General features: G+C 46.4%; 1 long non-coding RNA gene across 1 annotated transcript; it reads left to right on the top strand.

Annotated features, from left to right (window-relative positions):
* Positions 1 to 6668: 6668 nt before the first annotated feature.
* On the top strand, positions 6669 to 37677 carry LOC145722038 (uncharacterized). The gene is made up of 3 exons (XR_014146076.1): positions 6669 to 6715; positions 7500 to 7652; positions 36919 to 37677. It is a non-coding gene; the product is annotated as an uncharacterized LOC145722038 (long non-coding RNA).
* The last annotated feature ends 27406 nt before the right edge of the window (positions 37678 to 65083 follow it).

Raw genomic sequence — 65083 nt, 5'->3', positions numbered from 1 at the left:
ATTTATTAAAAATCCTTTTGCCTAGGGCGCCTGGGTGGCTCAGTTGGTTAAGCGACTGCCGTCGGCTCAGGTCATGATCCTGGAGTCCCGGGATCGAGTCCCACATCGGGCTCCCTGCTCAGCGGGGGGTCTGCTTCTCCCTCTGACCCTCTCCCCTCTCGTGCTCTCTGTCTCTCATTCTCTCTCTCAAATAAATAAATAAAATCTTTAAATAAAAATAAAAATCCTTTTGCCTCAGCCCAGCGATTCAGGTTTTAATTACCAGTCATGAGCAATGTGTTTTGTGTTCTGCTCTTCCCTCTCCTTACCACGATTTATCTTCAGAGAATTGCTAATGAATTCCACTTGAGATAAAAATTGGGACTCCTCTGGCCATTTCCTGAGTGTATTTTCCAAGGCAGGGGTTATATCGCAGCCCCATCTCAAGGTCCTGTGAGGGTGGGATGAGGAGACCAGCCTTGGACAGATGCCCCCGTGAGCTCTGAGCTGCAGGTGCTGCCGTGGGGGCCTTGCACAGATGAAAGCATTTGTCTATGCATGAGCATGTTACGCGTGTAATACAGGGAAAGGGACCCTTTGAGATTCTGAAGGTAAGTCCAATCTGAGTTCTCGGTATTTTATGAATATTAATCATCTAGAGAAGTGGTGGTTTCCTGATGGTTCCTGGAATTTGCTTCCTCTCTTGAGTTCCACTTTGTGCCCTGTAACCTGTGCCCGTTTAGCTTGTGCTGGCGTTTGAGATTGGTTGGACATGGCTGGAAAGGTTGATTAATTACTCCTTTGTTCCTGTGGTTTGATCTGAGAGCACATAGGGAGGACTGACCTTTGGAGGCTGTTGTGCTGCTCAGCTCTGTGCTGCTGGGGTGCCCGGGGCCTTGTGCATGGCTGGTTATCTTGGCTTCCCAAGATTTAAGTCCTTGAAGCAAATTGACTGAAGCTTGGTGTTCTTTTGCTTACTCTTCGTCCCTGCAGAGTGAACAGTTTTACACCTCCCTGAGCTGCTTCTTTTTTTTTTTTTTTAAAGGCTTTATTTATATATTTGACAGAGAGGCACAGCGAGAGAGGGAACACAAGCAGGGGGAGTGGGAGAGGAGAAGCAGGCTCCCTGCAGAGCAGGGAGCATGATGAGGGGCTCGATGCGGGGCTCGATCCCAGGACCCTGGGATCATGACCTGAGCCGAAGGCAGACGCTTAACGACTGAGCCACCCAGGCGCCCCCTCCCTGAGCTTCTTTTTGAAGACTTAGGAAGGACTTGCCTTCTGAACCGAGTCAGATGGGGACAGAGGCAGGGTTTGTGCCGCTCAGGCACAAGCCCTGTTGCTGGCGCCAGTGACCATAGCAGTGGCTTCTCTGTGAGACCAAGATGTTAGGGATGGTGGCAGGGGGAGCTCCTTGCTGTTCTTGGAAAGGCAGCTTAGCGTGTGTTTCTTCAGCTGTAAACCATTTACTATCCTGTGAGAAATCCCCGTGCTTGGGCTGGAGTACGTGCTGCGTGGTACAGCCAAGCTCTATCTAATACAGAGGGACACTTGTTACAAAGCATGCATATGAGGTGGTTTATTAATCATTTCATTCTCTTGCAAGAGGAAAGGGAAGTATGAAGATATTGAGGGCCTGGCCTAGACAGGCAGGCAGGGAAAATTCGGGGAAAGTCAGAACAGACAGCTGGAAGGTGACCAGAAAACCCAGAGCTCAACCTTGAGCACTTCCCACTCTCCCTCCGAGAGCTGACTGGGAGAGGGTTCCTGCATGTGAGTGTCCTTGTGGACTGCGCATGACCTCTGCCAGGTGTGGCTATGATGTTCCTGCAGGTATGGGGCATTTGCCTTGTTACTTAGACACAAAATATAAGAGAATGTCACCAATTCATGAAAGCCCTACCTCTGGCCACACTATGTTCTCTCTCACGTTCTTGACTACTCTGTTGGCTGATCTGTTTAATGGGGTCATGGTACTGACTTCATACCCATGAAGGGGTATGAAGAGGTTTCATAAGGTTTAAACCTCTTGAAAGGTTTAAACCTTTGAAGAGGTTTAAATGCATCTAATGTACCCCCACCCCATATTTGTGAACTCAGGAAAGAGTGTAGATGAAAATCCTCCCCACTGCCCAGGCTTGACTCTATTCTGCATCCTGACGGCCTTATGTCCATGTGGCGGACACCCTAATTTCCTGCCCCTGCAGACAGCTGTTCAAGCCTAGGAGTTCACTCATCTACAGGGTGTTCTGTCCTTTGGACGATGGACTCAGGGAAGAGGTCTGTGTGGCCCTGGGAGCTGACCCACATTTAGGGGCAAGAGCTTCAGGAGTCTGGCCTGGAAGGGAAGGTGTACCTGGTTCCCTGACCCCCCGGACTCCTCACCCCACAGGGAGAGAGTGGCCAGATGGGAGCCTGGGCAGGACCGTCTCCAGTGGGAGACTCAGGGGCTGGAGTGGCTCAGTTCTAAAGGTGGTGCTGTGACAAACCATACCCTATTAGGACACTTTGTGATGCAAGGAAAAACCTAACTCCCTCTAACCAGCTTAAGGAAAAGGGGGACTTATTTGCCTCAGTTAGGAAAAGCAGAAATGGAGTGGCTTTGGGCACAATTGGATCTAAGACTCAAAGAGGGAGGTCGAGGCATCTCTTTTTCCTCTTGTCCTCTCTCAGCCCCCGGGTGCCAGTGGATGGACTCAGTCTCCTCATGAAGACAGGCCTGTTCCTTGTACAGCAGAAGAGGGACACACGATCACATCAGTGTAACAACACCAGAACAAAAAGACTTTTTATTGTGCACATTGGAAATACCAGGTCACATGCCCATCCCTGGGCCAGTCACAGTGTCTAAGTAGAAGGTATTAGGATGCGCCAGGCCAGGGCAAGTTTTGGGGTGGGATATGGCAATGGTGGAAGCCCTTGGAGAGAGGGAGGAATGATTCTCCAACAGAGGGAGGTGCTGTGAGAAGAAGGTTGTGTGGTGTGAGCAGAGGGGGCTGAATAGACAAAACAACCTGTGGGCCACTCCCCACCCCCAGCCCTGCCTAGTGCAGAATCTGCTCAGCCTGGCAGAGGAGGCAGGTCAACCCCCCATTCTTCCTGTTTCCTCCTTGGAAGGCATTTATCATGAATAGTCTTGTGCAAAGGAGTCACTAAAATTTTCCGTATTTGTCTTTATCCCCAATAGAGGTTTGATGCTCTTTTTCCAATTCTCCATAAAAGTGGGAGCCTAATAATATACAAAAATATAGGGAAAAGCTGAATCTACGGATTTGAACTCTGATCTTGCTCCCACTGCCCCCCCAACTCCCAACCCCCCATGGTTTCCCCCTCTCCTTCTCTTCTCCTTCCCTTTTATCTTCCCTTCCTGTCTCCTCCATCCCCCATCTTCCCCCTCTTTCTTTCCTTCTCAGTCTGCCTTTCCCCCTTCACCCCCATTCCCAGTAGATTTCCTTCATTTCTTGTTCATCAGCTGGATTCACATGTGAACAGATGTTTTGACCATTGACTTTGCCTAAGTGCTAAAAGTAGCCAGTTAATAAGTTCAGTATGGTGGCATGTAGTGAAATGCCAAGCAAAGGTAAAATTGTCTTTGATTTTTCTGCTTGTTTGTCATTACATTGTTTTAAGGTAAGTTTCTCTCTCGCAGCTGCAGGCTATATTTTTCTTGAGGTGTAAGTTTAAGGGATTTCCTCTACCCACATCCAATATAAGGTCTTAAGCCTTGGATCCAATTACTTCCTGATTGGATTTGCATGCTTCTTCCTCAATTAGTAAATGAGCTGTCATTTCACCCATGGGGCATGTCCTTGGCTGTATTTGAAGGTAGCCCCGAAGTTCTCTGGTTTTCCTTTGGGTGGGTGTATCGAAGCTGAGCCTGTAATTTAAAGTGCGCTTCAACTGTCTGTGGACAAGAAGCCCCTTCCGGGTATGTGGACATCGGTACCCGGGGACGCGAGATGCTGGGTGAAGCTGGCTCTGGCCAGTGCTCACCAACGGAGCAGCCTCCCCCGTGGAGCCGGTAAGCACCACTGAAGCTTGAAGGACAGCGTTTAGGACAAAGAAGGAAGAACTGCAGTTAATAAATACATGAAGCTGACACAGTCTGGAAATATTAATCTGGATGTCCAGAGTGTTAGATAGCAGAAATGTGGTGGGCCATCAGGGGTGTCTTTTGGTAATTTTATGAAGATGCTCCATTTGAAATGTTCCTAGAATCATCACGTGCCGGGCAGGGCACCATCTAGCTGAGTGTTTCACCACGTGGTCTTGCTGATCGGGACAATTGCTTGTGGGTGGGACTGACACCTGCATTGCAGGGCATTTAGCATCCTAGGTCCCCGGGCCCTGAAGGCTGGGGCCCCCTTCCCTGTTCATGGCCCCTTCCCTGTTCATGGTGCCAATCAAAAATGTTCCCACACATTTCCATGAACTCTCTACAGTTCTCACTTTTTGGACAAGGAACTGAGGTTAAGAGAATTGAAGCTTGCCCAAGAACAATAGCTTGGCGGGGGCTTGACTCCCATCTGATGCACTTTCTACTTCTACCAGGTCAGTTTGTGCAGTGAGGGGCCTCAGCTAGGCAGAGGGGCCACAGAGAAATGTCCTTACTTTGTTCCATAGTTGGTATTGGAGGACTGAGTGTGTGCTCTCGTGCTCTCTCTGTCTCTCCCTCTGTCTCTGTCTGTCTCTCTCACACACACACACACTCACCCATCCACACCCATCCCTCCACACAGACAATTACCTTTCTCTGAGGATCTTTCTGTGTTTCCTCTGATGCTTTTAGCCCTCCCCAAAGTGGCCTTGAAATGGTAAGGCTCCTTGCATCAAGCCACAGATCAGAACACAGGATTTGTTATTCCTTTTCATTTCACTGTTGGACAAGAAACTTAGACATAATGGTGAGCCTTTTTTATTTCCTTTTTAATCCAACAGAATGGTATATATAGACTTGCTAGACCATGAGCTCCTTTAGGACTGGATCTTATCATCCTCACATTTGTGTTTCCAGGGGCAACCGCAGCGCCTCACACACCACATAAGAGTAAGTGTGCTGAATGAATGGCTGTGTGCTGTGTGGTGAATGAATGAATGGGGGATGGGCAGACCTCAGGCTGTCCTGATGGGCTATACAGTTCCTATCAACACTGACCCCACAAGGTCACAGTAACAGGGCATTGACCGAAGTCAAAGGGCACAGAGACCTCAGAGGTAATGTTGAACAAGCTACCGTGAGGTGTTAACACCGAGAACACCGCCCATTGTTTGGAGTTATGAGTAAGCAGGGACTCGTATATTAGACAGAACAGTCTCAGGAAGTTGGCTACTAATCCACTTTAATATTAACATTAATCACATTATAGATCCTTTCCTAACCACAACTTAACTGACTAGACCCATGAGGTGATTGATGTTTTCCTTTCTACATTTAACTTTCAGGAGAAGATATTAGACAGTTTCTTGCTGAGACAACAAACAACCCATGTCTCTCAGTGATTTCTTCTCTTCATGGCCTGCCTTTGCTCCAGGTCAGGTCAGGTCTGGGAACACCTGGGTGGAGAAGCCTGGCCTCCTCCCAGGGACCAAGCAAACCTTTGGGAACATTCGCGGTTTTGCCTGGACTTGGCATGGTCATGCACGTTCACATTTAATTGGCAAGTTTCACGTCCCAGCCCAGCATTGAGTGGGCCAGTGTGTGTGTGTGTGTGTGTGTGTGTGTGTGTGTGTATTTTCTTGATTCCAAGATATCATCAATTCTAAGATACATCTTGACCAATTAATAGCCTTTTACAAACAAAAGAAGTACTTTCAGTGGAAAGATGAATCCATTTCAGAAATAGTAAAATGTGATAAATTTTTAAATTGCAAAAACATATATGTCATTCTCAAAGTGGAACCATACTGTACATACTATTTTGTAACACTTAAAATTTGTATTGTAACTATCTTTCCTTTCCATTAATGCAGTTCTACAACATAATTTTATTTATTTATTTAATTTTTTAAAAGATTTTATTTATTTATTTGACAGAGAGACACGGTGAGAGAGGAAATACAAGCAGGGGGAGTGGGAGAGGGAGAAGCAGACTCCCCGCTGAGCAGGGAGCCTGATGTGGGGCTCCATCCCAAGACTCTGGGATCATGACCTGAGCTGAAGGCAGACGCTTAACGACTGAGCCACCCAGGCGCCCCTCTACAATGTAATTTTAGATGACTGTAATCATTAACTTAAATCTCTATATGGATAAACATAAAATACATGCCTAATTCTCTGTTAAAAAATCTGAAATTTTTTTTTCACAGTTTATTCTGCAATTAACTTTTTGGTTACTAATATATGTGCATACCTATGACAATTTTCTTAGGGTAATATTGTAACATTGTTAATGATTGTTATATGTTAATGATCATCTTGGGTTTTTTTGTTTTGTTTTGTTTTGTTTTTAGTGGTTGCCATAGGGCCTAGCAAATGCATCTTTACTTATTAGAAGGTATTTCAGATTTATTAACTAAGTATGATTTACTTGAGATATAGAAACACTCCTCCTGTGTAAGTCTATTCTCCCATTCCTTTTTCTATACTACTATTGTTATACACCTGACATTTATGTATGTTACAAACCTAGCAATACATTGTTATAATTATTACTTTATATACTTTATGCCTTTTAGAGATGCTGGGAAAAGAAAGACGAGCAAGTACAAAGGGAAAAGAAAGACGAGCAAGTACAAAGTATGTATTCATTTCTTCATGTGATCTTGTGGACTTGTGTTACCATGTGGTGTCATTTCCTTACTCCGGTACAAGTTTGTCCCCACCTACCTCCTTTGTGATGTTATTTTCAAATATATTACATTTCTATATGTTACAGATTTGACAGTACATTATATATATATATGCAACTGTTTATAAAATCAGTTCAGAGAAGAAAATAGAATATGCATTTAAAATATCTTTTATAATTACATAGTTACCTTTATTGGTACTCTTTATTTTTTTCATGAAGATTTGAATTACCATCTGGAGTCCCTTGCTTTCAACCCAAGGAACTTCCTTTAGTATTTCTATTAAGATGGGTTTGCTAGCAATGAATTATCTGTTTTTGTTTATCTGGGAATGTCTTTATTTCATCTTTGGTTTTTGAAAAAAATAGTTCTGCTAGATATAGAATTCTTGATCAATGGGCTTTTTTCTTTCAACACTTTAAATATGGCATCCAACTGCACCTGGCCTCCACAGTTTCTGGTAAGTCAGCCATTAATCTTATTGGGATGCTTTATATATGATGGGTCATGTGTTCTTGTTGCTTTCAAGATTTTCCCATTATCTGTCCAATTATTCTACTCACAATAGATTCAAGATAGAGAGAAGGCACAATACTCAGTGTGATAGTTGTTACTTTTAATTTTACATATAAAATTATATGTAAATTATAATTTGCATATATAATTTAACATCTACATTTAATAAATGATCACACTTTTGTTTTTAAAAGATTTTTTTATTTATTTGACAGACAGAGAGAGAGCACAAGCAGGGAAGCAGCAGACAGAGGGAGAGGGAGAAGCAGACTCCCCGCTGAGCAAGGAGCCCGATGCGGGGCTCGATCCCAGGACCCGGGATCATGACCTGAGTCGAAGGCAGACACTTAACCGACTGAGCCACCCAGGTACCCCATAAATGATCACACTTTGCTCTCTAATTTCATCCTCTTAACAACTGCAGGAGGTTACAATCTTAATTTTACTGATGTGGTAACTGAGGCCCAGAGAAATTATGAAATGTACCAATATCACAGAGCAACTAAAGTGTCTTCCTTCCCTCTACCCCTCTTTTTATTCTGAGACATAAGAAAGAGCAATAAGGGTGTGAGTTCATGCGAACATTGGGAGGGAAGAAAGGATTGGAGTGGGAGGGAGATGCCATTGGGGATGTATCAGTAAGCAAAATGAAGTCCTACCCTGATAGAAGTATCACACTCATTGGGGAGACAGCCACACCATGGCAGATCTGGCCCCTGGGGAGGGGCAGCTCAGTGGCCCCTGCCCTGGGCCTGGATGTTCTGTAGGACCATAGCAACTTTATCTTGACTCTTGCCTTCTCCCTCCACCTTGCCTTCTTGCTCCTCCCTGTGGAATGCTTCTCCACTTTCCCCATCTTTCCTTCCTTCCTTCCTCCCTTCTTTCATTCCTTCTCTCTCTGTCTCTCCCTCTCTTTCTTTCTTTCCTCTTCCCTCTCTCCCTCCCTTCCTTCCTCCCTCCCTCCCTCTTTCCTTCCTCTCCTCTTTCCATTCCTTTCCTTTCCTTTCCTTTCCTTTCCTTTCCTTTCCTTTCCTTTCCTTTCCTTTCCTTTCCTTCCCTTCCCTTCCCTTCCCTTCTTTTCTTTCTTTTCTTTCTAATACAATGACTCCAGACACTTAGTGTCCTCATCTGGATCTCTTCTATGACCTTCCTGCTGGCCCCAGCCTGGCCTCTACTACAGAACCTATTGTGGTCCCTACTGTCATATTTTCCAAGGCCAGGCTCCCCTGGTAGGTCTTCAAGATGGTCCATAATCTTGCCCTTCCCAACATATTTGACCTCATCTCCCCTCCTCTGCAAGTTGACCCCTGCTGGCTAACAAGATTCCCCTCCCTAAGTACCCCCACACAGATCCTAGGCTCGTTCAAATCCCCATCATTCCTTTTGCCTTTTTTTTTTAAAGATTTTATTTATTTATTTATTTGATAAAGAGAACAAGCAGGGGGAGGGAAAGAGGGAGAGGGAGAAGCAGACTCCCCGCAGTGGGGAGCCTGATGTGGGGCTTGATCCCAGGACCCTGAGATCATGACCTGAGCGAAGGTAGGCACTTAACCGAATGAGCCACCCAGGTGCCCCTCCTTTTGCCTTTTTGAAAAGCACAGTTCATCCTGCCTCCTGTCCACCCTAATGTGTAAAATTGTAATTTTGGGCTTCAGGGTTAAAGAGATCTGTGTAATTACCACTTGGCTGGCTGTGTGTGACTTTATTTAACCTTTAAAGTCAGAGTTACCTCACATAAAATGAAAATAGTAAGAGCAATTTCCTAGTGTTGACAGAAGAATGACATGGTGGAGAATCACATACAAAGCACTTTGCATAGGGCAAATTGGAAGGACTCACGCATGGCTATGGTCATTGTTGCCATCCATTCTTTAAAGTCCATCCCAGATCGACTTTCTTCATGAGGCTTCTTTGGCTTCTCTAGCTACATAGCCATCAAATCCTAGAGCACTGAGGGCACCAGATTTGGCCCTGAATTGTTCTCCATGTGGTGGATGTATTAGACATATCCTCCACATTAGACTGCACACTTCTGAGGACACAGACTATGGTTTTTCTTTATATGCCTTCTGTCTGTCCACAGCACTTGTGGAATCTTCTGGTTGGAACTAAGGAAAACATGGGGTGGTTTCTTCATCCACTGCAATTCCATGTCTTCTGAATCTAAGCTCCTAGGAGCCCACAACCCCCATATGATGCAGGCTGGGCTCACCCTCTTTGGAGGGTTGCTGCAATCTGGGAAGATACCCAGACTGGATTTGAATAAAGTTGGTCTGTGTCAAATGAAGGGGGTGGACCAGGGCTGGGTGCCCAGCAGCATGTCAACTTGCTAGGTGACTGAGGGCCTCACGGTTATGGTGCTCAGGGGCCAGTCAGTCTTCTACTTTGCACACCCCATGGAATCTTCATGGGCAACATATTGAAATAGGAAGAGGGATTTTTACATGAAACAGGCATGAGTCCTATTTAATGAGAGGAATTTGAGAAGCAAGCTGGGGAGATCATGTGAACCAACTTCTTGACAATGTTATTACAGGCCAGTTTTCACCACTAAATTGAGATTGTTTAACAAGGCACTGGCCCTATTTTGGTTAGCATAAGGGAACGGGGGCCTACCTCTGCCTTTCAGCGATGGACTGATCCAATATCTTTGATGTTGGAGCACCAGGGAGGTACATCTGTGTTGGAGTGGTGCTTTTGTTAAGAATATTCCTAAAAATGGGTGCGGGGATGGGGTAATTGGGTGATGGACATTAAAGAGGACACGAGATGTGATGAGCACTGGGTGTTATATGCAACTGATGAATTATTGAACTATACCTCTGAAACTAATGAGGTACTATATGTTGGCTAATTGAATTTAAATAAAAAAAGAGTATTCCTAAAAAACTGTGTGTAAATTGTTTTTTATAAATATTTTACCTTTGGCTGACATTATAGTATCAGAGATGTTTCATTTCAAATTGATCATCAAACACCTTGAATACTTTGTTTCTTAGTTTCCTAAGTAGTTAATTGTCTGTAAATATGTGAAGGAGGGGTTCTCTATTTAAAGCAATAAGCTATTTTAAGTGAATCTTTTGTAAAGCACAAAATGCCATTTTGGTGAAGAAAAACCTCCCCTAATTGATCTAATAAATGGGGTTTCTCTTGATGTATGTAATCACTAATGCACTAGAATCAGCCATTAGGGCTGCAGATAGCTTGGTTTTCCTATTTTGTCCAGTAACTGGGGTTAACGTTTTTAATGGCTAGGGATTTCTCACATTTTATAGATATTTTGAATGAGTCACAAAAATAAAATTCAAATTTACAAATACCAATACATTGAAAAATGGAGTAGGAAGAGCATTTCTATTTTCAAAATGCTAACTGGACAAAATTTTTCTTTAGCATTTCTTTAAATGGTAAGCTACCTAAATGCATATGTTATATTCCTAAAATTAGAGTTAAGTTTTTATTCAAGTATGTTTTATTAGAGATAATTATCTGGCATCAAACTATTAAGTAAAGTGTATGAATTAGTTTTTTAATAATAAATACAACCACAGCTAGCCTGGATCTTCGCAAACCATGCTCTGTGGAACATTAGCATCCTGTGATGTTAACAAAGCATTCTTTGAAAAAACTGTTCTGTAACTAAAGCATTCAGAAAATACTGAGTCAAACAAAGTAAAATACAGGTAAAAACATGCAGAATGCCTTCTGAGATTAAAATATGTTAATACAGTTTTGTATTAGTTATCTATCACTGTGTAACAAACTGCCTTAAAACTTAGTGGCTAAAAACAACAAATGTTAAATGTTGCTCAAAATTTCTGTGGATCAGAAGTTTGTGGGCAGGTTGGCTGGGTTGTTCTGGCTCAGAGTCTGTCATGAAATTGCACTTAAGATGTTGGCTAGGGCTGCGTAATCTGCAGGCTCGGCTGAGGCTGGGGGATCCACTTCCAAGCTACGTTACTCACCTGACTGGCAAGTTGGTGCTCGTTATTGGTGGGAGCCCTCAGCTCTTCTCTATGTGTGTCTCCCCAGAGGGCTGCTCCCCATGGCATGTTGACCACCTTCTCTCAGAAAACAAGGTGATCTTTGGGGGCCACTTGGAGTCTAGCTGCCATAATACTACGTAATCTTAGGTAGAGATTATGGTATGGAGTTTTCCCCAAATTTGCTTTACCACAGATAATCATAAAATCTGTTTGTTTTTTAGGGAATGCTTATTCCTAGTATGTGTTGATATCTTACACTTCTAGTTCATGCTATTCAGCTCAACCTAACACAGGTTGAGCCACTGTCTACCATCCTGCATGATGCCAGAAGACTCTTTTGTATTATGTGTGTGTGTGCGTGCACGTGTGAGCCTCTGTGTGGGGTGTGTGGAGCCAGGATTATGATACGAAGCTGGACGGGGGGATGGGGTGCAGTGCAGGCCAGGCAAAGGCTGGGGTCTCCTCAGGCAGACACCTGAGCTGAAGGAGCTCCTGGCATTTAAACTGCACTCCTCCAGGTGGACCTTCCCTCCTTGTACATGCTGAGTTAGTGCCCTGCTCTGACCACTCTCTCCCCATGGTCACAGACTCCCTTGGAGTCTCTACTTCTCAGTACCTTCCTCACCTTCTGCCTGGATCCTTTATTCTCCTCAAACTAAAGCCATCTTCCTGGATTTTCTTTTACAAAAAGCCATGATGGCCGAATCAGAATGAGCCTTTAAAACAGGATTATGAGTCATTAGCAACAGAAGAAATCAGTTCTCCCTTCTTTGCTGTCAGGAAGACTCTACTTACAAACACAAGTGCTTGCTGTGCACTTTCTGGGAAAGGCTGTTCTCCCTCCCTACCCATCCTAGAATGCACGTCCCACGTCTAAGGTGGGAAAAGAAAGACAAAAACAACTTGAGATTTTATATCAAATTAGATTGAGTATTCGTGTCCTTCCATATTGGAACATTGCTTCTATTGCAGGCCTGGACCCACCTGCATTGACACTAGGGCATAAAAGCAACCTTCCTAATAATAAGGCTTCGTTGAAGTTCATTACCCAAGAAATGATGTCTTTCCTGCTTCACTTTTGCTGTGACGCTCCCATCAACCTCCCCAAACCCTTCTATCTACTGAAGTTGCTTCACATTTTCCTGCTACAAACTGGGCTCTGTCCCTTCACTGGGGGTCTCTTTCATGGAGAAAGTGTGAGGTCATGGAATTAGCATCTGAAGGCTATGATCCTGATAAACATATTGCCATTGGAAGCAGAGGCTGTGATAATTAGCCTCCCCAGGCAGCCAGGCAGAAGGACTGGAAACAATGCATGTTACTCCTTGCTTCTCTGTTGCCTTGCATGGTGAATATGGGAGGGCCCATAACTCCACAGTATCTTAACACAATCCTACAATGGGAGAAGAAATTCAACTACATCGAGTATGGCCATTTCTGAGGGTGTGAGGCAATGGGGTGCGAGCTCAATCTTTGTGGACACTTGGAGCAACTCTGAGAAGCAGAGCCAGGCAGGGTTAACAAGTCTATGCATGTGCACGTGCGTGCGTGCATGTGTGTATGTGTCTGTCTGTCTTTCTCTCTCTCTCTGTGTCTGTCTCTGTCTCTCTTCTCCCCCTCACAAGTGATTTACTTTTCCATCCACCTCACTTCAAGTGACCCCCTGGGCAAAGCTTACTTATTTGCGGGAATCTTTTTCCTTGTATCATTTCCTTCCTTCTATGAAGAGCAGATGTTCCACTTGGGTTATCTGGTCAGAGGCAAGAGGAAAAGTGTTTCCTAGACATGGAAGTTCTGGAAATTTTTGGCTCTCCTTTATATTGTGAACCAACAGGCTTAAAATGCACAATTCTTTTTTCCTACACAATTGCTGATTAAGCACCCGAGTTGTTATTACAGAGAAAAAAAAGGGTGGTTTCTCATTTTGGCAGGGAGGATAAAGACTTAACCTCTTCAACAAAATGCTTATCAGGGAGTTTCAAACTCTTTGTCAGAGAATCTGTCTTCCCAACTGAAGAGGGCTGCCCTCCCTGCTTCTTCAGCAAATCTGCTGATATTTTCACTTGTTGATTCATTTTCCCAAAATGCTGCACAATCATTTTCCTCTTAACTGTCTCATGGAACGACTTATGTTTGTTTTTCCCGAGTAAAGGGTGAAAAACTGTGGCATGGAGACAAAAAAGCATAAATAAGTTGCTTCAAAGGAGCTCTTCCCTGGCTTATTGCAGCCCACTCTTCTAGCCCACCTCCATGGAAGTAGCTTCACATAAAATCCAATGGAAGTTGGATTGTAGGTCAGCAGACCACTAAAGCAGCCTGCTCTGCTTCTAGAATTTAGCCTGTAGAAGAATGTCCCCACCAGTAGCCTAGGGCAAAAGGATTTCAGTTATTGAGAGAAGGGCACATGTCTTCTTGGTAACGTGAAGAGTTGTCAAGTCTGGTTTGCTCTCAGATTTGCTATCTGGCAACTAGCCAGGCCCCAGGTAGATGGATGAATGGGGTAGGGTTGGGGCAGAGTAACTATCTGCACAGTTTGAGTCACCTGGGTCAAGTGACTGTCCTCAGTCACTGATCCCCAGATCCTTTGCCATGAGCCTTCCACTGCATCATAGAGTGAATCTGGAGATCATTGCTGGCTCCTAGCTGTGGAATGCCCTGGAATGGGATGGTCAATATGGAGCCATTTCTGAGTAGAAGACTTAAGAGCCATTCATGGCTACACCATCTCTCTTTCCCTCTGCCTTAAGACCAGCATGTCCCAAGGAGGGGCTGCTCCTTCACCTTCAGTCCTGGATTCCTGACAACCTGGAGTGGGCTGAAGCTGAAGCTAACCTTTTTGGCTGTGACATGAGTGAGAAATAAATCTTGGATGTTATAAGCCACTAAAATTCTGGAGGTGTCTGCTAGGGAAGGGTAAGTCAATTTAAGGTAGCTAGTAAAGAGGTTAAGTTTATGTATATAACCAAGAGTTGACTCGCAAGAGACGGAGACAAGATGTGGAAAAGCTGGGTGGGCTTAATATTTGGAGGTGTAATCAAGGTAACAGGGTGAGGGGTGAGATATTCAGAGAGTGGGAGACTTCCGAGCAGCTGCAGAGTACAAGAGAGTTGGAAGAGACTGGAGAGGAGAAGGGAGGGACATCGTTTCTAGGTTTTAAATCAAATCGCTTTGATGCTCTTTAAGAGAAAAGAGTCTACCAGAAGCCTTTGCATGAAAGGCTACTGAGACTGAATTTATAAAGGCCCAGGTCCTTGCAGCAGTTTCCAGAGCACTGGCAAAGACTCAGTGAGAGGTGACAGGAGACCAGAGGGAGGAAGAGGAGAGAAATGAAAAGGGATAACACTAGAAAGTCATCAGGGCATCAGTGAAATCTTCATTCAGACTTTCAGTGAATATTTCTCATTTTACCCAGTATTGCCACTTGGGTAGGTGCTGTGTAGTTCAGAAAGCGAATGATTATAGAGGGTAGAGTAGAAGACATATCAGAGCTTCATGCAGAAGAACAAATTGTTTCCTCCTAGCTGCCTATCCCACTTTTGTTGGAAAAAAACAAGAGCAGGAGGCAATCCTTGCTGAAAGAAATTTCTGCTTGCATTGGGGTGTCATTTTTCCATGGGGCCATCAGATGCTGATGTGGAAAGCAGCCAAACCTCTCCTTAATATGCTTAGGGCTGCAGCCTTGGCACAGAAGGCCATAGATAGTGGAATCACTCCTAAGCAGATTCTCCAAATTGGTTGAAATCTTTTCTATAATATACCTTTTTTTTTTTTCCCCAGAGAAGGGCAATTGATAAGAAAACCAGCTCATATTAGGCATTTAGTAAACAAAGAAAAGAAGAGTGATTTCCAGGTTCTCAGTTGATCCAATAAGATCCCCAACATCAGTGTCCTTTGTGCACTGTTTTTTTGTAGTGTAACTTCTTGATTAAACAAGAGCTAATCTTTTATTCTAATATATAAAACAGTGTAAGTGGGGTTGCCCTGGTTGAAAGGGGGTGGAATCCAGAACCCCACCCCCTTGGACTAGACACCGTTTCCCCACCTCCAACCCCCTCTAGCTGGCAACTTACCTCTGAGTGTGGCAGGAAACCCATTGCCCACCCCTTTACCAACCCACTTTACCAAGTCCAGGGCTCCTGGACCATGAGGCACTGCACCATCCTCAATGCCCAAAGGTCCTCTATTCTAGACTTAATCCACTAGGAAAGTGAACTCAGACCTGTAGGATAGGCATTGAAAATCATCCAATGCAGCCCCCTGTCTTTATAGTCAAGGAAATTTGGGCCTGGAATGCTCTTGTCCTGGGTGACATGGTTAGACAATTATAGAACCTGGACAAGAAATCTGGTCTCCTGGTGCCAATCCAACAACCTCATTTGTTTTGTTGTATACCATTTGCTTGCTTACATTTTAGAAAGATTAAAGGAAAACAGTACAAGCTAAAACAAAACAAAGGGGAGTTTTCCTTGTTAAAACCCAATTAATAGGTACTTAGGATTCTCTAGGATTATTCCTCAAGCAGTGTGGCTAACAATTTTCTCTGTGTATCTCAGACACTTCACGTTCAACATGACAATGGTAAACCCACAACCTTGGTGAGGCAGCATTTTGTCCCCAGTGGTTGCTTTTAGCTCTGGATTTTATACCCTGGGGTGGGGGGGTGGGTGGGTGGAGAGATTTGATACTGAGGGAGAGAAGGAAATCATCATGGAGAGGAAGGCTTATCATAGGCACAAGGTGTCGTCCAGGGAGCCTTTGGGGGAAGAGGCACCCTCCCCTTCTCAGTGCCCACAAGGTCTGGAAATCTCTACCACATCCTGTCACAGGCTTTTCTTCAGCAATGGGCATGTCAGGGGGGTTCATGGAACATGCATACTCGGGAAGTACAAAGAGATGTAATGTCCAGGACTTTTATCCTTTGCGAAGGCATGGGGGACCACCAGAGGCCAGAGAGCAATCTGGCTTTGAGGATGCAGTGTGCCCTTGTAGGGAGGTTCTATATTTTTATGGTTGAACTTTGATGGAGGACAATGGAGAACTCAGCAGTTTCCTGCAGTCACCTGTCCCTACTGACACAGGGAGGAGACACATCTGACTCAGGCTAGTCTGGACTAGCTTAGGACCTACAGGTAGAGGACAGCCTGGTGACTAAAGTGAAGCACTCAGACAAACGGACCAGGCCACTGGCTAAGGACCAGGGGCATGGACATTAGTAATAGGCTAACAATGCAGTTATGTGTGTGCAGGGTTTGAAGTTGATGTACATCTATAGCTTTCTATATTTATGGTTAATATGGCTGTTTGATAACCCACTGATATCTTTGCCATAGCATGAATTCTATTCTATTCATCTTATTACATTGTTATTTTGCAAATTCATGAGTTAAAAGAAATTGCTTCATGTGTATTGGGAAATTAGAGCAACCGATGTCTGGAAGCACAGGATCTGGAATCATGTCCTCAGCCTAGGATGCCATGAGCTTCCTGTGGGAGATGAGCCCAGGGAACAGTTCCAGGCAAAAGAGCACTTTGATGCAAGTCGAGGCTTTGGCTCTGGCTTCCATTGCCATTCTCTGGAACTTTGCTGCATCCTGTGGAGCAGGGGGATATCCCACTGCACAGACTCTGACAGTCTATGCAGCCTTTCCCTGGCATCACTGTCAGTTTCCTCTGGGCTTTTTCTGGGAGTGGGGGTGGGGTGGCTGGAGGAAAGACCCAGGTCTGCTATGATTCCGAATTTACAAAAAGACGAGACAGAAAGGAGCAAGTGGGGAGGGAGTGAGCACATGAGGGAGATAGAATGAGGGTGAATAAGAGTGGGAGGGGTGTATGTGCATGTGTGTATGCATGTGCACATGTGTGTTCATGTGCATGTGTGTGTCTGCGTGTGTGTGAGCATGAGAGAGCGAGTTTGAGAATGCCTTGCTTTTTCAGCATCCTTACTACTCATGCCTTATGGAGAAAAGGATGTCCCCAAACAGCACTCTCATTTTATTTATTTATTTATTTATTTATTTATTTATTTATTTATATTATGTTATGTCAGTCACCATACAATAGATCATAATTTTTTGATGTAGTGTTCTATGATTCATTGTTTTCATATAACACCCAGTGCTCCATGCAGAACGTGCCCTCCTTAATACCCATCACCAGGCTAACCCATCCTCCCACCCCCCCTCGCCTCTAAAACCCTCAGTTTGTTTCTCAGAGTCCATAGTCTCTCATGGTTTGTCTCCCCCTCCAATTTTCCCCCCCTTCATTTTTCCCTTCCTTCTCCTAATGTCCTCCATGCTATTGTTTATGTTGCACATATGAGTGAAACCATATCATAAGTGACTTTCTCTGCTTGACTTATTTCACTTAGCATAATCTCCTCCAGTTCCATCCATGTCAAGGCAAATGGTGGGTATTCATCCTTTCTGATGGCTGAGTAATATTCCTTTGTATATATGGACCACATCTTCTTTATCCATTCATCTGTTGAAGGGCATCTTGGCTTTTTCCACAGTTTGGCTATTGCGGACATTGCTGCTATGAACATTGGGGTGCATATGGCCCTTCTTTTCACTACATCTGTGTCTTTGGGGTCAATACCCAGTAGTGCAATTGCTGGGTCATAGGGTAGCTCAAAGAGCACTCTCGTATGGGCATCAAAACTCCAGCTTCTATGTTCGCTGTGCTCCAGTTAGGAAAAGTTTTGAAACCAATCATTTTCACATCAGAACCGTTCCTCGTTAGAGGTGGGGTTTAGCTCTGGAGCCACTCCGAGCTTGTTTTTTGTCGATATGGTGTTATGGATTCTCCTGAGATGTCTTGTCTTCATCTCAGTGGTGTGGTCTGGCTGAACATGGCCCTATGGACTGGCCCAGATCAGGGGCTACTGCTGTTTGGGCATGCTACACCTACTATGTGTCCACAGAGGGCTTGGGACAGAGAGCTCCAAGGACCTGCTAGTTGCTCTCAGAGGTGCTCCTAATGCCCAGGGTCCCCAAAGCTCTCCCTACAGGGACACCTGTCACCTCTGGAACTTGCATACACCCTTTCAGACAGAATAAGTGTTGAAGGCACTCCTTGTGGGGATCTACTATAGGATAGGGTCTCCTTTAAAAGCATCTCCCAAAGCTCCTATTTTCATCTTCAGATTTCACTTTAGATATGTGTCAGAGATCAGCCCAGGCTGTTAGAGTGAGGACAGTTGACCCTGAACAGAAATGTCCCCTCCGTGCTTTAGGCCTAGAGGATATTGTTGTACATGTAGTAAGATGAGCCTGGACAGGAATCTAGAGACATGACTCCTGCCCCAGTTCTGCCATCACCTATCTTGTCACCTAAGTCCTCAGTCTTCTGGGGGCAGAATGAGATGACAGCTGAGGTCCCTTCCTCAGGTCATCTGAAGGCTTATAGCTTCAGAAGGAAGCTAGGCACTCATCCAGAGCCTGTTGGATGTCTTCCCATCCGACTTGATGGGGAGACCCCCTGAGAGAGTGCACAGGGATGGTCACCAAGGGAAGAGGGAGGAGGCTGGGGCCTCTAATGTGTCCTTTCCTATTAAAATCTCTCAAAGAGAGAGAACGTCCACGGATGGAAGGCAACCTTGGGGATCATGGAGTCTAGTGGTTCTCAAACTCAGTAAAGTGCCAGAATTACCTGTAGAGCTTTACGAAGGCAGATTTCTGATACCCATGAAGCACCCAATGAAGCAGGGTGTCCAGGGATGAAGCCTAGCTGTGTGAACCTGAGCTGTAGCAGTGCTGGTCCAGCCAAGCCATTGGCACAAGTTCGTGATCAATGTGGGTTATCTGTTTACCAGCTCTGTCTATCCCAGGACGAGTTTACTCATCCTCAGTTTCCACATCTGTAAAATAGGGATAGCAGCATAGGGCTGTGGTCAAGGTTAAAGAAGATGCTGTGTGTGAAGAGCTCAGTATGGAGTTTGTGCTGTTAGTGCAAGCCCCGGGTATTATTTGCTGCCCACCCCATGGTGAGCAGGTGGTGGAAGATCTCATGTGGGGGAAGGTGACCTGCTCATCGGTCAGGCATTCTTTCCTCAGGGGAGACTGGGCTGCAGTAAGGAATCTGATCATGTGGAGTTCTGGACACAGAGGGAGTGACTTGGTGTAAAAGGCTCTCTCACACTGTTCTCTGAGCCCTAGCTCCAGCAGAGAGGGCTCAGTGTTATCTTTCCCTCACCTTTGAATACTGCCAACACAAACGGGTGGATGGATTGTTACCTGGGACACTTGATTAAGTAAAACCAGAGCTTTGTGCCCAGGGGAGCAGCTGGAGGATGGAGGGCTGAGGAGGGAAGGGGTTATGTAAATACTGGCTGAATAACTGGGTTTGTGTGTTGATTAGATAAGGGCTGGGAAGCTGAAGCCCAATGAATAACAATTGAGCTTCCAGGCTGGTAATGGCCTGATTTGAAAGTCTGAGGCAGGACCGCCTGGCACGGGGTGAAGAGCGGATTTCCCTGATAGGTCTGTGGCTGCTGAGATAATGCCTGGTGACAAGGGGAAAGAAGTACAGGGACCTCTGCCTGCCCCTTCACAAGTGAGTCCAGGCCTATCTGCCTGTCCTCTTGTCCTCAGTGGAATACAAAGACAATCAAACAGATGGGAGCACTGCCTCTGGGAGTTTAAAATCCTAATGAAGCTTAAGTCAAATTTGGCAAGTTAACCAAATCCTATGTAAATATTTGTAAGCATCGCAAATGTCAAGAGCAGCAAAGCGGGCTTGGGAGTCAGCCCCGGGGACAAAGAAAATGGTAGGGGACTAGCATGTACTGCTGTGTGCTGGGTTCTTTGCACTAGTTATCTTTGGGGCTCTGTGAGGTAGGTGGTCTCATCTTCACTTCATGGATGAGGAAACTGAGGCCCAGGAAGAGTGAGTGAACACGCGAGTGTCCCCCCTAGTAAGAGGCAGAGCCAGGATTCCATCCATGTCTGCTTCAAGTCACTGCCCTTGAGGCAGAAAAGTAGCAAGAAGGACACAGGGGAACCTGTCGAGCATGGCAGGTCCACTCCTGAAGGCTCTTCCAGTTCCTGAACTTTGATGATTTGAGTGTCCTGAGCCAGACCGGGGGCAGCTTGCTGAGGCCAACTTCAGGGCCTGAACTGTGTATGGGCTACGTGGTGTCCCCATCCCCCAGATTCCCATGTTGAGGTCCTAAACTTCAGTACTTCAGAATGTGACTGTAATTGGAGATGGGTCCTTCAAAGAGGTGGTTAGGTTGCAATGAGGTTATTAGGGTGGGTGCTAATCCACTGTGTCTGTGGTCCTTCTAGAAAGAGGAGATTAGGAATAGACACACAGAGGGAAGACCATGTGAAGACACAGGGAGAAGCTGGTCTTTTGTGTGGCGAGGAGAGAGGCCTCAGAAGGAACCAACCATGCTGGCACCGTGATCTCAGACTTCCAGCCTCTAGAACGCCAAGAAAATAAATTCCTGTGGCTTAAGTCCCCCCAGTCAGTGGTACTTTGCTGGTGGACCCAGCAGACTAATACACTTGGTTTCACCAAAAGGCAGGTGGAGGGCTATGAGCAGCATGCCTGGAGGCCTCTCTCTCCTCTGCCACAGATGTTAAGACCACCCCAATTGTGATTCCCATGGAGAACCATCAGCAAGTTCAAGACTAGGTGGCTTTGGATGTCAATATGATAGGAATTCATAGGAGTGAACTGGAACCCTCAGAAGAAGCTTTATAAAGAATGGAAGGTGGCTGACCCTTGAAGAATGAGAAGGATGGAGATGAAGAAAGGAGAACAGAGAGCCTCCCAGGTGGGTGTCCCAGCGTGTTTTCAACAAAAGTCAGGCAGAGGCCTTGTCCCAGGGCTCTAGCAATCTGCTGTGACTTCCCTACTGGGGATTTCCTGAGACTCCACGTCACACTTCTGGTCCATGAAAGATACCTCCAGCACCATGGAATTGTCTGGGATCTGATGAGTTATATGGCCCGAACCTGCTGCAGGGCTCCTTCTTGCTCCGTGACCCACTCAAGACTGGTAGCCTTCTGTGTCACCTGACCAGTGGGTCAGAGAAGTATTCTCATGTGCCATGTATTTGCCTCTAAAGCCTGAAGAGCCCGACCAAGCACCGTATTTCTTTTGTAAGTGCAAGTTGCAACAACTTGTCCTCTACCTTGGAGAGTATTTCCAGGAAAGATTATTTTGGAAAAAATTCTGTGTCACTTCGTCTTCATATTTCCCCACTCTAACTGGAGGATCATGATAGCTTGTTAGATCTCCTTGTATCAGTGTCAGCTTGGACCCATATCTAATAGTTTTGGAAGTGTCTGTCTAGACCTTTTCTTCGGGGTTTAGTGACTTCAGCAAATGGCCTCTGGTCACTTTGGGAGAGGTTTGAAACAAATTTAGTTCATATACTTGTGATGGTGTTGCTAAGTCTTTCCTCAAGGGGATACAGACTTCAGTCAGTAGGGTCTAGATCTGTGAGTGATTTCGATCTGAAAATTGAATGAAGGACCAGCACTCAATCTTTTCAATACAAGTTGAATGGCACCCTAGTTGACTCTCCATCTGTCTTGTCCCTGATAACACCAGGAGGATCTAGTAGCTATCACCACACATCCCTGCAAGTCAAGGCACCTTGATGACTATTCTGGTCCTGGGAAATTGTATGCAATTTTCTTTCCAAATTTGAGTGCCCCCTGGAATCTGCAATTCTAATTTCTAATATCCTCACTGATATTAGAAAGCCCAATTCTATGACATCATCTTTCACTGTCAACTCTGCCCTAAAAAGTACAGCCATCCCCAGGCTTTTCAGTGATGTCAGTCTAGCCATCACCAGTGCATTCCTTATCATCTCAGTGAAGGGTGTGTCCTCTAGGCTTTCCTGGGCAGTGTAGACACGGTGGCTTCTCAGGTCTTATTTGGTAAATCTACCCTAACCTCCTTACCTTCCTGTGCTGACTGGTCCTTTACTTGATACTATGAAAAAGAAGTTGGTATCACTGCCTCATTACATGTAGGTTTTCTTTATGTCAAATTGTCAAGGGGGCATCTCAATTGACTATTAGGGCTGGCTCCAGGTTTCCTTGTCACAACGCTGAATCCCAAGTTACATGTCAAATAAATTCTCCCTTATCAGCCTATGTCTCCCCACTCCAATTCCAATACCCTCAACATTATTCCCACATGTTTTCCCAGTTTTTGACAGTACTGATTATCCAGGACTACAATTCCTTGGGTATGTAAACTCTATTCTAGAGCAGGGACTATATTTTCCCATTTAGGTTACTTTTGTCCTGGAATCAATCAGGGTAGCCAGGAGCAAATCTAGAGGAGAACAAGTGTCTTCAAGCAAGTCATATGCTTCAGGAAGGTCTTTTGCTGCTCAATTTTCCAGGCAAAGGGATACTCTTTTCTAGGAAGGAGGATTGGGCTGCTTCTTATTTATTTATTTATTTATTTATTTAATTTTTTAAAAAAGATTTTATTTATATATTTGACAGAGAGAGGCACAGCGAGAGAGGGAACACAAGCAGGGAGAGTGGGAGAGGGAGAAGCAGGCTTCCTGCCCAGCAGGGAGCCAGATGTGGGGCTCGATCCCAGGACCCTGGGACCATGACCTGAGCCAAAGGCAGACGCTTAAAGACTGAGCCACCCAGGCACCCTCTTCTTTTTTTAAAAAAAAAAAAATGTATTTATTATTATTTTTTAAATTTAAATTCAATTAATTAACATGCAGTGTATTATTAGTTTCAGAGGTAGAGTTCATTGATTCACCAGTTGTGTATAATACCCAGTGCTCATTACATCATGTGGGATTGGGCGCTTCTGATGGTCCACTGGATTTAGGACAACTAGAGGCTCAAAATTCTCAGTCTCATCCATTCAAATAATCTTGGTACCGGTCTCAGAGTCCCACTTTTAGTTTTTTTCCTCACCAGGGCCTTGACTTTGACCTAGGACACCTATCAAAACTCTGAATTCAATCTCTTCTGTAGCCAGACATGGCTCTGCCATGTTTATAGTTTGATCCTGGGCCTGATTTTCAGCTTAGCCTGCCCTGTGGCTGCAGGAGAGTACAGTCTCCTTAAAGCCAGCACTGAAGCCTTCTGACTGTCACTATATTTGAGTTGGCAGATGACTGCCCTGAGTTTATTATTTTCTTTTTTTTAAAAGGTTTTTAATACACTTAAAAACAGTCAACTTCCTCTATGTACCAGTCTAGTGTCTAGTACCAAGATAATAACTTATCTTCTACTTGTACCTCATTCCAGTTACCCATAGATAAAAGCGTTCAGTCTTTCACCATTAAATGTGATATTAGTTATGGTATTTTTTCCATAGACAGTCTATACCAGGTTGGAAATACCCATCAATTCCTAGTTTGCTAAGAGTTATTATCAGGAATGGATGTTGGATTTTTGTCAAATGCTTTTTCCAATGTTAACTGAGATCATATAAGGTTTTTTATTGGTCATTTATGTATTTTATGTATTGTTGGATTTTGCCCAGCTTTTATTTTATTGATTTTTGCTATTGTTTTTTGATTTCTATTTGATTGATTTCTGCTCTAATTTTTTTTAAAGATTTTATTTATTTATTTAACACAGAGAGAGAGAGAGACAGCGAGAGAGGGAACACGAACAGGGGCAGAGGGAGAGGGAGAAGCAGGCTCTCTGCTGAGCAGGGAGCCCAATGTGGGACTCGATCCCAGGACCCTGGGATCATGACCTGAGCCGAAGGCTCAATTTTAGGATATTTAGGATATTATAAAGCTCAAAATTCTCAGTCTCATCCATTCAAATAATCTTGGTACAGGTCTTTGCAGATTTATCTATTTCTCCTTGTAGTTCTTTAAGTTATGGCAGTTCTATCATGGGTTTTGAAGCTCTGTTATTAGGTACATAAATGTTTAAGATTATTATGTCCCCTGATTAACTGATCCATTTGTCCTTGGGAGATGACCTTCTTTATTCCTGGTAATTTCCTGGAAATCTGTTTTGTCTGATATTAATATAATAATTTCAACTTTCTTTTGGTCAGTATTAGAATGGTGTATCTTTTTATATATTTTTACCTTTAATCTACTTATGTCTTTATATTTAAGGAGTGTTCCTTGTAGGTTGTATATATGTATATATAGTTGGGTCTTGCTTTTTTATTCAGTCTGACAGTCTCTGCCTTTTAATTGGGATGCTTAGACCATTTACATTTAATATGATTTCTTATATATGTTATTTTTACATTTTTAAAGCTTAAGTCTATTGTTTTGCTCTTTTATTTATCCCACTTATTCTTTTTTCTATTTTGATTTCTTTTAGATTATTTTTTGTAATTCCATTTTAACCCCTCTGTTGGCTTGTTATCTATAACTTTTTCAGTTGTTACCTTAAGAGTTACAGCATATATCTTTACCTTATTATAGTCTACCATCATGTGATATTATATCACTTCATGTTTAGTATAAAAACATTACAATAGGATATTTTCATCCCCCCAACACAGACTTTATGCTATTGTTGTCATATATTTTCCATTTTACTAATACATATAAGTGCCAAAATACATTGCATCTTTCTTTTTTTTAAAAGATGCTTTTTATTTGGGCACCTGGGTGGCTCAGTCAGTTAAGCGGCTGCCTTCAGCTCAGGTCATGATCCCAGGGTACTGGGATTGAGTCCCGCATCAGTCTCCCTGCTCAGTGGGGAGCCTGCTTCTCTCTCTGTCTGCTGCTCCCCCTGCTTGTGCTCTCTCTCTCTGCCAAATAAAGAAATAACATCTTTAAAAATATATATTTATTTATTTCAGAGAGGGGTCGAGAGAGAGAGAGAGCACGAGTGGGGGGAGGGGCTGAGGGAGGGAGAATCTCAAGCAGACTCCCTGCTGAGAACAGAGACTAAGGCAGGACTTGATCTCAAGACACTGAGATCATGATCTGAGCCAAAATCAAGAGTTGGGCGCTTAACTAACTGAGCCAATAAGGTGCCCTGGTGACTTAGATTTTAAAGAGATTCAAATAAGAAGAAATGATCTTATATATTTACTCATGTTGTAGCCATTTTCAGTGCTCCTTTTTTTAAATATAGATCTGTATGTCCATCTTGTATCAAAACAAAAAAAAATTACTGCATATAGAGTTTATATTCCTAAATAAAAAATATATCCATAAAATATATACTAAAGAGAAAAATAAATCAGAAAAGGGAGATAAGGGTTAAGAATATGTGTATAGAAATTTCAAAGACGGTAGTCAGTTAAGATCTCATTAAGAAAGTACCTTTTGGGTAATACCCAAAGGAAGTGAGCCAGATGGGTATCTGGATGAAGAATATTCTTGAGGTATGTGGTAGACCTAAATAACAGCCCATGTCCATACCCTAATCCCAGAAAACTGAATATGTTACCTTAATGGCAAAAGGGACTTTGTGGATGTGATTAAGTTTAGAATCCTGAGATGGAGAGATTATCCTGAATTATCCAGTTGAGCCCAATATGATCACAAGAGTCTGCAAGAGGACGGCAAGGGGGTGAGAATCTGTGAAGGAGGTGTGATGACACTAAGCTACTGGCTTTGAAGATGGTTGAAAAAGCCACGAGCCATGGAATACAGGTGGCCTCTAGAAGTTGGCATAGGCAAGGAAATGGATTCTCTCCTAGAATCTTCAGAAGGAACTCGACCCTGCTAACATTTTGATTTTGGCCCAGTGAGACTGATTTTGGATTTTTGACCTCCAGAACTATAGGACAAACTTGTGTTCTTTTAAGTCATCAAGTCTGGGGTAATTTGTTACACAGCAATAGTAAACTTATACAAGGCATGATCATGCCTGATGTTTGAGAGGTAAGAAGTGGAGAAGTAAGGAGTAGAGAGGTCATGTGGAGTCCTTGCAGGCCGTTATAGGGACTTTGGCTTTTACTGAGTGAGATTATTTGACTTATGTTTTAACAAGATCATCTGGCTGTTGTGTGGAGAGTGGGGCTGGGGGAGGCAGTGTCGAAGGGAGAGCAGGGGAGACCGTAGAAGAGGTCATTGCATTAACCCAGGTAAGAGGTGATGGTGGCCTGTCAAGCAAATTAACCATTTGGCCCTTGTGACTGCTCCTATGTTTTTTCTGATTGTGCTTCCCAGCACCCAATTCTCCTCCTTGATGATGTTGACTTTTTTTACTCTCAGTGCTTCTCACTTGGCAGTCTTTTGTTATGTGCCTTAGTGTCCTTCCCACAGTCCCTGATGAATCTTACAGTGGACCTGTCACCTCCTCCTCACTAACTGCTGGGGATGATTCCTTCTGATCATGATTATTTTCTTTTTCCAGCCTCTATTGAATCTAAACTTCTAGCTCTGTTGCCTTTGTATGTTGTCTTCTTCTGTACTTTCTGATCAAACTTCAGTGTGCTTTAAGCAGTTAAAAATTCATCTAGGGTAAAGTTTATATTTGACTTAAAACAAAATAGTTTAACTATTAACTATTAACTAATAGCAAGTACTTATGTGGGGCTTACTAGGCTTCAGATTCTGTTTAATGTGATATATCCATATCACGTCATATAACTCTCACAAATCTATGAGGGAGGTACTATTTTCACCCCTTATTACAGATGGGGAAACTGAGCTATAGAATTTGAGAATTTTCTCCGGATAGCACAGCTACTAAATGGCAGAGCTGGGATCTGAACCCAGAAAGTCCTGCACCAGTTTCCCTCAAATACCACCCAATACTGCCCTTCAAAAGGAGCCAATTTTTATATTACCAAGTAAAATAATTTTCTTTCGTTTCAGTTATTGCTGACTTTGAATCTTCAGTGGAAGAGGTAGGAGAGAGAGAGAGACAGACAGAGAAGAGAAGGTTTTTATAACACGGGTCTTGGCCAAATAATAGAAGTGATGCTCCAAGGCATCTGGTTCTGCAAGTATGTGTCATACAATGGAACCCACAAGAAATTTGAATTTAATGTAACAGGGTCAACACCCTCACTGCTCTCTACTCAAACACAGGTAGCAGTTGGCAATTATCTGATGCATTTATTTAAAAGGATTTTTTTTAAGTCCTTCGAAATTCACAGGCTTAGACCCTTTCTTAAAAATCAGTAAAATGCATGCCATTATGGGCTGAATTATGTCCCTCCAAAAAGATGTTTGAGTCCTAATCCTCAGTACCTTAGAATGTGAATTTATTTGGAGACAGAGTCTTTACAGAAGTAATCAAGTTCAAATGAGGCCATCAGGGTGGCCTAATCCAAAATGACTGGTATTCATATAAAAAGGGGAAATTTGGACATAGACAAATGCAGGGAGAGCACTAGGTGAAGATAAGGCAGAGATCGAGGTGAAGCTTCTACAAGATAAGGAACACCAAAGGTTGCTAGCAAACCACCAGAAGTGAAGGGAGAAGCTGGGAACAAATCTGTCTTACAGCCCTCAGAAGGAAGCAACCCCTGCTGACACCTTGGTCTGGGACATCTGGCCCCCAGAGTTGTGAGACAATACATTTCTGTTGTTTAAGCAGCCCAGGTTGTGGTACTTTTGTTACGGCAGCCCCAGCAGACTAATAATGCACATGCAGCCACGACTTACTGTAAAAATATCTCTGTCGTCTTAGTTTCTTATTCTATTTTCTCTCTTCCCTTTTGTTTTCATTTTCCCTCTTTCTCATGCATGTTCTCTGATGCCTGTGGTCTCTGCGGCCCCAACCCCCTGCCCTGCAAAGTCTCTCACTCTTGGTTTCTTTTGAAATCATCTGCTCCAGGTGGATAAAGGACCCAGGGGACATGTCATCTTAGGGACAGATGAAACTGTCTAGAAACTGTCTGGTTCCACCCCTGAATTCCTCAGCTCAGTTAATAGTTGCTTGACTTTAAAGAAATGCAAAAAGGCAGGTACCAATGCTGCTGAGCGGGCAGGACAGGTTTTGAAGTGTGGATAAAGAGAAACCAAACCTGAGTCAAGCTAGCCCTTCTGATTTACTGATTATTGGAAGATATTTTGAACCTCTCATGATGCAGCGAGGCACTGAGCACCCCGCTGTGCCCTCTGTCAGTCCTCCCACTGAAGCAGGGACAGTGGGGCAGGACACCAAGAGCCTTCTGTGACCCTGCCTGCTCCTGACCCCTGACCTCCAGATTCCTAGGGAGGGCAGTAGACATGGACCCTGAAGTCTGCCCGCCTGGGGTTAAGCCTGATTCTACCACTTCTCTTGGCTTTTCCACATGTGAAATGGGAACAGCAGTCTACCTCATAGGATCGTTCTGTGCACTGACATGAGACGGGTAAGTCACTTAGAAAATGGCCCAGAAGACAGGAACTATTCAAAGAAAAACATGTGACCTGTTCTCACCAGCCCTAAAGTGGGGGAGGACACAGTTGCCACTGACTTTCTACACAAGAAGGGAAATGAAATGACTGAGCATGTCCCTAGAGGAGTTGAAAGGGGATGGCAGCCTTTCGTGTAACCAAACCGTGTCCTCAGCGGCAGGGCATGCTTTAGTTAACAGGCACTGACTAGCAGAAAGGTCTTTAGAATGTGAGCAGTGTGCTACCATGGATCAAGTTTCTCTGGAGGTTGATGGTGGTGGCCAAGACCTTGCTATGCAAGTAAGTGCTGGCTCTCACCATGGAAGCCTGGCCCTGGGCTGACTGGCTGGCTCCCTGCTCAGTGCCTGGAATGCTGCAAGGAAGGGCCCACACTGGCCTCTGTGGACCTGGGGCTAGCTCTTAGAACTAGTGTCTGACCAGAAGAGCCTCATTCTGAGCTACAATGATGTTGCTTAGACCCTCTCCCTCCCCACTATTTCCCTGACCCTACTTGGAGGCAAGTTCCCTTCCCATCCCATTTCAGTTCTACTTTTAGTTTTATTTCGATTCTGGCAAGGAGTAGCGATTAAACGATAAGAATTTCTTTCCTTGCAGGCACACATCGCATAGTGAACATGGAATGGGAACTATGTGTAGCAGGGCACCAGTCAGTTGCTGGGGGTGATTGGGAGGAGGGTTGGGTGGGTATTGGGAGGGTTTAGAAGTGTGTGTGCTCAAAAACACCATCTCTAAGTCAAGAGAGAAAATGGGCTACATTTTGAGCACAGCTCCTTTTCTTCCCTCCAAGGGTGGGGAAAAGCAGAACCATTGTTGGGTTGACAATCTTAGATTTTGGATTTTATGGCTTGAGCATGATCAGTGTAAATGAGGCTACTTCATACTAAGTGTCAGTGAAAGCCTAACAGTGAATGTTCTCATGAACACTCTTGTAACATTCTCCAGCCCCAAACAACCACAGGCTCTGGGACCCCAGTGACCATCCAACCATAGGCTCAGCCCCTCTGAGTTTCTGAGCCACTCTGATTAGCAGATGGACTCTGTGCTAAGTCTCCATAGCAATCTGAGGTCTCATCAGCTTGTGGAGACTCTGCCCTCACACATGGTCTCAGGATCATGGGCTCCCCTAAATGCAGCTATGTGCTCCTTACCAGGCTTCTGTCTCAATTCCCTGATTTGCAATCTACATACAACAGCAGCAACAGACATTTTCTGAGCATTTGTTGTGTGTAGGACATTGATGGCTACAAAGATGAATCAGACATGGAGGCTGTCCCCAAGGTGGGACCATTCTAGCTGGGGAGATAGACCGGGAAATGGAGGAATTTAATGCAAGGTAAGAAAGAAGAGGTGAGAACAGGACATTGCAGGAGTCCTCAACAGGGACCCCTAACCCAGACTGGGTACGGGAGACTAATCTAGGGAAGATTTCCCAGAGGACGTGGAACACTCCCACCTCACTCCTGGGACCGAAGCCCTGATTTTGAATCTTACCTGGGTACTGCATCCTGTTGCTTGTTTCTGCAGCGGATGTCTGAGCTCTGCTCTAGGTCACAGCCCACCTGGTCTTCGGACATGCGATTGCTGCTCTTCAGTATTGCACGGCCTGAGGACTCCTGGTACTTGTCTGCCCACTGTACCACAACTCCAGCCACAGCCACCAGTTGGGTCATGTGTGCGTTCCTCACACTCAGTCATTTCTTTGGGGTCCAGTCCCAGAGGGTGCTTTGGACTCTATTTTTTTGGGGGGGGGTTTATTCCCCATTAACCTGGCTGAGAGCCTACTGTCTGTCTTTCTGACTGAGCTCATCTGAGTGAAGGCAGGATCTTTTGCAGATGGTATATTGACTTCCACTCTCAGTACAACCAAAGAATTCTACATTTGTTTTGCTCTTGACCTCCTATGGGCTGGTTTTGGGGTACCTTATGTACCCTTCAAAGTACCACACATAAGAGGCAAAAACAGATTCTCAGGGAGCAAAGAGGAAAGGAGCTGGGTGGCAAAGGGGCTGGCTGGTCCTCTTTCCTCTTTGGAAAGTCATCCTTAAGACTCAACCTATCCACTAGGTGAGTGTAGGGGCCCAGCCTCCTGACCATGGTGTTCAGACATTTTATGACAATGTACAGATGTGGGTTTTGATGTGATTTCAGGAGGTTAAGAGTATATGATGAAAATAGCTAATTTAAAAAAACAAATCTTTTTCTTTAGTAAAGGCCCATTAGAGACCCACATTGTTTGTGACGTTTCCTTAAGGCTCAATTCTTTCTTTAAATTCTTCCCCAGACTGACTCTCTATCTGTCCAACTCACTTGGAAATTTAATCCTGGCCTGCCTTGCAGTACTTTTTCCATTTATAAACTTTGTTTCTGCAAATAGATGGTCAAGGCCTTGAGGCCAAGGACTATGTCACACTTCTTTTTATCACCCCCCTCTCCCCAGCCACCCCTTCCCTAGAGCTTTGCCAGACTCGGTTTAAATGCTCACTACACACTGGACTGGAATGATGAATGTCATCTGTTATTTCATCTAACTTTTTTTTTTTTTGAAGTGATATATTTGCAGTTTAAGCCACCTTTTAGGTAGACGCTTTTGAAGCTTATATTAGAGAACTGGACTATCCTAAGGGGCATGTGTACTTTCCCCTCACATCCTGATGTTTAAATGAGCTTTTAGAAATTCCTAGAAGGCAAATTAGGAGCAGACTCAAGGGACCATGGGAACTGTGAATTGTGGCCTAACCCCTGAGGAATGTACTCACAGAGTAAGAATGTGGGCAAAACAGAGCGGACACTGGAATGAGGGAGTGGGCTGCTCTCACCATCCCTGCATAAGCACCCCACTCTCTGGGAGGGGAGACGCTTGGTAGCTTTCCCTGTTAGGGCAATTGATGCCAGGCTGAATTCAGTGTCTCAGCAAGAAATAGTTTCATCTGCAAGGAGATGGGAATGTGAGAGGTTGAAGAAGCTGACTTGAGAGATGCCTCAGCCTATGCACAGCCTTCCATCTCTACCCCGTCATGCTAAGTCCCCCGGATCTCCTGCCTGGATCTCCCAGCTTGATCTACTGTTTGACCTGTTTGTCTAGTGATTCTGACACCAACCGGTATGCAGTGATTCAGTTCTGGCGCTAACCACCTGGAGTTAAAGCAGACCCCATAAATTAAAGGGTGTGGTCCATGACTGCTCTCATTTCTGACTTACTAGCAACAAATCTGGGAGGTTCCCATGATCCTCCTCAGGTTTGATAATTCATTAGAATGATTCACAGAACTCAGGAAAGTGCCATGCTTGTGGTTATGGTTTTATTATAAAGGATATAAATGAGAAACAGCCAAATGAAGAAGTACATAGGGTAGGTTCTGAAGGGTCCCAAATGCAGAGCTTCTGTGTTCTGTCCCCATGGAATCAAGGCACATGACTTTCTAGCACATGGATGTGTTCACCAACCAGGACGCTCCACCAAGCTTCAGTGTCCAGAGTTTGTGTTGAGGTTTTATTACAAAGGCATGACTGATTGAACCATTGGCCATGTGACTGAACTTAATAATCAGCCCCCCACCCACCCTTCCCTGGAAGTTGGGAGGTCAGGCTGATGCTGGTGGCTCAAAGCCCTAACTCTCTAATCAATCACATCGTTGGTCTTTCCAGCATGATAGGTGCATCCTGAAACAATCTAGGGTTCCATGTGAGTCAGCTCATTAGCATAAACTCAGATATAAACCAGGGGCTCATGAACAATGAGGACACTCCTATTACTTGGGAAATTCCAAGGACTTAGAGTCTCCTTCCCAGGAACCAGGGACAGAAGCTTGTCAAATTCTTTATTATATGATACTAGCTTTTGGCCTTATTTTATTTTCCAGATTCAAACTCATCTATTGGCTGTGAACTTGGGGAAGTTATGATATTCTCTATAGAAGGAAACAACTAGAGCTGCTCCCCACTGCCTGACCACTCAACTCAGATAAGATTATGATAACAGGGAGCTTCGAGATCACTGGAACAAAGCACTGCTAGTCACTTGTGCTGTGTGGACTTTGCAGGTTGGTGCCACTCTGTCGCTCAGGGGCTTCATATGGGGCCCCAGGCTCATGGAGCAGCATCATCAGCATAGGGACAGCCATTGTGGTAGAGGAAAAGAAGAGCATCTCCCAGCAGGCATGGCCCCTTACGGCTTCTGCTGTGACACATCACTTCCATCCCTTTTCATTGGCCAAAGAAGGGCTTTTGGCAAGCGATAACTGTGACCCAATCTGAGATTTAGGAAGACAAATTACAGTCCAGGGGATAGCGCCTTAAGGCAGAGACAGGACCAAAGAAGGAGGGGAGGGGCACCAGAGGCCATGGGGAGCAGTCATATGAGGAGGCAAGGACAAGGAAGGACCCAGGGGTTCCTGAGGGATCTAGTTTGGGTAATGGCACCCAGAAGGTCAGGAGGAGCCAGCAGAATGTTCTCTGCCTTCGCCGGATGGTGCTGGAGGCAGCACCTGGGCTTCCAGCCAGCAAGAGGAATATAGGGAAAAGATGAGGTTTCTTCATCTCAAAAACAATCAACCCATCAATAGCAGGCGGCCCTCTTAACCTGAACTCCGTGTGTTAATCGAAAGCCAGGAGGACTTTGACCATGCAGGCTCAGTTGCAGAACTGGTTTCAATGCACTATTGTTTTCCAGCCTGGTTTTTTCCATGATGAAAATGATTCGCGGGCCCTGCTGGGCCGGAGATCATATTTAAATGTTTCCTGGGTTTGATCTCCGTAAGGGGCTTGTGCTAAGGCACAGAGTAAGTGGTAAAGGGATCTAATTTTTTTTTTTTTAAAGATTTTATTTATTTATTTGACAGAGAGAGACATAGTGAGAGAGGGAACACAAGCAGGGGGAGTGGGAGAGGGAGAAGCAGGCTCCCCACTGAGTAAGCAGCCCGATGGGGGACTCGATCCCAGGACCCCAGGATCGTGACCTGAGCCGAAGGCAGACGCCCAACGACTGAGCCACCCAGGCGCCCTAAAGGGATCTAATTAACTTAAAAGTATTTGAGCCATCACTGTGGGCAGTGGTGACCCAGGTGTGGGTGTCTGTTGCTTCCCAGCCCGGTCAGCACTGGAACTTGCCACATCTTGTAGCTCACCAGCTCGAAGGAGTCGGACAGGGGAGAAGCTGGGGTGGAGGTGGGGAAGCCAGGCCGGGAGCCAGGTGTCTATAAAGTATTTCTGCTTTTGCTGTGAGCCTGGGCAAGTCGTGACACGTTCTAAAGATTTACCAACCGTTCAAGGACAGTGATGGGGTGAGGGTGGGTATCCCAGCTAAAGGAATATGGAAGTTTGTAGACAGCTCCTGAGCAATTCTCAATGCCAAGCCACCTTCCAGAAAGAAGAAGAGATTCCGTTTTCCTCTCTCTGCGGTGGGAGTGAGCAGGGACCAGGCTGTTTGTACAGGAACCTTCACCGCCTTGCCGCGGCCCTTCCGCAACTGAAGCGGACTCTGTCTCTGCGAGCTGTGTGCCTGGCTTTTCTGCTTTGGAATCAGGGCGAGGGGGGTGTTGCGGGCGGGGGGGGAGAACTGGAGAGTCAAGGAGGCAAGTGGTGAGGAGTGTCTGGAATATGGGGAGGAAGACTTAGAAATTTGTTTACAGGAGGGAATTGAGCGTAGGGGTGAAATAAAGGGAGTGGAGAAGGAGAGGCAGCTGTGAGGAGACAGGCTTTGTGGGGAGCAGAGAGTCAGAGAGAAGTTGGGGGGGGGTCAGTGGAAGAGAAGGAAAAAGAGGATTTAAGAAACGTTTGCATTAAACTCCATCCTCTGATGTCCTCTTGAAATTCTAAATATTAATTGAATTGGTTTTTAATTAAAAATTCCTATGAAATGGTTCTTTCTGTGAATCCACATGTGGGATTCAGGGTCTCCCCAGAATCTGAGCTGCTCTGTGGCTTGGGTCAGCGTGGGAGCTCACGGCTGGCAGGAAACACCCTGCCTGAGAGGGCAGGGGTCTGCGCCTGGTGGTCCCGGCTTTACCGCAGAGGATGCTGGGCCGGGCTGGCTGCCTGCTGGAGCCTCAGCTTACCCAGCTGTAAAACTGAAATGGCCTTGCCTACTCTGTCCTGGACTCTGGCTTTCTCATTAGACGGAAAGCGCCCCAGGGGCAGGCAGGCCCCTGCCCACATGTGTGCGCAACAGCGGGCACTCACTCCAGGGCTGGGGAGCAATGAAGAAAGTGTGCACAGCCCGGTGTGGCCCTTCTTGAGCACAGGAGCCCTTTAGCCATGTTTCTTTGCTTCACCTTTCCTGTTTCATGCTTCTCACCGGATGATGGGCTCACTGCATCCTGAGTCCTTTCCACTGGAAAACAGGATGTGTTGCTTTGACCTCAAACTGCTCTCCCCACACTCAGTAGCTCCGAAGCCCAAACACTTAGCTTCGTTTGCTAAGATGTGGCTGGTCGGTCGGCTTCCTCAGCGTCCACCACAGCTTCCTCCTTCTGGGTCCGCAGACACCGGAAAGCTAAACCTGCTCTTCCCAGATCCTCTGCACGAAGGTTCTGGATGTGATGAAGTTTCTGCCGCCCAGAGGCACATGGCGAAAGTAATTTGAAATGGAGTGAAGTGGGGAGACAGAGGCAGGGCAGAGTGCTTCTAGATCACGCACTGCTGTTGTCGCCCTGGCTTCCTGGTTTGGTGGCTGGGAAGTCCCAGATCACAGCCGGAGGGCGGCCTGTGGTGTGGCTTTGGGAGATGAACCGAAGCCTGGCCTGGCCTGCGTTAACCATCCCAGAGATTCTGTGAGACTTCTGATCCCTTCCAGGCTGCCCTTTTCTGCTTTCAGGTAGACTAGGTTCTCTGCAGCTGAGCCCTGCCTGCCACCTAAGAGAACCCTGGTTTGAAGGGCAGTTGTGAGGAGCCTGTCCCACATGAGGTCCTGGCCACCATGTCGCAGGGACTGAGGTGGCTGGCCGGCTCCTTGACCTTTTGCCGTTTGCCTCTCTTTTCTTCCCCACTAGAGCCTGGTTGCTAACATGCAACCAGGAAGGGGCGGTGGCTAAGATGGAGGGACAGAAAAACCTGAGAGCTGGAGACCGGTGACACTGAGCCTCTGGGCTCTGCGCGTGTGTGAGGAGTTTCTCCAGACACCACCTTTCTCCGCTTCTGGGGCCCTGATCCGTCTCCTGCCCAGGGCTAGGGCGTCTTCACTCTCTCTGGTGTTGTATTTTTAGCTCTACTGTTCCTTGAAAGCCTTGATGTTTTCTTTGACATTGATTTTCCAGGACAATCCAAGGGTGGGTTGATGCTTTATGTCTCTAATTTTCTGTGCTTCCTCTACTACAAGAGCAAACATAAATGTTAATTTATGGATAATTAACTTTGGATAATTAACTTCTCCTACTGATTAAGGTGGAGGGCATAGGGGGTGAGAAAGAGGAAGGAGGCTTTAGAGTCAGACCCAGCGGCTTTGAATCTGGGCTCCACCCCTCACTAGCTGTGTGACTTCGGAGAAGTAACTAAACCTCTCTGAACTTCAGTTTCCTCATCTAGAGATTGGTAATAGCAACAGTCACCAGCTCACTGGATTGCTAGAAATTGAAATAAGGTAATGAAATCTATAAATATTTGACTAGTTCATGGTATTTATTAAGAGCTAATTTTTATAAAAGCTCTTATAGTAATTAGCCTCAGTGTTTTCATCTGTAAAAGGGACAAATAGTAAAATGCCACAAACTAACTAATAGAGAACTGGCTCTAGAGCAAGGAATTTTTATAAGGCAAACCCAATGGGCCTTGTCCCTTAGGCTTCCTGGCCTGACAGAGGTTAAGAGGAGATCTGAGTGGATTCTGGGGGCAGCTGAGGAAGGGAAAGGCCAGGCTCTCTGTCTCTGTCCTTGCCTTATACTGGACTGATTCCCTCTCACCATGAGCAGACCTCAACAAATGGGCCAGCAACAAGCAGGTCCAGGACTCTCACTTAGGGTAGGTTTTCTTTCTTTTGAACATTTACATATGGCGTCTTCCTTGGGATAAAGGAATTCTGAGTCATTAATAGGGGCTGATCATCAGACTAGAAACAATCTTGTAGGGCCTAGGTTGTGTATAAAAGGTTCTCCTTGGTCCATTGGAAGAAAGGAGAATCCACTTTGCCTGATGATGCCATAGCCCCTGAAATACTAAAGGTTGGGGGGATCCTTTTTAGTTTTGTACACCAGGGCTCCAAGAACAAAACTATGGAGTAGTATAAAAGGGAGAAGAAATACATGTTTGTCCCTCTAAGTCCCTTCTACAAATGTTTTCTCAACTTATTCTAGATCACTTCAGATTTGGTCTCTAGGTTGAGATATTTTGGAATTCATCTGAATAAATGTAATTAATCTCTTCTTCCAACAGTCTTCAACTCAACTTACCCACAACGTGAAGAATGTACAGAATGGAAGTTCAAGAAGTCCCTTCTCAAAGTTTGACTGCAGTCTTTCTTAATTGTCAAAAGTTTGCTTTGGTGTTCATTGAGAAGATCAACATTTTTGGATGGGTTTAAGAGTGAGAATCAGATCTCTCCCATATGGCTTTGAAGACTCCAGCAACAGGCAACTTCCATGGTGTGTGTGGCTCTGGGCTTGGGTTGGAGGGCTGGCCCCAGGCCTCCGTGGGGATACCCCACTCCTCCGCCTTCCCCTCCCACCACCCTGGGACAGCTTTGTGGCTCCCAACATGCTGTCCCTCTGTCCCTCAGAAGGCTAGTGCTTGCCACATCTGTTCCTTGGGCTGATCCACCCCCATGTTAAAAATGCAAATGTCTGATCACAACTTGTTCTATCCCCTGCCCCCATTTTGAAAACTCCTAAGCTCTGGTGTCTGCCATTAAGAATTACATTTATTGGAATTAGCTTTGAGGAGACTTTTCTCTTTGTCACATGTCTAACCTGTTTAGTAAAAATATAGCCTATCTTTAAATTCCTTTCCCTCCATATGTTCTTCAGTTAAATTTTTTTCTCTCATTTCCCACTCCGCTGCTAAATTCCTTTAGGTATACCCCCACTTCCTTCTTTCTCCTGGACCTCTTCTAGTCAAGGGATCCTTATGCTCCCATTATTTTGCTGGTCTTCTCATTTTACATCTGATTTACAAAGAAAACTGGCATTCTCATACTTTTCCATGCTTGCTTGAAATACCATCTAGTGAAGTAATGTATGAAAAAAAATTGAAAATAGCTTTTCGGGCTTCTTCAAAAATTTTTTCGTCTCTAGTTGCAACACATGGAGCCAAATAGCAGATGGAATACATTTCTTCATCTTTAAAAACACCAAATGGTTTTTTTCCTTATTTGATTTTTTAGAGTCACACTGATTCTCCATCTAGCCTATGTCTGTTCTTCATCTCCCAAATCTCCTAGTTCTGTTTATCATGAAAATAATCCCCAGAAACATGAAAACTTGGGCTCTCAAGGTGTCCATCCATTTGGGGAGGACAAGCTGGCTTAAAGGATAAGCAATGTATGGAATACAGGGAGCCCCACTTTCAGGCTATGGCTATAGGTTCGGTAAATAAAAATATGAGTCTTCCCCTATTCCCACAAAAAGAATGTGGGTTCTCACAACTCGGGGCACACAGCAGTGAATGAAAACCTTGCTTCTATAGTGAAGCTAAATCATCCTAGCTTTATAGCTTGGATAAAACATAAGAGTAAAAGTCTTATGCACTGCCCAGGGCTTAGATGTTCTGTATGGCTTCTTTGTGGGCCAATTTTCCATCATGTTTTGATTTAAGTTTTGATTAGTCATTTCACACATTTATAAAGTGTGGGTTGTGGATAAACCATAATATTTAAAACAAGGTATAGATGCCCTAATCCTTGTGGCACTCAGGGAGGAATGATTTTGTGAGAGGCTGAAGCAAGCTCATACACAATTATGTTCCAAAAAGAGTATGATCATCAAGACAGAGATTCCATGAGGGGCGAGATCATATCCTTCGGGGGGCACAAAAGAAGCAAAATCTGCATTAGAGCCCAAGGAAGCAAGAGAGAAAGGATTAATTTGGGGAGTTGAGGAATTTACAGGAGGCAATCATGAAGAATTTGAAAACCTTATCTGTATGAATCGAAATCATAGTATTATCACATGTCTATTCTATAATGGTATGTATTTTCCTTAAAAATGAAAAAATGAGTATGCTATCTCTAGAACTGGTTATAAAAATAATTACAGTTCTATTCACAGTTCTGTTGCTGAGGACAACAATATTTTTAGTCAGCTTTCTCTACTTTCATTAAGAACTTATCAATGATAGTTCACTAAATCACAAATATTAATCATTTCTTTTCTTTTTTAGAAAATTTTTTTTTGTCAGAGAGAGAGAGAGCTCAAGCAGGGGGAGCAGCGGACAGAGGGAGAAGCAGGCTCCCCGCTGAGCAGGGAGCCCGATATGGGACTCAATCCCAGGACCCTGGGATCATGACCTGAGCCGAAGGTAGATGCCTAACTGACTGAGCCACCCAGGCATCCCACAAATATAATAATTTCTTCATGGGAATAGAAAGGAAGCTGACTTCCAAAATGTTATCCTGGGCAACAGAATGGCAAGTAGGACTGCAATTGATTATTAATGAGTCAAATCCTGGAAGTGACTTAACATGAGCGAGACTTTATCAAACTACTTTCCAACAGCGCTCAAGTGACGATGCTTCCATGGGGCCGGTGTTCAGCTCTCACCTCCCGCTCTTGTGTCATATCGAGCCTGTTACCCCAAGGAGACAACTGCTTTGCCATTATTTCTTCCTGAAAATCACCATTCCCACTCAGAGAGCTGCAAGGAGCCTTGGGACCCCTGGTTTCCCTGGGACCATGTGCAGAAGAACAGTTTTATTCTAAAGAGACCAAATTTCTCTGGGCTTTCCCTCAGGGCTGCCCTGGCCTTTCACACTGGTGGAGTGGTGGGAGTCTGAATTCCAAACATTCGGCCCTGTCACGTGAGGATTCTAATTCGGAATGCAGACTGCAGGTCTCTGCCCTGGCATCTCCATCTGCTCAAAGGAACTTCTCCCCAGGTGAGGAGGAGGCTAGAGACTGAATTTCATCTGCCCAGATTCACACGTTGAAGCCCTAACCCCCAGTGGGATGGTATTTGGAGATAGCGCCTCTGGGAGATACTCAGGTTTAGATGACTTCAGGAGGGTGGCCCCCAGGATGGGGTTAGTGTCTTCATAAGACACTGCAGGTGTCTCTCTCCCTCTCTCTGCCACGTGAGGACACACCAAGAAAGCAGCGTCTGTGAGCCAGGAAGCAGGCCCTCACCAGGAACTGAGCCGGCCAGCACCTTGATCTGGGCCTTCCAGCCTTAGGTCTGTGAGAAATAAATTCTGGTTGTTTAAGACGCCCACTCTGTGGTGTTTTGTCATAGAAGCAAGTGCTCACTATCGCTCAATGGTCGCCCTCTGCCTGTCTCACTCTCCTGCCCCACCCAGGCCCGCGCTCCAGAGTGCTCACAGTGAAGTCCAGGCCTCTTGGCAGGTGCCTGTTAAGAATGACATTTGCTTCGAACCCTTTTACTGGTGTGATAGCTCTTTCCAAGCAATAATGGCAGAACGACAATATTTGTCAGGGAGCAGTGAGAATCCTTTAATAGTTTCTTTTTGCCTCTAAATTGGACTGTTTTTTAAGGGTTGCAGTTTTTAATACAGGGGTTTACTCCCCTCCTTTTTTTGTAGCTTGTAAACTATGCTCTTGGTTGCCATGTGGCTTTTTGCTTATCCACAGGTTTGGATAATCACAGAGGAGCTTCCCTTTGTAGAGCACGGATAAGGCTTTTGGACTCAAGAGGCCAAGCAGGGTTGTCAGGAGGCCTGGGGCATAAGCAATGGGGCAGTGAAAAGAGAAGGAGGACAGAGGGGCCTAACCGAGGGAAATGCAGTAACAAAAGCAAGACGAAAGAAGAGGCCGGGGAGTGTGGAGGTGAACCTTTAGGGGAGCGGAGGTGAACCTTTAGGGGAGCAGGGGTGCCCACCAGCTGCTCCAAGTCTCGGGGGCCCACGCACTGCCTGTGGAGGCCACCTCTGGTCTGGACCGGAAACTGAACCAAGCGGCAAAGGGGACACCAAGGAGAGGGCAAGGGCCCGAAGAGGGCAGGAGTCCTGGCTGGCTGCCTTGGTCCACCTGTGTCCTCATAAACTAGGGCATCACCCAAGGGGGGAGGCAGGGGGGAGGTAATAGGCATGAGAAGCTTGGCCTTTATCCCAGCTGCTTTCAGGGAACCAAGTGTTTACCTACTTGAGCACAGGAAGGGGAAGTTGGGAGTGAGGCCAGAGTCTCTTCTGAGGAGGCGGAGGTTCTGGTTTATTGACCCTTCCTGATAGCAGGAGTGACTGGGCCTGCTCCGTCCCACCAGGCACCGGCCTGATAAGGACCAGGGACACTTCTAAGGTGGGCTAAAAATAGGTTCTCCCCAAACCTCTTCCTTCACATTCCTACAGCCCATGAGCTGCCAAGATAGACATGCCGCACCCCCCCGCCCCCCAAGTTTAATGTTTGGCTCAAGGCTCCCAAGTCCCCTCCCTGCACAGGTTTGCTGTCCCAGGGGGACTGGCGCTTCCACTGTGAAGCCCACCGTGCTGGGAGTGAATGAGCATGAGACTCTCCCAGAACACAGATGGTAAGTGACCAGCCACTTCTGTCCCCAGGAGTGACAACAAAGCACAAAGGGAATGTCCCTTTGGGACTTGGCGGTTGGCGGGCTGCCTGGCACTCAGTAGTGCTCAGTAATACAAAAGGGCTGAGTGAGCAGAGTGATGCCAGGCCTGGGCACAGACCCGACACACTGGCTGGGAGACTAAGGCTCCCGGCTGGCCTTGCAGCTCAGCTCTGGGGCTACATCTGGGCCAGTGAGCCTGGGTTTGGGCTCAGGTCTCCAGCTTGCGGGGGCTGGAGAGTGGGCCACACTCCAGGGCTGGAGGAGGCGAGGAGGGGGCCAGGCCCAGGATGGGAATCACACCAGACCCCTGCCCCATCTATGGTCTTCCATCTCTCCCCCTCTGGCCTCTCTCTCACCTGCTGCTAGTAATGCTTCCCTAAAACCCCCAGCTGGCCAGGCCACTCCCCTGCTCAGATCCTTTCGGCTGGCTTTGTAGGACAGAAGACATCCACTTATTTATTCATCAGACATTTGTTGAGGCCCAGGGGCGAGGGTCGGTGGCCTGGCAGGGAAGGTGAACGTCGAGAAGCCCACAGACCACTGAGCATGGAGGCAGTGACTCACGGGGCAGCAGAGGAAGGAGCATGATTCAGGCCCCTCCTGCAGCATCTGAGGGCCAACCTCCTCCCGCGGCCGCCTCTTGCCTTCTTCCAGCTTCAAGCCCTGCATTAATGACAGGGTTTGCTCCATTCCGTCCTTGCGACGTCCTGGTGTCCCCAAAGCCTGGTGCCGGCTTAATGCTCAGTAGCTGTCAGTTACCCCTCTGTCCCCAGACCTTCCTTACTGTGACTCAGGCCAAATTTGCAGTCTACTCTTCTAGCAGAGAAACTGTCTCATCCATCGTGATGAGTGCACAGTGCCTGGCAAGTAAGCCACGATTCAGGGGGGTGGAAAGCAGTCCAAAATTGGGGCAGTTTCCATTGAAAGAGTTGTCTGAGAGAGGGCACGAAGGTAGAGTATCTCACAGGGGTATTTGGTCAGATTCCCATGGAGCGGGGGCCTGTGGAGTGAGAACAGAAGAGAACCGAGTGGGAAGGTCTGGAATGAGGGGCTCTGCCTTGCGGCCTGGGTACCTGGGAGGCCTTTGTCTAGGGCTGGCTCTATTGTGACGGGATCTCAGCTGACCGTACAGCTTGGGGCCACCTGCGAACACACACTGCTGGCTCACCTGGAATGTTCCCTCAGGTGCCGGGGATGGCCCCCAGCATCTGGGGTGCCAGAGCCAAGAGAGTTAATGGTCGCTTCAACTGAGGCAGCATCTCTTGGAACCAAGCCTTGGAAATTTGGGAGAATTTATAAAAACACATACATAGAAAAGCAAGAATGATTTTCCACAGTGATCAAAAAAAAAAAAAAATGTACAACAGGCCTCTTGGGGCTTTGAGGTAGAGTCTGTTGTTGGCACCATCAGAAGGAAAGAATTTGCATGTGATTTCTATTAAGCCAGAAGGTTTTCTCAGGATGCTCTGGAGGCCCTGTTACTGGTTTGCTTTAACTTTACCAATCCTTTCCCTGAACGCATCTGCAAAGTTTAGCTCGGTTTGTAGTATGTAGGAATTTAAAACAATCCATTTCTCCACCTCTCAAAGAATTGATCCCACTTTCCTCGGCTGCCCTCCTAAGTTGCAGAGAGAAAGGGCGTAGGTTTGTAAGGACTTGATTGGCTCACTCGGCGCCCCTGAGCCATACCTAGACCTCCCAGGTGCACGAGGCTGACCTGACCAGCACACACCAGACAACACGGACCTCCTGAACGGAAAACCTGCCCCAGGCAGAGAGGCGGTCTCTTTCCAGATCCAGGAAAAAGATGTTTATCATTTCTGTTTAGGAGTCCTCAGGTTCTATACCCTCCCTTCAAAAAGATTTCACTTCTCTCCTCTGAATACAGGAGACTCGCCTGCTATCCATGTTCCCCCTCAGCTGTGGGAGGCTCAGAGGCCTCAGTTTCCCCTGCAGAAGTTCAGCCTGGGGCCCACGGGCAGGCCGGGACATGCTTGGTCCCCAGGAAGGCCCCCCCACCCGAAGCAAAGCTAGGGGACCTGTGGCGACCTCTGGCAGAAGCAGCCGGCAGGACAATCTTCAGGTCCAGCTGCGCGGTCTGCGGGTGCCCAGAGACCCCAACATGACGCATGCTTTCCTTCTCTGGCCAGGAGGGGCCAGGCAGCAGGGACACCTGACGAGAGGCATCCCGCCGTTAGCATACAGCCTCAGACCGAGTCTCCGCCACACCCCTGGCAGAAGGGCTCCAGCTGCCTGGGTTTCATTTTTAACACCCCTCGTTAATTCTCCCTGGGGGACACTTGACAGGAGATAGGCCAGCTCATCGCGGCTGCCCCGAGACAGCACAGGTGGTCTGTTCCATAGCGGCAAGCCCCTGTCCCCATCCTTCTTCTCTTCTCTGTCTACATCTACCCCTCTCAGAAAGGTCCCCCTGTGCACTGCTGAGCGTTGGGTGAAGAGCAAAGAAAATCATGCATCCCGCCCGTCCGGGGACAGCTGGTTGTTGGCAGTGGGGTCCCCAGGCCATGGTGGCCATCCTGGCCCTTCTCCCTGACACCACTTGCCACTGGGGAGAGCCTAGGAGAACCATCAATGACGGGGAGAACAGAGTGGGGAAGGGAGGGGAAGGTGGATGGGTGCTGAGTGCCAGATCCAGGTCCCCGCCTGATATGTCATCATGTGGACACGAGCATGGCTCCTCATCACACGCTGCCTCAGTTTCCGCTTCTGTAAAATATCCCAAACTGATGGCACGTTCACCGCGTGTGTTTGTGTGTGTGTGTGTGTGTGTGAGATACTGTGTGTGCTTGTGTGGTGTGTGTGCTGAGTGTGTTAGTGGGCGAGGTTGTGTGTTTGGTGTGTGTGAGCATGGGTACGTGTATGTGTGTTGTATGTGTGTGATGAATGTATAGGGTTGTATGTGTGTATATGCTAAGTATGTGTTACTGTGTGAGTGTGTGTTGTGTGTGCGTGTGTGGTTGCGTGTGAGTATTTGGTGAGTGTGTGTGGTTGGGGGCATGTGAGTGTGTGCGTGTGTGGTTGTGTGTGTGGTTGTGTGTGAGTATGCTGAGTGTGTTACTGTGTGTGGTATGTGTGTAGTTGTGTGCGAGTGTGTGGTGAGTGTGTGGAGGTGGGGGTGAGGGTGTGCGAGTGTGTGGTGTGTGTGGTTGTGTGTGAGTATGCTGAGTGTGTGTGGGGGTAGGGGTAAGGGTGGTGAGAGTTATTTCTGAGGTTTCTTCCAGTTCTGCAACTCGTGCAGGGCGGAGTGTAGGCCAGGCTCTGGTTCCCTTAGAACCCAGGGGGTAAGATGGCGGAGGGACAGGCAGCGTCTCCTTCCGTCCGGGATGCGCTAGGTCTCTCAGAAGTGATGGAGGAGCTCCCATGGCTTCCCTGACTGCATGGGCTTCCCTTCCCTAGCCCCACCCCCCCATGCCCTTTCTTCAAGCCCTGGGCCAGTTGGGACCCATAGGTCCTGCTGGCACACCTTGGCAATTCCTCAGCTCCCTGTCATCCTCCTTGATGCTCCTTTGCCCAAACTCCTCAAATCTTGGGGTGAAAAGGGCACTGGGGACTTAGGATCATCGAATCCAACTTGTAGTTGGACTCTGGGCCGCAAGCTCCTTCCAAGGGCTCTTCCTCCGTGCTTTGAGCACGTCTGATGATGAGAGCTCATCACGCCAGCATGGCCTGGTCCCTCGGAGGGGTTTTGACCCCTAGGCTTGGTTACCTTGGGCCGAACTCTGTGTCCTCACGGTGCCCAACAGAACAAGTGTAGCACCTTCTCAGACACAGGCTTTGGCTCTCTTCAGCCCCTTGTGCACCTGCTTTCCCAGACCAAACAGCTTGGTTCCTCAGCCCTCAGTCATCTGAGCCGGTCTCCTGTGAGCATCTGTACCATCGAACAGGCGCTGTAGAGAAGATTTCCTGGGCACGGAGGTCAGAAGACCAAATGTGAACCCCAACTCTGCCATGTTAACCCGTAACCTGGGACCAAGACCTCTTCATAAGATCGTCAAGAGGATGAGATTAAAATGTATGTGAATGCACTTGGCAAATTAGATTAGACATCTTTCTGGCACTGTCTTCCAGTAAATTCCTCGGTGTTCCTCTTGTTTCTGCAATTATGTTTTTAAGATTTCAATTTAACGTTAATTTTAATTCAATGTTAAGAGTAGTATTTAATATTTAAAAAGAAGTTTTAGACTTTTCTTTTCTTTTTTTTTTTTTTTAAAGATTTTGTTTATTTATTTGACACAGAGAGACACAGCAAGAGAGGGAACACAAGCAGGGGGGGTGGGAGAGGGAGAAGCAGGCTTCCTGTGGAGCAAGGAGCCTGATGTGGGGCTCCATCCCAGGACGCTGGGATCATGACCTGAGCCGAAGGCAGCCGCTTTACCAACTGAGCCACCCAGGCGCCCTGCAGTTTTAGACTTTTCTTATGAGCCCTGGAGTTGCTATCTCAGCCCAGGGAAGCTGGTCTGCCTTGCACCTTTCCTTCCCAAAGCTCACCTGCTCTGAGTCACCATCCCCTTCCTCTTGTTGACAATTTGTTGGGGCTGACATTCTTGGTGGCCTCCCCAAAGCCATCGCCAGCCATTCCCTCGCTCACCCACTTCTCAATTGCCTTGCAGCTGAGCATGGCATGTGGAACATAAGACATGGGTGTGGGCAGTGCGGGGGATGCTGGGGTCCCTCTCACACTCTTGCCTGTTCGGCCTTGGGTGGTGCTGAACCCAAGGTGGTGGTGACACTCAGGTCTGGGACAGCCTTCCTGGAGCCTTGGGAGGGAAGACAGAGAATGCAGAGATGCCATGTCACAGTTACTGAACCAGCCAGAACTTTCCTCCTGTCCTGTTCTGCTATTCAGTAAACGATGAATGAATTTACGGTTTAAACCATATGGCCACGTTCAGCCTGCTGCCTGGTTTTGTAAATCCAGTTTTACTGGCACACAGCCAGGCTCATCTGCACACTCCTTGGTGGTGGTGCTCTGGAGCTTCAATGGCGAGCACAAGCCTTGTGACAAAGGCCGTGTGCCCACGAGGCCTCAAATACTTACTATCTGACCTGTCGAAGGAAAAGCTTGCTGATTCCTGATTTAAATCATTGGCGAGTTGGGTTTTTTTTTTTTTTTTTAAGATTTTGTTTATTTATTTGACAGAGAGAGACACAGCGAGAGAGGGAACACAAGCAGGGGGAGTGGGAGAGGGAGAAGCAGGCTTCCCGCCGAGCAAGGAGCCCCACATCGGGCTCTATCCCAGGACCCTGGGACCATCACCTGAGCTGAAGGCAGACGCTTAACGACTGAGCCACCCAGGCGCCCCGGCGAGTTGGGGTTTTGATTCCTTTCAGCCAGATGCATCTTACGTGATCTTGTAACAGAACAGGCAAGCCCAAGGAGCTTGTACCCTCGAGGAGCACGTGGCCGAGAGGGGGCTGATGGGGGTGCTGAGCCCCGGGTGCGTCCCGCTGCCTCGTTGCTGGGTGGGCAGCCTCAGAGTCGTCGCTTCTGCACAACTGTCAGGCGGCAGAGTCTGATGATGTTTCCTTCTGGGTCTTTTTAAATTTTTAGAGCAGAGCGAGCTCCCCCGGAAGCCTCTCTGGAGACCTCCACCTCTTCTTCACACCGTGTGGGCCCCTACCCCAGCCGCTAGCATGCACCGCTCGCTTGGACGAACCCAGATGCGCCCAGCGGAGGGAGGGGCGTCAGGCGCCCGTGGGAGAGGAGAAGGGGCCGGTGGGCGCGAGCCGCCCCGAGTCCAGGAATCCCGCCTGTCACTGGGACGCCGTCGCTGGTCTGCCCGCGCACCCTGAGAATGACCAAGAGCTGAGTCAGGAGCCAACAATGTCCCCAGTCTGCAGATGTGCCTTTGTTGTCCTTAATAAATGTGAGGGAAGGTTGGTTAAGAATTCCATCCGGCAAGTTTGCCGAGCGTTGCCTGTGTGCCAGGGTCTTCTGTTAGGTGCTGGGGATTCAGGATAAAAAACAAGACAGAGTCCTGGTCCTGAGGGACCCCGGGGCCGTGGGGGAGTCAGACAAGCGGGCAAGTAATGGCAGCGATGCGACGACTCGGTTGTATGCCAGGGGCTTGGGGAGACAGGAGGCAGGGGATTCTCAGGGAGGTGGCATTGATTCGGAGCCTTAAACCATGAGTGAGAACCCCTCCCTGGGAAGCCTGATGGTTTCTTCTAGTCCCACTGCTGGTCATTGGGATTGTCCTGCTATTAGTTCCAACTTATATGTTACAGGATTTTCCTGAACTTTCCCCTATGGGGTTTCATCCCTTGGACAGGGCCCTGTGTGGGAAGCAGCGCCCTGTGACAGTTCTGTTTTACAGGCCAGGGCAGAAAGGCCCTCAAAGTGGTTGCCCAAAGTGTGAAGGTTAGAGCTCAGGTCAGGATAGACTCCATGAACCTGGCCTCTGTGTCCCTCAGCAAGGCACCATTTATTTGCAAAACATTGAGTAGACCCCTGCTGTAAGCTGGGCACCGTGTTAGGAGCAGGAGATGCAGTGGTGTCCCAGATGGGCAAGGTCCCTGTCATCAAGAGGTCACACACTGGCACAGAGCGAGATGCATGTGTCAGATGTCTGGAAGGGAGCATAGTTTTGGGGGAAGGCTGGGACAGGCTCTCCTCTGAGGAGTAATAGTGATCATAAGTATTATAGACATCTGTACATACCCGATGAAGCTGTGTGAGATGAACAAATGAACCACACTTCACAGTTTATAAAGCACTATGAGGCTAGCCGAGTGAAGAAAATACGAGATCATTTATTTGAGTTCCACTGACCCGGCAACTAGGAAACATTTCTTGCCTTAGATGAGAGGAGGAAGGCAGTCTACATTCTCAGGCTTACTGAAGATGAGATGGATAAGGCGCCTTGGAGGGAGACCTCCACCCTGTCCTGCATCAGGTGCTGGAGATGCAGAGGTGAGTAATAAGTAGCCTCTGCCCTCAAGGAGCTCAGGGGCTGGTGGTGGCTGGTTCCAAAAGCCATGCTCATTGATTCAATCAGCGAACATGTATTGCCCATGTCTGGTCTCTCAGGGCTGTAGCAGCCCGGGTACGCAAACCCCGTTGCCATGGAGCATACCTTGCAGAGGCTGGGCACGGGGACAGATGTCAGGCAAGCTGCTCTCAACGCCTTACATAGACTTACTGCCTCACCTATCGCCTGTCATGTGTCACCATCAGACTGGTCCAGTCCATGCCTTGGGTGTGTGGCTGCTTCCTGTGTCTTGCCCCCATACTACCAGGATGTGACATTGTGACATTGTGATCCTTCTTGTCATCACTGCATCCCAAGTGCCTGGCATGTAGCAGGAGGGCAATAGATATTTTTCAATAAATTAAATAAGGAAAAAACCCAAATATACAATTACAGCTAGAGATGAGTGAAGACTCCTTGGGAGGGAGAAGAGGGAGAATGTGGTGGGAGACCGACAGGAAGTGTTTGAAGGAGCCATTGGAGTGCCAGAAGGCCAAGGAGGAGCTGGCGTTGAAATCGGAGGGGGTGGCCACGAGGGTGTTGCAGGCCGTAAACTGGCTGGATCAGCTCTCTCTAAAGGAGGTCTAGCCTGCAGGGGAGCATGGAGGAGGGACTGGTTCACTCTGTCCACAGGGGAGGCAGGGCTCGGTGGGGAGGTCCCTGTCAGAGGGGGCATGGGAGCTGGTTCCTGAAGGAACCAGAGCGTGTGGCTGGGGAAGAAGGAAAGGCCATTGCTGGTGGGAGGAAGCGTAGATGCAAAGGCCGGGAGGTCTGAGTGAGAACTCTGTGTTCTAACAGCAAACAGCCTGTCTGCGTACTGCGTAGGGCCTGTGGGGAGTGGTGCATAAGTAGGAGCAGTTCTCCAAGAGGAGGGTTTAACATCTAAGTTAGGATCCTCTTAGCGGGCTTGGTGGGAAAAGCTGGTGGGGACAGGTTCTCATGAGTTATTACCTCTTTGCCTCCCCACAGCCACCATCGTGTGGATGACTGAGCTTTGGCTCTGTCCCTGAGCTTCTGAATCCTCATGAGGGGAGATGCTAGATGGTCTGTAAGCTTCTGTCCAGATCTGTCATTCTACGATTCTTTCACGAGCCCAGTAAGGATGGGAAACCAGTTACCCGAGAGAAAGCCCTTAGTCTCCAGTAAACGCTGTGCTGCTGGATTGTTCATGAGGGCGATTCAGGGCATGCCCCCATTGCAGTGTGCTCGAGACAGGGGCCCTTTCCTCCCCTGGGCTGGTCTCAGTCACTCCGAGGCAAGACAGAGGATGAATGTTAGGCATTCTGTGGCGTGCTTGAATCTGGGGCTCTTGCCAGGCCCAGGTTTAACTGGCACCATTCCTGACGGTCTAGAAGAGGAAACTCGTCAGGTCTTGCCTTCCTAATGGAATAGGTCACCATCCGGAAACGGCATCACCTGAGCTGCGATATCTTTGGTAGGCAATAAAAGAGATTGCCTGGATCAAGTTGAGAACAGATGGGTGAAAGGCAGGGAAGGACTGCCCCTTTAAATAATACAACCTTTGCTGGGGAACTTAGGAATGTTACCTCCTGAGAGCGGGCAGTAATGCCGAACAACTTGTTGGAGCAGGTGATTTACCTGGCTACAAAGTGTAAGATGGTCAAATAATTTTCACGAATTCAGGCAATAAAGTTCTGTCTTTTCTCAGTGTTGTTGCGCATGGGTGTGCAGGCCTCCCAGTACACAACCTGTGCAACCATACATGGAGACGAGGCTATTCTACAGCTCATTTATTCTACAACATTTATTTAATAACTTCTTTATACTAGGTACATGCCAGGTGATGGGGATAAGAAGTGAACTACAATGGGTCTCAGGCCTCAGGAAAAGACAGACAGAGAGGACCTTCATGTAGGGCAGTGTGGGTAAATGTTTTTTTTTTTTAAAGATTTTATTTATTTGAGAGAGAGAGAATGAGAGAGAGCACATGAGAGGGGGGAGGGGCAGAGGGAGAAGCAGACCCCCTGCCGAGCAGGGAGCCCAATGCGGGACTCGATCCCGGGACTCCAGGATCATGACCTGAGCCGAAGGCAGTCGCTTAACCGACTGAGCCACCCAGGCGCCCCAGTGTGGGTAAATGTTTTGATGGAAGCCTCAGGGAGGGAGCTGTGGGAGGGCAGGGAAGAAGCCCTTAGCCCAGACTTGGTGGAGTGGCGGGGAGAAAGAGGAGGACGAGGCCAGGAAAGCACGGCAGAGAGAGTAGTACCCAACACTTGCTACGTTCTCCTGGCCCAGGGAGCTTGAAAGACCTTTTGACGGGAGCATTGTCCTTTCAAACTCTGCCGCTGGATCCTCATTCTTCTGATGGCATGGCATTACTGTAAGTGAATTTCCTCTTCCTGAAAGAGAATGCCTATCCCTGGGGATGTGGCTGGAGGAAGACCAAGTGGGACCAGGAGCCTGCTATCTGCTGTGGTTGTGTCCGTGTGGCCTGCCCTGCCCCCACCCGAGGTCAGGGGGGTGAGCAATAGGGCTGTGCCTTCTAGCTCCAGTTGGCCAGGATTTTAATCTCACCCTGTCTTTAGTGGTGATCACTGTTTAAACAAAGTGTCAAATGTTTTTCAAACCATGAAAACATAATGCAGTAGCACATCTCTTATCCAGAGGGCACTGATTTCTTTTTTTTTTAAGATTTTATTTATTTGTCAGAGAAAGAGAGAGACAGCACAAGCAGGGGGAGCGGCGGGCAGAGGGAGAATCATGCTCCCCGCTGAGCAAGGAGCCCCATGCGGGGCTCGATGCGGGGCTCGATCCCGGGACTCTGGGATCATGACCTGAGCCGAAGGCAGACGCTTACCTGACTGAGCCACCCAGGTGTCCCCAGAGGGCACTGATCTTGTAACCAACCAAGACCCAATAAGTAAGCCAAAGGCTCTAGGGAACATCAACAACTGTTCTCATCTCTGGATAGTGAAGTGAATATATCAGAGGGACCCTCAAGCCCTCATTCTTAAATGTGTTTACTCTTCTCACAAGTCCCACACTGACCAATGCAGCATATTCTCCAGACCTGTCCTCTCTCAGGGATGTGCCTGCCTCCACCCCGCCTGCCACCCAATGTCCATGTCTCTACTCTATGACTATCACCTGACAACCAGCTTCGGTCTCCATGCCCTACCATTCCCTCCTCTCTCCCCTAAATTCCTGCGGTGGTCTTCAACTGAGTTCCCTTCCCCTTGCCAATCCACTATCCACCCCTCAGCAGTCTGATGGGGACTTTCTAAGCTGCAAATCTGATCAATCTTTCCAAATTATACCATGGTTCTTCATTTTCCCCATCATAAAATCTGAATTCCTTCCCATGGCTTCCAGAGCCTCCCATGATCAGAACTCTGTTTAGCTCTCAATTCTCTTCCCCTGATAGTCTCTACCCCCAAATACGGAGACTTGCTCTTAGTCCCCAGAACACGCCAGCTCTTTTGCATCCCTCGCTTTTGCATGTACTGCTCCATGGCTTCTATTGTGTGTCCCCGATGAGCTACTCCCTGCTTTCCATTAGGACTCCGTTTGGACAGGACTTCCCTGGGAGGCCCTCCCATCCCTTGTCCGGCTGGGCAGGGTGCTTCAGCAGCTGTACTTCCACGGGGTGTTAGGATCACCCTTATGAGGGCATTTGTCTCGGAGTATCTGGATTCTTCCCTGGGTCTTTCCTTAGACTAACTGCTGCTTGAGGGCATGGCAGGGCCTTATTGATCAAACTGCATAGAACAAAGCTCATAGAAGGCATTCAGGCAGTATGTATTAAATGAACCATAAATCTGAATTCCCGGGGGAAATTAGAAGAAGTAAGTTATTTGGGTTTGAGATTCTTGATGAAGTCAAATATGCTGTTAAATAGTTGAGAATGCTTTCAGCTGCAACGACATAAAGCCTCAAGTAATGATGGTTTGTGAGAGAGGTGTGTCTCTTCTTGTGAAAGTCCTGCGCACTGCGTGTGACTGCAGAAGTGGTCGCCTCCTGGCAATGCTGGGAGAGAAGCCATCTTCTGGAAGCTCTGCCCACCATCCGTGTTGCTTTTAGCCCTCCTGATAATTCTGTGAACTATCCAGATCTCTTTCTGTCTTAACTAGCTGGTATAGATTCTAGTTGCCTGTAGGTAACAATGCTGGCAAATACAGATCTTTTACTTGAATCCCACAAAAATGCCAAAGCAATAGAATGTCCGGTTTTATAGTAGTAACCGGGAGATGTGCAAAAGGCAGCTTTGGAAACAGTTGAGAGGCTAGAAGCTGATTCCCAGGAGGAGAACTTGTCCCTGCTTAAAACCCACGTATACCCTCAAATCTGTTTTTCCTATTCTCAGTTACCGAATGTTAGAATTAGAAGGGATAACACGTTTCATAGTGGAAATGTCCTCATTTGATGAAGAGAGACCGAGACGTCCAAACCACATGGCTGAGAGGCTAAGCTGGACTCAGCCCTCGGAGAGCAAGGCTGTTCCTGCTGATCCATGCTACCAAGGCCAGCTGAGCAGAGAAACAAAGTGGAACAGGAAAGCCGGATAAAGAGACTTAAACTTTGTCTACCAGCTTAACAACAAATCTGTGTAACTGTCAAGTTGCCTGCTTGTAAATGGTTTATATCCCAAGAGGGCCTAGAACAAATTTCCTTTGCACTGAGCGCAGCCAGCTGGGCATGTGTAGGGCCTGACCTCTCAGTGGACAGTCATGGGGTCAGGGCCTTGCTGTCCAGAGTCTGGGCGTCAAGCCTAACAGAGGACCACACTCCATAGCCCTCTGAGTTTCTAACATTATCCATTATAGCACTTACCTGGAAGGTTTAATTAGATCCACAGAGTTTTCTCTTTTACATGGGTTTAAACTTCAGATTTCAACATTTTAAGCATTTCTCCAGCAGTGGGCTTGGCACCTTTGGAAGCTGCATTTCCTTTTGCAGGCTTTGGGGGACCACTAAGTGCTGGGAAGCTCTGACAGGTCAAATGGCCCCATTATTACTGGCCTGTGGGGGAAAGGCACTTCTCAGGGTGCTTGAGTCACTGAAGAAGTAGCAGCACCTTCTGGAGCAGAGCCATGCTCACCAGGCTGCCTGGAGAAAGGTGCTGGGGAGAGATAAGGGGTAGAAACCTCTTTAAAAGTTAATGAGCTCAGTGAGCCTCCCAGGGCTCTGTTTTCTAGGCAGCTTTGCAGCACTTTGAATTTCCACGCCCTCTGAGGATTGGCTCCTGCAGAGCCCAGCTGGCTTTTAACCCTTTCAGGCACCTCAGATGCTCCTGTGAAGGAGGAGCTTCTCTGGCCTCTTCCAGAACTAGTCTGCATCCCACGCCTCTGGTCATTGCTCTGGGAAATGCCAGCTTCCCAGACCAGCTGGGCCCTGAATGCACATCACTGTTCGCCCCTGCTGCCCATGACCAGATGACCATGGTGCAGCCTTCCTGCAAGTCGTTGCTCCTTTGCCTCCCCTGACCCCAGGCCCTGCCTCTCCCCTGCTCACCGGCTGCACTGCAGGCTGCTGAGCTATGAACACCCCAGAAGCTCAGTCCCAACTGCAGTGTTGAGAACACTGAGTGAGGGTGCTGGACCTGTGAGGGGTGGACATTGGACATTGGACCAGGTTGCGGGGCTGGTTGGCCTGGCTTTCTCATGTAGCTGAGCCTGTGAGCAGGCAACCTCCTTCCTTAGGCCTCAGGGCTGCCTCTCCAAACTTGCTCTTGATCCATGGTGTAGGGAAGGAAAAATAATTTTCCTCTACTCTTCTAGGTTCTTGGCTGAGACCCTGTAATAAAAAGGCAGATTAACAGGAACAAAGCAACAGAAGTTTGATAACATGTATATCTCCTGTATATATGGGAGATACTCAGGAAAACTGAATAACTCCCAGAAATGGTTGAAGCCATTGCCATAAATACCATCTTTAGCTCAAGACAAGAAAAAAAAAAGACACTGGGGAGACCGGTGACAGGGTCCCGTCATTGGGAGGTCACCAGGAAACCACAGTAAATAGGGTAATGCAGATTTAAATCCTTGCCTTCTGCATTGGTAAGAGTTTCTAGAGATTGTGTTACCCCCCCCCTTCCTGGTACAGAGGGAGACACCCTTACACATGGAGATTTCCTTTTAAATGTGAATATCCCTTACAAAAGAATAACTTCTACTAGGTTTTCAGAGCTTCTCCTGTGTCTGCTGTTTCTTAATAATAATCAGCTCAAGATAATCCTTCTGCCAAAGAGGCATAGTTTGGGGTGTCATATTCTCCCCTTCACTGGTTTCCATAGCAGTGAGGGTGTGAAGGAAGGTATCAAGATCACTGCGGGCTTTTAAAAAATTCTTATATTGTCCTTCTTTCTAGAGGGCATTTCAACATATGGCAGAAGAAGAAAGGGGACACAAAGGGCTCACACACCCATGTGCATGCATAAGCGTACGTGCACACACATGTATTTTTTCTTTTTTGGAGATAAAAAGATACCTAGTCTGATTACCCCCTCCCTTAGCTGAGAAACACTGGACCAGATTAGTGATTCCTAAGCTCCTGGCTGCTTCTAAGAATTCCTCAGGTTAGATTAGTTAAGAATTCAGATTCTTGGACCCCTCCTCAGATCCATTCATTTGGAAACCCTGGGGCAGGACTCAGGAATCTGTATTTTAATAAGTCTCCTGGGGTATCTTCATACTCAGCACCTTGGGGGATCACTGGGCAGACCGGTCATTGGGTAGTCTCCAGCCCCATGTTGAGGCCCAGAGAGTAGGATGTTTTAGGTTTGGGGGATGCTTGGACCACTCTTTAGGTCAGCCCTTCAGAATTTCATGGGGACATCCTGCATCCCCCCCAGCCTGGGAAGACCACTTACCAGTCAATTCCTGCAGCACAAAGTGAGGGGTGCTCCATCTGATAGGAAACAGACAACTGTGCTTGGTTGTGTAGCAGGGGAGGGGAGGCAGGGTAATCTAATTCACCATGCCTGTGCAAATGTGATGTAAAATCAACATCCCCTCTGCTTGCAGCAGGGGGTGGGGAGATGGGATAAGGGAGTCCACAGCAGTCTGCAAAAGGACCAGGCATCAGCTCACTGCCCAGGCCACTTCCCTTCAGTGCAACAGATTCAGGTACCCAGCACAGCTGATGGCCTTTTCTAAATGTGAGTGGTCCCCCAACCCAGCCCCTCTCCTCTGAGCCAATCCCTTGCAAATCCCTCAAGCATTAAAAGATAAGTTCCTGCAACCCTGCTTTCTTCGGTGTTTGAAGCTGTAATTTGACATTAGAATGTTGGCAAAGATGAAGAGAGTCGTGTCCAACAACAAACACCCTGAGGTCTCATGGAAACCTCGGGGCACTGGCCAATGAATGTGATCAAATGCTGCAGTGTCATGATCTCTGCCTGTCTGGAGAGACCCACTGAGTTTGGAAGGCCACAAAGAAGAGTTTCAGAAGAAAAGATTTTCTAAAAAAAAAGAGAAAGAGAGAGAGAAAGGAAAGATTTTCTAAAAAAAAAAAAAAAATCAACTAACAGTGAATTCACAGCTGTGTTCTGGATGGTGGACCAGGTGGTTAAAAAAAAAAAAAAAGCTGCAGAAATTACATTCAAAGTAGAATGGGTTTCATTTCACAGTGAGAAAGAGAAGAGCCGCCGTGCACCAGGGGCTGGCCTGGTCCTCTTGGCTGGGTACTCACAGCTGGCCAGTGGTACCCTCCTGTTGAACAGAAATATTTTTTTATTTTTATTTATTTTTTATTTTTTTTAAAGATTTTATTTATTTATTTGAGAGAGAGAGAATGAGAGACCGAGAGCATGAGAGGGAGGAAGGTCAGAGGGAGAAGCAGACTCCCCGCTGAGCAGGGAGCCCGATGCGGGACTCGATCCCAGGACTCCAGGATCATGACCTGAGCCGAAGGCAGTCGCTTAACCAACTGAGCCACCCAGGCGCCCTGAACAGAAATATTTTTGCAGAACATTAACTTCAGACAAGACACCATCCCATCGTGATGGAGCCAGGCAAACCCCAGACCCCTTGGGATCAGTCTGAACTAAGCACGTACGCTGTCCAGCCACAGAAGACCAAACATGCCCCCCTCCTGTCCCCAGGACACCAGCAGCCGCTCCTCCTTCCCCAGTTCCAGAGTTGGGCCTGGGCCTCACCATCCTGCATTCTATGTGAGATTTACTAAGATACCCGATCATAAAATTACCCCTGCTCCCTGGCAGCATCCAATCCAAGCCCCTTTCCTGAAGCCCGCCCCCTCATTGCCCAGCAAGGCCCCAGTCCTTCAGGTCCTTTCTGAACCCTGCACTCAGATGCCCGCAGGTCCTTGGTGCATGTCCCCCTCGCTACAAATGGCCATCAACTCAACTGGTTCAGCCCCAGAGGCCTCCTGGCCCTTGGCTGGAGGGCTCTGACAATGGAGTCTGAAATATAGACAGAGCCAAGGCATCTTGCAACACGGAGAATGTGGGGCAGCATGGCACTATGTCCTGTCTTTAAGCTAAGGTGGCTCCAGAACATTTGGTGAAAGGGAAACACACATGCCCGAGTACGAGCTGCAGAGATGCTTGCATCCATGGGGGCGGGGTTGGGGGGGGCACAAACTCCCCCATTGAATTGACCCATTGAAAGACCAGTTTTTCTTTTATAACCTCAGCAGGTTGGTGGTCCAGTCTACTGACTTAACCATTTTTTCCCTCTTTTATCTTTTGTGTGTGTATGTGTGTGTGTATGTGTGTGTTTGTGTGTGTGTGTGAACACTTAAGTTCTACTCTCTTAGCAAATTTCAATTAGACAGTGTTATCAACTATAGTTACCCATTTTCTAATGCTAACCTAAATTCCCAGATGTCACTAGCTGGGACCAACTGGAAGGCCTAGAAAATCACTTCTACGTTAATATAGTCCAATGTAGGATGTTGGTTCCTCCTTAGATCCTTCTGGTCACTCCTTCAAGGCCCCAGAGTATGCCTCAGTTGTGCTCATCTCTAAGTCGTTCCCTTCCCCCTCTCTCCTGCGGAACTGTTGCTTTCTCACAAGGGGCTTCTGGACACCCACATGCCCAGGACTCAGGCAAAAGATGGGGCATAGACCCTCTACCAACCACATGTTCATTTGGTCCTGTGGGCTCAGAAACAGCACTGCTTGAGTCCCCAGAGAACCCCATGGGCTGTACTCAAGGCCTCACTCTCCTCAGTTGGCCTCTTATCTCAAGAGACCCAATTTGGGAGATGGCACAAAGTCCCCTCCATTCCCCATTGGCATGAACCATTCCTGCTGCTTCTTCAGGTAAAATCCAGAAGTCCCCAAGTGAACGAGCCTTGCAAACAAACTCTTCTGGGCCTCTCCATTCCTTACATGGTGGTTATTTAAGCTTCGCTGGACTCACAAATCGGGCAACTGTGTTAGAAAATGCAGAGGCTGAGCCACAGATTTCCAGATAGACCATCTGGTTGCAATTCCTTGATCTGCCATTTGCTGGCTTGAGCATGTTCTGTACTTTCTGAGCCTCAGTTTCATGGGTCTGAAAAATGAGGACAATAACTGTTCCTTCTTGTTAGAGTTCTTTTGAGAGTCAAACAAGATCCTCTTGGTCTAGGGATTGTCATAGTGCCTGGTGTACACTAAGAGTTCCATAAATGTTGCCTTATGGTCACTATCGATAACCAATTAATTCACATGTTCAGAAAGCAGACCTACACAGAGAGGTGGGAGGAATGGAAGCTGGTTCGTTTTAAAGTAAACCTGGCGAAAGAGGGCAGGATACTAAGGTGCTGCCCATTCAAGAAGCCGTATTAAGCAGGGCTCACTGCTTATTGACCCTCGCACTCCCTTGGCCAAGGGTTCTGGCTGCATCAGAGCAGAGGGAGAGGCCAAGCGAAGGAGGCCGTGCTTTGGCCTGTTTAACTTGGCTGTCCAGCCAGTTTCAGCCTTTGCAGGTGAGGGCCCTTAATGTTTTTTGTCCTGTGAAGCAGCCAGGCTTGTTTTCCTTGATCGTTAATAGGTTGGGATTCTCTCAATTTGGCTGCACATTTCTGTTTCTGTGGGTTTGGGCTGAGCATTAACAGCCACATTTCCACTTGTGTGAATAAACTTAGGTAAATGCAGCCATCTGGGAAAGGACCCTGAGATCCATTTCCAAACCAATGAGATGCTAACATGGGGAGAAGAGAGGAAAAAACAGGGACAGAAACACCAGTCCGGTGGGTGAATTTGAGTTCTCAGCAGAGGCATTGTTGGCAGCAAAATGACTCCAAGGTGGGCAGCGGGGGAGAGAAAGGAAAGCAGGGGGAGGGGGGTCGTTGATCAATGGGGCAGTGTTAAATCTGGGGCAGTAGTCAAAGTGTCCACTTTTTCCTTCACCCTCAGCCTAGATAAAAGCTCCCCTGGCAAAAGTGCCTTAGACGAGAGCATGAGAAAAGACTGTTAGGTGATGGAAAGCTTCATTTCTTTGTCTTTATACCCTGCCAAAGTGGGGGCCCATCGCAGAGCCAGGACTTAGGGGCAGGAGATCTGTTCGGCGTCTGGTGTGCCCACTGCCTTTGTTTACATACCTTGGAGTCAAAGACATTTTATTTCTCTAAGACATTTTATTTCTCTCTTTTTTTTCAAGGTGCTGGTCATGGAGACTAAAGCAGGGTTGCCAGATTTAGCAAATAACAGTACAGGATGCCCAGGTAAATTTGACGAATGGCTCTACTTGCCAATTTTTTGTGGTTTATTGAAACAAGCTGAATATAGCACATTTAGGAAATCCTGACAAAGCCAGTAGAGGATGCAACATCATTAAACACAGGACAGGTTGTAGCTCTACAAGGACGCTGGCAACCCCGACTAAAGCCATCACATTTAACAGCCATTTCGAGCTATGATAGATTCAAAGAAGGAAGCACAACATGGAATATACATACATGTGCTCACCACTAGCTACTTATTTATAATGAACCAGTTTGTAACCTAGTCTTCTGCCCCAGAGCTCAATACAGAACATTTCTGTGTTGATCATGAGCTAGGGAATGTGGACACCAACTATTGCACCGTTGATCATTTTGGTTATCACCCATCCATCTACTTGACTAGATCTCTTGTGGATCCACCAGCATCAAGCAAATGTGTATGGTGTTTGGAGCCCAAGAATCACAAGATTGGGTTTTAAGTCTTGACATAATGCCAGTGGCTCAGAGCATCATTGTTCTGAGTCATCTGTAGGCCAGGAGATTTGAGGACCACGACCTTATCTTGTGCTTCTTTTGTATTCTGTGCAAATGCTTAATAGGCCTTTGTTAACTGACTGATTTCCAGAATTAACTCTTTTTAGACTGTTAACTATTTAAAAGAATATTTTATTTTTCTGTCCCTTTTTTAGAACATAATTCCATGCCCTACTGTAAATTTTATGGGATGTGTAACCAGCCAAGATACATACAAAATATGTATGCATTATTATTCTAAGTAATAATCAGTCAGCAAATTCATAGTTCTGTTGGTCAAACAGAGGCAAAAAAGATTAATTCCCCAATCAGCTTAGGTAGTTTTCCAAACACTAGTTGGCTGGCTGAAAGAACTTTTTGCTTAGGAACATATGAGTATAATATTCTATAGGTTTAGGTGGCAGTTCAGAGGTTAACTGTGAAGGCCTGACAAAAGAAATGAAGAAGTCCTGGGACAGTAGTGATTTTAATATTATTCCAGTCCTATCTGAGTGAAACACTGCCCTGGTGATAAAACACTAATGTGGTTATAGAAAGCCAGCTCTTTCAATGAGAACTCATGTTTGCTACTTTCATTTACACGGAGCATGTTTGTTATTTATAGCTAATTCTCAAAGCCAAGCCTAGTGGGTGATCACAACACTGAGTGTTAAAGAGGGAGGGGGAAAAAACAACTGCCAATAGGTCAGCAATCACTTGTTTCAGAAATATTTATTGAGCAGCCTGTGGGTGCCAGGTGGGATGGGTGCCCGGCAGGGTGCTGGGGAGGGAGTGGTAGGAGAATACAGCATTCTCCTCGCACTTATCACAAAGCCAGTGGCATCAGGAGGGAATCCTGGGTCCATACCGAAACCCAGCTAGACAGGGAAAACTTTGTGCTCTCTTCTTTAGTTCCTGACTCTGGGGTTATTTGGGGTTCTGGGTCAGCCCCCTGGCTGTGTTCCCACAGTGAGCTCACTGCTTTCATACAGATGGGAGTTTTGATGGGCAGCAACCCTGTCCTTGCGGAGCTCACTACAGGTCAACCTGCAAGAGCTGACATCATGTGGCAGGTATTGGGAGGCCCGCTGAGCCTAGGTGGGCAATGTCAAAGAAACCAGGGTTGGAGAATGGGGGGTCAGGTGGGAGAAGAACCTTTATGACACAGAGCAGACGGGCATTCCTACATGACAGATGACAACCTCCAACCTGCCTTATTTGGCTGTCAAGAAGCTGGTGAGGCTTGGGATGTGGTGGAAAGGGGTCAAGTGTTCTCGGAAAGGGTGGCCTGCTCCTGGGGCCTGGGGAGGGTGATGGGGGGTGATGGTGAGAAAATACCTCTCTTGGGAAAGGAATCAATGGTTTCAGTACTAGATTGCCATGTCCTTCCAATCCATATGTCTGTCCATCTGATTCCAAAATGGCACTGAAGGGAGGAAACGGTGGCCAAAAGAAATTAGTGATTTTCCAAGGTCACTTAGCATACACATGCCAGCGCTGGGATTGTAACTCGTGGTCCTGTTTGAGTGGAAATGCTCAGAGTGGGGGTAGAAATCTAAGATAATAATCCAAACCCTTGTCAAAGATACCTTCAGCAGAATTGTGATTCATTAAAAAGCAAAACAATAAACAAAAGGACCAAAACATTTGCTGAACACCTGCTGTGAGACCCGAAGAAGGGATCCACAAAAGCCCAAGGAGCAGTCCTTGTCCTCAAGGAGCTTGGACTTTAGGACGGGAGATGAGCCAGACACACATGAAAGTGAGCCAACCACACATGTCAAAAGCAGTTAAGTCCAGGTTAAGGTGGATCAGGACAGGCATTCCTAGGTGACAGGCAATCAAAGAACCAGTCTCCAGTTGAGGTCCCTGCCTCCATTCCTGTGCACTTCCAAACCCTCATTCTGCTTGCACCAAAGAAGATGAACACACAGGCTCTGTCTTCAGTTATCAGTAAGAGTCAGGACTTTGCCTGATGAATATACCTTCTGTAATCTCGGCCCTGCTTCCCTGGCCCGCGGCATTCCTTCAGCCTCTCCAGCTACTGCCTGTTGTCTGGCCAGGTGCCATAAAGCGGACACACCATATCATGCCTGGGTGCCTTTCCACATGCTGTTCCTTCTGCTTGGAGTGCCAGGCCTTTCTGCTTGCTGTGCGACCTAGTAATACTCCTACTCATCTACAGCAGCCCAGCCCAAGCATCGCCCCTTCAGAGGCGAGGGAACGTATCCAGAGTGTAAGTGGAAAATGGAAGACTTTTTATCTGCCCAGGAAGAGTCAAATACATACCCTTTGTAGACTTTCAGTATAATCTTTGCTAGGGGAATGGAAGTTTTCTACAACGAATACACAAATCAAATGATGAATAATACAGAAAAATAAGTTCTGGAGAAAAGAAGGCCAAAGTATTTGGGGACAATTGAAGGCATTCAGAGAGTCTCAGTTTTCTCCCCCCTTGCCAGGCGTGTCCCATGTACTGTATCCGCCTGTCCCTGCCATGAGGAGTAAGAACAACTTGTGAGTACAGGAAGGAGAGAGTGAGCGGGGCAGATTTCACACTGGAAGCGATCACTAAGTCAGCTTATGGAAGATGAGTTGAGTTATAGATAAGCAGATGGATGGGAAGTGAGTGGGTTAACTGGGCAGAAAAGCATGAGCTTTTTTTTGTAGGGGGGGAAAGTGAGCCTAGTAGGGGGAGTATTCCCATATCCTGAAGCTGGCCGCTTATATATGATGACTATAGATATATGCCAAATAGAATATATTATATATAATACATAATAAATATATATTACCCTCACCCCCCCACACACTTGCACCACAGTGACCAGCTTCAGAATCTGGGAATAGACTCACTATGGTATATACATGTAGTATATACAGTATATATATATAAGTGCATATATCTTTTCGAATTCGTGTTTTCATTTTCTTTGGATAAATACTCAGTAGTAGAATTACCGGATTATATGGTAATTCTATTTTTAACTTTTTAAAAGGGAACTCCATGCTGTTTTCCAGAGTGGCTGTGCCAGTTTGCAACCCACCAAAAGTGCTCGAAGGTTCTCTTCTCCCTACATCCTGTTATTTCTTGTCTTTTTAATTTTAGCCAGCCTGACAGGTGTGACATGATAGCTCATTGTGGTTTTGATTTGCATTTTCCTGATGATTACTGATGTTGAGCATCTTTTCAAGTGTCTGTTGGAAATCTGTATGTCTTTTTTGGGAAAATGTTTATTCAGGTCCACTGCCCATTTTTAATTGGATTATTTGTGGGTTTTTTTGGTGTTGAGTTGTATAAGTTCTTTATATTTTTGGATATTAGCTTTTTATCAGATATATCATTTGCAAATATCTTCTCCCATTTAGTAAGTTACCTTGTGGTTTTGTTGATGGTTTCCTTTGCTGTGCAAAAGCCTGTTATTTTGATGTAGTCCCAATATCTACAAGATACTGTTTTTTGCTTTTGTTTCCCTTGCCTCAGGAGACATATCTAGAAAAATGTTGCTACGGCCTATCTGATGTCAAAGAAATTACTACCTATGTTTTCTTCTAGCAGCTTTATGGTTTCAGGTCTCACATTTAGGCCTTTAATCTATTTTGAGTTTATTTTTGTGTGTGATGTAAGAAAGTGGTTCAGTTTCATTCTTTTGTTTATAGCTGTCCAGTTTTCCCAGCAGCATTTGTTGAAGAAATTGTCTTTTCCCCATTGTACGTTCTTGCTTCCTTTGTCTTAGGTAATTGACCATATAATCATGGGTTTATTTCTGGGCTCTCCATTCTGCTCCATTCATCTACAAGTCTATTTTTTGTGCAAGAACCATACTGTTTGATTATTACAGCTTTGTAGTGTTCCTTGAAGTCTGGGATTGTGATGCCTCCAGCTTTGTTCTTCTTTCTCAAGATTGATTGCTTTGGGTAGTATGGACATTTTAATGATATTGGTTCTTCCACTCCATGAGCATGGGATATCTCTCCATTTATTTGTGTCATGAAATTTCTTTCATCAGTGTTTTATAGTTTTTAGAGTATATTTCTTTCACCTTCTTGGTGAAATGTATTCCTAGGTATTTTATTTTGGTATTCTTTTTGGTGCAATTGTAAGTGGGATTGTTTTCTTAATTTCTCTTTCTGCTGCTTCATTATTAATGTATGTAAATACTACAGATTTCTGTATATTAATTTTGTATCCTGTAACTTTACTGAATTCATTGATCAGTTCTAATAATTTTTTAGTGGAGTCTTTATGGTTTTCTGTATATAGTAGCATGTCATCTGCAAATAGTGAAAGTTTTACTTCTTTCTTACCAATTTCGATGCTTTTTATTTCTCTTTGTTGTCTGATTACTGATTACTTCCAGTACTGTGTTGAATCGAAGTGGTGAGAGTGGACATCCTTGTCTTATTCCTAACTTTAGGGGAAAAGCTCTCAGTTTTTCACTGTTGAGTATGAGGTTAGCTGTGAGTTTTTCATACATGGCCTTTATCATGTTGAGGTATGTTCCTTCTAAACCTATTTTGTTAATAGTTTTTATCATGAATTGATACTGTACTTTGTCAAACGCTTTTCTGCATCTATTGAAATGATCATATGGTTTTTATCCTTTCTCTTATTGATGTGATGTATCACATTGATTGATTTGCAAATATTGAACCACCCTTGCATCCCTGGAATAAATACCACTTGATCATGGTGAATGATTTTTTAAGTGTATTATTGGATTTAGTTTGTTAATAGGTACAGTCCTTTTAAAGAAGACAAATTCTTTTAGACTCTGGGACTAGTCCCTCAAACCTTCAGGAGTCTTCAGGTCAAGTATATGAAAGACTGAATTATTATTTAAGGGAGTTAGGCAATCACTTGTGCCAACCTGATCATAAGTTAATATAAATATAAAACATAAACACAGCTACTAAAATCTCCTAGATTACCCAAATGATCCAGAATACATTTATTTTTGAATTTCTAGATTTTTGCAATGAAAACAAAATAATTAAGAAGTATCTTTACCTAGCAAATCTGTGAGAACGTGTGCACAAGCCCCAGACACACATGGGGAAATGGAGAAATTCTGGTCAAGGACAACAGCAAAATTCCTCTAGGAGAAGAAAAGTCTCTTGGGTCTATGAAACACCTTAATGGCTTATTGGTTATACAATGTTAACTTGGGTCTTGTCTGAGTTAAGGGGAGAGGTTAAGGCAGATATTTCTTTGTCTATGTTCTGTTTTCTTTGTGGTGGCTAGAAAGACAGAGGGTCTGGCCCTGGGTCCTGTGAGCTGAGCAGGGGAATGGGTTCCTGCAGAGAGTAAGAATGAGCCCCAGCAATATGGCGGTAGGCTGGCACCAAGGAGAGGAGGTGAGGGTTCCCTGGGAGAGAAAATAACCAGTGAACTGAAGGAATAATGAATCCAACATTTAATCTCAGATATTCCTAATCCCAAATTATCAACAACAGACTGATGGACCCAATAACTTGTTATGCTTGGAGCATGAAGGGGAGAGGAAGAGGCTGTGTTCATTCTGGAGAAAGGAATAGAGAGAGAAGGGCAGGTCCAGGGATGAAAGGGGGAGAGGTTGGGAGTTAGTGAGAGCAGGAATTCGGAGTGAGAGAGAGTGGGAAGGTGGTCACGTGACAGTACTGGGAAATCCAGGACAGTGCTGAGCATCCCTCAGTCCCCTGGGAGATGTGGGTGGGGCTATATATTCGAGTTACCTGTATGCAGGCGG

The sequence above is a fragment of the Leptonychotes weddellii genome, chromosome 6, assembly GCF_054177405.1.
Source record: "Leptonychotes weddellii isolate Sample4059 chromosome 6, ASM5417740v2, whole genome shotgun sequence".
NCBI classification, from domain to species: Eukaryota; Metazoa; Chordata; class Mammalia; order Carnivora; family Phocidae; genus Leptonychotes; species Leptonychotes weddellii.
This window is presented reverse-complemented; position numbering and strand designations above follow the sequence as displayed.